A 72,089-nucleotide genomic window follows, 5' to 3' on the forward strand; every position below is an offset into this window, starting at 1 on the left:
CCCGTCCCCATGCTGCCTCCCATGCTGAACCAGCCCCCGTTTGTTCCCTCCTGGGTTCTCATGACCCTGCCAAACAACTTCTTTCCTTAGCGTTTAGTACCCTCATTCAGTCATGAAAAACTGCAGATAGCTCTGCCAGGGGGTGGCAAACAATGACCACGGTAGCCCTTAGTGGTCCAAAGGATGGTTGCTGTGAAGGAAAAGGTAACTAGGACTAAAGAGATGAGGGGATCCCCAGAGCTTCAGAAAGACACACAGGAAACCCCCTCCCTCAGAAAATAACAAACAGAGAAAGCTTTCAGTTCTTCAAGTGCAAAAAATAAGAGCTTATGACTAGAATTCTGACTCGCTTCAGTTTAATGTTTATTTCTGGGGAGAGGAAAAGGTTAACTCGGTTCTTATACTCAAATGTTACACAAGGGCTCATCTTTTTTGGAAATCAAAAAAAGGCCCAATTCTTTGAAATAGAATTTTTTTTTAAGTTTTGGAAGAAAGTACATGATTTTATTTTTAATGATTATAAAAATAATATTTCCACTTGTCTCTCATCTGTGTATGTAGCAGATGACATACTTGACTATAGTTCCACCAAATTCACACTTATGGACTGAACAGTTATTTAAAAACTAGATTTGGATTAGGATTCCTGCCTGCTTTCCAATCCATGCCCTGAGACAGAATTAAATTCATTCTATAAAACAACACATAATCAACTAGCTCACTTGTAGGGTCGGCCAATGACTTTGTGAATCAAATAACTGTGGAAATTCTCCCCTTAAAAATGAAATGAATATATTCATTATAATTTACATGGAGTTTAATGTGTCCCCTCAAGTCTACCCCCAGACCCAGGTCTGAACCCCAAAATAAATTTTGAATGTTTAGTATTTACTAGATTGCAAGTGTTCTCCATTAGGAGCTCTGGAGTAAGGTGAAAAAAAATCAACCAAAAACCTTTCATGAAAGAAAGTCATAAAAAAAATAAATAAATAAAAAATAAAAATAAAAATAAAAAAAAAAAGAAAGAAAGTCATGGTTGATAAAAATATGTAAGACAGCATACTGGTAGTATTTTAATATTAACACTGGTCAGGAAATTAGATTGTACACAAATACTATGCATACGGCTGGTTCCACTCCCCAACCCCTCCTTCCTTCAATGAATTTTCATACAGGCTCAGAATACTTTATACAGATAAGCTATCTGCCATCATACTCCTAAGGTAACGTTGTCTTTCCAATCATGCTGGAGTGTCGTATGTGACCCCGAAGAGAAGCACCCTCCACAGATTTCTCAGTTGGTTCAGGGTTGTCAGCTTTCTGTCTTTGCCTCCGGGTTCACCTACCTTCAGATCACCCCGGTTTTCTCAAGGGGAAATATGTCTCCAAAGGCAGCTTCCTTTCCAAGTCAACCCCAGTCCAAACGCCAGGGCTGGGGAATGTGAAGAGAAAACAGGACATAGGCGAGATCTTGCTAGGTTTCTGGATCCCTAGGAGCACCATCCCCAAAGTTGTAACTTGCTAATCAGAACAGCTCAGCAGGAGGGATAGTGCACCAACCCCAAAGACGAGACCAGAGTCCCCTAAAAATCCTTCTCTTCCTCCTGGTGACCGCCAAGTTATGATCCCATTGGAAAGCTCTCCGTTAAACTGTTTGGTGCTACTTCCAAAATCAAGGTCCTTTTAGAGTTCTACTGAGATGGAAAAGCAATGTGAAAATGGCATTTTTCGTATTGACCCAAAGTTTTATTCCTTCTGGCAAGTAATTGCAGAAGCTAATCTCTTGGTCAGCCAAAGTAAATAAGCCTTTGGGATCACATGCTTGGACATGGAGTTCATCCCAGGATATGGAACAACACAGAGAGGTCCTAATACCATCAGTGGATTAACACTCCTCACTTGGGTAAGTTGCTCTCACAAGGGGCATCGGCATGACTTCACAATGAGGAAAACAAGAATCCAATATGTAATTTTAAAGATGTCAATGATATCCCAAAAAAGCATATGTGTTTGAAGAAAATGTTTCTTAAATTTATTTTATTTTATTGTTTAATTTTTTTTAAGATTTTATTTATTTAAGAGAGAGAGACAGAGAGAATGGACTAGAGGGAGAGAGGGAGGATCTGAAGCAGACTCCACACTGAGCACAGAGCCCAACACCAGGCTTGATCTCATGGTCCCAAGATCATCACGGGAGTCGAAACCAAGAGCCGGTAGCCCAACCGACGGTGCCACCCCAGACGTCCCTGAAGAAAATGTTTTTTAAAACATTTTACAATGTGCTATCATGTGCACATTCTGGTTACTACATTTATTGGAGGCAGACTAGGACCTAAGCAAACCCAAAAGGGCCAGGATACCTCTTAAGTTTCTTCCCACGTCCTCCCAGTGGGCTGCGCTCACTAGGATTTATTTCCTACTCAATGAGGCTTTCCATTCCAGTGTCTCACCTGGGCCTATTCTTTCCCAAACTCCCAAATCAAAAACAAAACCATACTACAGGGTACTAATTATAAATGGATCAATATGCTTATTTAATTCAAGGCAATAGTTGGAAAAGGAGTCTGATAGCACCCCAGGATTACAATGTGCAGGTGGACGGGGAAAGCATCTGGACGGGCCAGTCGACTGAAAACACATTAGACTGGGCTCTACAGGGCAAAACCTCTCCAACATCTTCTCTGGTTGTTTTATAATTATGCATAACCTGAGCTCTCTCTCAGGAACATAATGCACATGGTATCGTAATCACTGTGTGCTGGCCTTCCCTCGCTAAGCTCTGTCAGGGCAGAAACTTGTCCCATTCATCTTTGTCGCTAACGCTGAAGGACTTGCTGGTGGCTGCTCCCTGCTGCTGATGTTGTCCCTGCTGACAGTGAAGGAGGTCCTCAAGGCTTTCCCACTGTGCTGCCCTCTTGGCTGCCTGGGAAACAGCTGAGGTGAGGGCGAACAGTGGAGGGTGGCCTGCCTGGCACCCTGGAGAAGGAGCTAGGGCAATGGGGAGACTCTTTTCTGAAGAGGTGATGGACAGGGTGACCCCATCTACCACGGCCATCACAGAGTAAGCCCAACGTTTGCTGGCCTCCGATGAAGTGATAGGATGCTTTGTTTATTTGAACACAGCATGGCTAACATGATACTCTGCTTGCTGTGAAACTTGAAAAATCTTTTCAATCCCCGAAGAAAAAATTGACAAATACGATTTATTTCTATACACAAAAGCAACATAAATTTTGTAAACCACACTACAAGAAATGCCTTACCTCCTTTTGGGAGCAAATACGGGCTCAAAAGGGTGTCTAAACTATGTGACTTATCAGAGCCTGGCCTTCCTGATTTTTAGAAGTAGCCGACTTCAGCTCTGGTCACCTCTGATGGTTTGAATGTTTACTGTTGATTCCCTTTCTTCTCTGAACATCATGTTATATATTCCATAAAGGACAAGCATGTAGATTTACATGAAACCTGACTGCAGTACTGCTGAAGCCCAGTTGTTTTCTTTAATGAGCATATGTCTAATCACTGCCAACTCATTCCTACAGCTCCAGGCTTGGCTCAAAGCCAGAAATGCCAGTAATTACCAACCTCAGAAGGTCATGTATTCCTTCTCTGGGAAATTATCTGGAGTAAATCCTTATTCAAAAATCTCTGTGGGGTTATTCTTCATTCTGTTTGCTGCAATGGGCTAACCCTTGGATAGGCCTAAAATTCCACAACCACTCTCAAAATGAGTTATATTCTCAGCTCACTCATTATTTCCAAAAATCATCATTGGATTATCTTATTCCATCAATTGAAAAGAAATGTAGGGACCTTACCTTTCTTACTGGGGGTGAGGGGAGGGAGGGCAGTGGAGTTAAAATTTCTAGGAAAGCCCACAGTGTTGGGATCAAAAATGCCTGGGTTTAAATTCTGGCTCTGAACTTTAAAGGTCATGTAAATTTGCACATGTACTTAAACTCTAAACTGCTCTGTTTCTTTCTCAGTCAAACAGAGATCATATCACCTACCTGGCAAGGATGCTTTCGGAATTAAGTTAGCCTACAAAATGCCTGCCATATAGCAATTGCTTAATAAATGGTAGCTACTAGTGTAGTGTTTCAATTAAATGGTTGTGAACCATATTTGTGTTCTAAAAATAAGTTATCCAAAGTTTATGAAATACTTTGAAATATATTAACCACTTGATTCTCACTTTGATTCTGGAGGGTTGTGCATAAAATAGGTATCATCTCCATTCTATAGATGAAGATACAGGCTTAAACATTAAGCATTTTGTCCGAACTTGTACAGTTTGTTTGGGAGTGTTGGAAAAACTCAGGGTCTCGAACTCTAAATCAGATATGTATTTCTGCCCTCCTGCTACCCTGCCTACTGTCCCTGACCCAGTCAGCCTATCAGTCTTTCAAGGTAAAATTTTAAGTATTTAAGTAAAAGTCTAATGTTGAATAATTAAATGGAACCTATTAGAAAAAGTGTTCTTATTTTCATTATCAAAATTCTGCAAATCTGACCCTTAAGGAAACAATGAAAGCAAGTGTGAATAGTTTGAAGATAGCTTATTGATAAGTATTTGACCTTGAACAATTCCATGCTCCGTAGCCATTAGCTACATACAGCCATTGAGCAATTGAACCGTGTCTTGTGTGAGCAAGAAACTGCAGTTTAAATTTTAGTCGTTCTTCATTAATTTAATATTAAATTTAAAATCTAACTTTTGCTTCACCTACTAAAAATTTTTTAAGTATGTTCGAAACAACTGGATATGTAAATTTACCTTTTGAGTTGTACATTTTATGAAATCTATAAACAGAACAAATATTTCTGATGAAAATTAGCATTTGAGTTGAGATGTACTATAAATATAATATGCAAACGAGATTTCAAAGACTTAGTACCAAAACAGAATGCAAAATATCTTCTTAATAATTTTTAATACTGATTTATGCATTGAAATGATAGTATTTTGAATATATTAGGTTAAATAAGATACATTATTACAATTAAGGATATCAGTTTCTGTTTACTTTCTTAAAGCATAGCCACAAAAATTTTTTAAACCAGATCCATGGGTGGCATTAAATTTTATTTGGTGGCAATGTTCCACAGGAAACCCAATTATCTATGTAGCTAGGGAAAATCACAGATAATATCACATTTCATTTTATTGATAAATTTTAATTGTTCACTGGCCTGAGTCTCAGTTTCTTAATTACTAAGATCTTTCAAGGTGCTCCTACTTCGGAGACAGCCAGAGAGAAGGCAGGAATTTTTTTGGTAGAGAGGCAAGCAAAGCCCCCCTCCTCATCCTGAAATTGACATAACCACTGAATTAAAAACTATGTTGACTCGAATTCAGTGCCTCAAATAGTTACGGAATGTCTGTGAAATGAAAAGGACCTGTTACATAGAAGGTACTCGAACCCAAAACTGATCTCTGAGGTGCCTTCGTCTTAAACCACAACGTCAGCATCAGCATCACCTGATTCTGCCTATTAAAAAAACGCAGATTCCTGGATCCCAGCAAGGCCTCTTGAGTCGACTCTGAATGACGGTGATTTAGGAGTCTGCACACTGAAGGGCAGTTCTTAGGCTTCTAAACTGTGAGACCCACTGGTCCAGCGGACGAGGGAGAGACATGAAACCAAGTTCAAACCTCACATAGGTACTCTGCTAGAGGCCCTGAGACATTCGCAGCATTCCGTGGAAGATGTTCTCGAGCGGAAGGCCTCTAAATGGAGGCTGGAATGACAAGTGGGAATTAGTCACTATAAGAAGGAAGCAGGGAGAGGGCTAGCAGAGGATCAGAATGAGCAAGGTATTGGGACACAGATCCCACGGCACGTGGGGTGGTACAAGCAGTGGTCTCTGACTTGGGCTTCAACGTCGTAGGAGGCCGTGATTCCTCCCCTGTAGGCAGGTTGTGCTTTAGGGTGAAGGAGACACTGGTAGAGGCAGGGAGGCATGTGTCCTCTGAAAACAGTTTCTAGATGACCCTGATAGTCTGGTCCACAAGCAGGATTTCAAGCCAAGGATCAGGTTGTCCAGGTCTCTGTTTACAAATTTGTCTGCCTGACAACTGTGAACAGAATGACTTTTAAGGAAGTTAACTAAGCTTCGGGGGTAGATACATGTCTCGCCGGAAGTGGTGGTAGGAGGGATTCAAAGGGAGAGAAATCATTGGCTGTTAAAGACGTACACTTGGCAGGAATTTGTGCTTGACTGGATCTTGGGGCAGAGAAAATTTAGGGTGACTCCCAAGTCCCTGCTTTGACTCACTGAAAGGGCGGCTGTGCCATTTGCTGCAAGACGACACCAACAACCAGGTTGGGTCTAATTTCAAAACTTTGGCATGTTCTTCTGAATGAGTCATTCTATGCAAAACCTGTTGACGGTCTTCAAAAGGACACAATAAATCCATCACATGGCACACGACTAGAGACCAGCACACAGGAACTATATCGGGTTTTGCATGAAGAAAATCTGTTCCCATGCTACGTTTTCAAAGGAATCTATTTACTCTTTGGGATTTGAATCAACATTACCATCATGAACATTCTGAAATTCACAGACTTAAAAGTACCCCTAAATACATTGTAATGAGGGTTTTTTTTTTAATTTGAAACATTAGTAACACTTCCTTCATATATCCATATAAGTCAAATTGTTAAATAAAAGTGCAGAAGTCTAAAGATTAAAAGTAACTTCTTTCTCAAGGCAGTTTGCGTATGTAGTTGTTCTATGAAGATATCTTTAATACTCAGATATTTAAAAGAAAGTAAAAGCACCAACAGGGCTTTCAGAAAAGAAACTATATATAATCCCGACTAAAAAAGAAATTAAATCTTTTATAGGAGAACTTTGATGTACCTAATATTTTTCAACAAAATATTACCTTCATTACAAAAGTTCTCTCACTCAGGCTGACCCTAAAACAGGATCAGATGAGCTTCCCCACATTCCCAAAGAGCTATCACTTTGGAAGTTTTTCAGAAGTTTAATCCAAAGGATTAGAAGCAACTGGACAAATTTTTTCTAAAGGATATTTTCTTTACGAAAAGTAAAATGTTTTGCTTAACACAAATATTTAAACCAAATTAAGACAATTCCGAGAATGGCTTTTTTCATAGGCCAGTTAACTATTTTTATTTATTTCCTAGAACTAACAATGAAAAGTAAGTCAAAATATGTAATCCTCATAGATGACACAACATTGTAGTATTGGTTTTACACTTCTACAAACTTTTTATATTGCTAGCAATACATTTAAATGGGAAGAGAAGAGTAATGATATACTTTATTCTAACAGGTTGACATTGGAAATTATGTAGTCCACTTGATGTGATGGTAATAACAATAATAACTATCCTAAAGCTATTCCTTTCTTCCTTCCTCCCTTCCTTCCTCACTTCCTCCCTCCCTTCCTTAGACTACGGGTTCAGATAAGGATAAGGCAGGGGAAGAGAGAGGAAGGACGCTCTTCAATTTATTATTTGTGTGGTCTTGGGCAAATCATTTCACCTCTCTCAACTTCAGTTACCCTGACCCCAAAATGGAAAAAGTAATATCTAGAGGGAAAACAAAAAAAACAAAAAACATAGGCAGAAAGACAAGAACCGCTATAAGGATTGAGTGAGGTAATATATGGCAAAGCCTGTTGCAAACTCTAAAAACTCTAAAACCCTGTTGCAAACTCTAAAACCCAAAGGTAAGGCATTTTTAAGTGTATTTTAAACACACACACACACACACACACACACACACACACACACACACACAACAGCTCCGACTAATTCCTCATCAATTGTTATTGCACAAAACATTTATGTGCATATTTGCATGCAAGACCCCGTCCTAGAACTAAGCATATTGAAAGATAGAAGAGGGGCGGCTGGGCTGGGTGACTCAGTGGGTTAAGCTTCTGCCTTCAGCTCAGGTCATGATCCCAGAGTCCTCGGATCAAGCCCTGCGTTGGGCTCCCTGCTCAGCGGGGAGTTTGCTTCTCCCTTTCCCTCTCACTCTGCCTGCCGCCCTGCCAACTTGAGCTCTCTCTATCAAATAAATAAAATCTTAAAAAAAAAAAGAATGAATGAAAGAAGAAAAGAAAAATAGAAGATACTGTCTCTCTGCTCTAGCTAATAAGACAAAAGATGAGATAAGGCACATTATAATAATTAAAGACATAGATAAAGGAAGTAAATAAATAACAAAGAAAGGTCATAGAGTCAGATGCTCAGTAAAAGGCAGGCAAGGTGGGCTTTAACAGGACTCACAGGTGGGAGCAGTGACTGTGGGGCGGGGAAGCCTAGGAGAACTTCAGAAGGCATTTTGGGCTTCAGTGGAGCCTGAAAGATGGGGGGCACTTAGGTAGCAAGGAGGTGCAAAGAAGGCATTGCAGGCAGGAGGCATGGTATAAGTAAAGACCCTGAGATTGCTGATGGCTTCTTGGGGAGGAAGCAGAATGAACCGGCCTGGTAGAAGATAAGGTTGGAAGGGAGCATGCGCTGTACAGCAGAAAGACATTGAGCCCGTGTCCCCCAGTAGAGCTCTCCAGGGTGCCTGTGGCCGCAGCCCATTTTGATTGGTCAGTACCTGAGCCATCCCAGTTACTACATACCACCACCCCTGAGGGTAAGGCTGTGTAGGCACAGAGGCCAAAGCCAGCTCAAACCCGAAAAAGCCAAGTTAAAGAGTTCGGATCTGATCTTCCCAACATTAAGGGCCAGTTAAGGATTTTTAACCAGATGACTAAACTGCCAAAAGGGGTTACAGTGAGGTTGTGTTGGCAGAGAGGTGATGATAGGTTGGGGAGAACGAGCTCAGAGGGGAGGACATTAGTGCGGGGGTGTTGTGCTAGTTTAGGGTGAAGCAATGATCGCCTGGAAGGAGGTGGTGATAATGGACATGGAAAAGAGACCCCGAATGTGCAAGAATTCTTGAGCAAAGGCCCTCTCGTGTCTGCAAGCCCGTGCTCGCACGGGGGACACTGAGTAGATACTCTCCATGCGTTCACCAATAAAAAGGAACTGCAGAAACACTGTCCAGTAGATAGAGGTAAAATGGGCTGCCCAGGTATTTTAGGGAGAAACAGAGAATTAAGGGCTGGAAGCACCTTTAAAGCTCTCTACTATAATCTCCACATTTTGTAGGTCTGGAATATGGGGCTCAGAGGAGTTGTATCCTGCCTGTACTTTCAGAGAATGGGGCTTGGGATCTTGTAACTTAGTTACTCCAGTAAGCCTGTAGGTGTGACTGTTGTTGTTGTTAAAATCTCTATTAATAAAACTTGATATTTTGTCCACTGACTTTGAAATCTGCTATTTTACTTTTATAACATATGTGGGGGGAGCGTGGAGAGAGGAGGAGGAATTGGCTAGAACAGTTGTGAGAAGACATGAGAGAAAAATGACTTCTGTAAACAGGTTTTCAGGACTTTGTTTAAAACAGTATTTGACAGACAGAGAGTGCTCAGGTGCAGGAGCACAGAAGCAGGGGGAGGGGCAGGCAGAGAGAGAGGGAGAAGCAGGTTCCCCAAGGAGTTTGTATCCAGGACCCTGGGATCACAACTTGAGCCGAAGGCAGACACTTAACCAACTGAGTCACCCAGGCACCCCTGGTTTTCAGGACGATTCTTCAAAGCTTTGGAAAGATAGGACTATCACTTGGGAAAAGGTGAGCAATTCCCTAAAGCAGATTTCCTAAAGCAGAAAGAGGTAAGGCCTTCAACCTCTCAGCAGCATTTTTCTTTTTCTTTTCTTTTTTTTTTTTTTAAGGTTTTATTTATTTATTTGACAGACAGAGATCACAAGTAGGCAGAGAGGCAGGCAGAGAGAGAGAGGGAAGCAGGCTCCCTGCTCAGCAGAGAGCCTGCTGTGGGGCTCGATCCCAGGACCCTGAGACCATGACCTGAGCCGAAGGCAGAGGCTTTAACCCACTGAGCCACCCAGGTACCCCTCAGCAGCATTTTTCAAACTATGGTTCAGTACCCATAACCAGGGCACAAAAACAAGGCAGGTTTCATTAACAAGATGTATTTAAAATAGGATGGAATAGAATCGATGGATGGGATGGGATAGAATAGAACAGAATAGAACAGAATAGAATACAATAGGGACTCCTGGGTGGCTCAGTCAGTTAAGTGTCTGCCTTCAGCTCTGGTCATAGTCCCAATGTCCTGGAATTGTGGTCCCAGAGTCCTGGAATTGTGGGCCCGGGGCCCTGGGATCGAGCCCCACATCAGGTTCCCTGCTCAGCAGGGAGCCTGCTTCTCCCTCTCCCTCTGCCTGACACTCTGCCTACTTGGGCTCTCTCTTTCTCTCTCTCTCAGCCAAGTAAATAAATTTAAAGAAAAAATAGAATAGAATAGACTGCATGGTTGGTAGTATGAGGTACTATTGCTTTACAAAACTTTTTTTAGCTCTAAGTGAGGGTGTGTGTGTGTGTGTGTGTGTGTGTGTGTGTTGAGATGGGAGGTAAAATGGGTTTGCTATTAGGAGTCACTGTCAAATATGTTTGAACTGCCCAATAAATATTTTTTCTCAAAGTAAAACTTTTCAAAATCAGTTGACAAAATATAGAATTCTATCTAAAGAAGACAAAGACATTTATGTATGCATGTCTAGAAAACTTTCTTTCCTCTCCAACAGGTCTCTTCACCTGGCCCCTACACTCAGTCTCAACCTCACTTTTTCAACTTCTTAAATATTCTCCAAAGGCTTTCCCTTGACCAACTCTATAACAAATGCATATTAGCAAATCCACAATATAGGGCAACTGTCGCCTTCATGTAGGTAGCTCTTAAATAGACTATTTCTCCAGCGTTGGCTTGGTAAATGTTTAACCACAGGTTTTCTGGAGGCTGGGGAGCCCTTATTTGTAGCTTTTGTTCACTTTTTGTGGTATAAATACTCCAACCATAGCCAACCCCAGCTACCCGCATGACTTGACTGAACACAAAATTGGGAAGATATGCACATTAGCACACATTACATAGTATTTCCGTCATGCACATGTATTGGGGAAATTACCCCAAGAGCGGACATACTAATAAAATGTGTTAAAAAGAAGGAGGAGATTATGACTTTTAAATATGTATTACCTTTTGGCATAAAATATATTTAATTGTAGTTTTATAACATTTAATTTTTAATCATGTCTGTGTCTAACAACTGGCTCACAAAATTTTGCCTGGCCTCTCCAGCAGGCAAGGGTCCCACATTCTCTGCCACCTGCTGAAGAACTGTACCTGGATCACTTCCATAAGAAACCACAAACTTAACATACTGAAATCTAAACTCACTTTCCTCTTTGAATCTCCATAGCACACACTTCTCTTCCCCTCTTGACTTCCCTATTTCTATGAATGGTGCCTCCAATAGCCAGCCAATCAGTTGCTAAGACTTGAAGGTTCTGCCCAGCCAGTGTTCTTCTGATCTACCCCCTCCTTTTCATTGCAGTTAGGGTCACTGTCCTAGTCCAGACCAATTAACTGAACTCTTCCCCTTCATCTTCTTCTTCTGACTACTGTCCGTCTGACCATACTGTTAAATCAATCTTCCGAATGCACGGTCCTGAAAATGTAGCTCTTGCATTCAACACACCACACTCTAATCCTCTAATCCGGCCTTCAAAGCTCTCCTTGCTGCAGTCAATCTAGACAGCTCCTTGGTCCCTGGGCTTGGAATCTGCCTTGTAGGTCCTGACCCTGTGCTTCTGCTCACGGTTTTCTCATCCTCTGAAATACCCTTCCCTTATCATGGAAAAACTCATTGCTTTTAACCAAGACTCAGTTCAAATGGTGATGAAAACAGGCAGGTTGTTTGTCCAAGAAACATATAATCTGGAGGGTGGAAATCCCAAATGAGGTGCCAAACCCAGAAATCATTTAAAGATAAAAATGTATTTGGTCACTATCTAATATAGAGGCTCTATGAAATATATTGCACTAAAGTAGCAGTTCCCCCACTGTTATTACTAAAATGCTTGTTGTGAGCTGACATGAGGTTTATCTCAAACGTATGGATTCAATTCTATATGCTACAGCAGTTGTTCATTAACTGAAATGATCAAGAATCATGGGGAGTAACCATTTGGTGTTTACTGTGATTATTTCCCTTTAAAGAATGCTCTGAACTAAAATGTGTTGAAAAGGTGAGGAGAGGTGGATTGTAGAGACAGGGAGCCCCAGAGGGCCGGTCTGTCCTCAATACTGACAAGCCTCTCTTGTCTTTGGGACACTGACCACAGGTACTAAAGGTCCACCCCATGCTTGGGATTTTCAACAGTCAGAAGCAAAAAAAAAGATGACACTTGTACCTTTTAGGCATGTCTCTTCCTCTCAGCCATTCTCTGATGGTTAGCAATAAAACAAAATGCTTTAAATGCTTGCTTTCTCACGGAGGAGAATCCTAATGATGATCAGCGAGTGATGAGTGGTTCCTTTCAAATTCTAATCTGAGGCTGAAGTTTAGCAGTATAGGAAGAAAGAGTCGGCTGCCATAGTCCTGTGGTCACTGGCATCAACCTTCTCACAGAATTTAATTATGTTGGATTGGAGAGACTGAATCTTTAGCTAAGGAGAGGTGCAAGAGAATGAGGTGGGGGGGAGGTGGTGAGCAACAATTCGCAAAGGTGAAAGTGTATTGAACCCTCTTGTTGTCTCTCTCATAATGAGATTGTCAATGTGTTGTCTAGAAACCACGTCCATGAAAACCACTTGGGTACTTATTTAAAATGCAGATTCCTAGGCCCTACCTCAGACCTACTGAATCATGGTCTCTAGGGGCACTACCTGGGACTGTATACTTTTCACAGGAACACTCAGTGTTTGTGACACACACTGAAGACTGAAGACCACTGTTCTAGCGTTGGTAGACTCTGGCCTGTAGGCTGGATACGGCCCTCGAGCTAAACACGTTTTCTTACATTTTCAAAAAATTATTTTTAAAAAAAAGGAGGAGGAGGAAAAAAAAGAACACACAATATAGCCCACAAAGTCTAAAGCATTTACTATCTGGCCCTTTACAGAAAAGTTGCTGACCTCTGTCTGATGCAATGCAAATAAAAGTCTGTATGTGAATTTAGCCCTTTCCCAACCCAGCCCCAGCTAAAATAACTGATGAGGCAGATCTTTAAAAAAAAAAAAAAGAAGAAGAGTGATGAACTATATAAAGTCTTCATCTAAAAATACAGTTGTAATAGTTATAAGTGGAAGGGAAAATGTATAGTTGTAATAAACATTCTGTAACAGCTTTGAAAACATATTTTCATCTATACAAGAATTTATGGTAACTCCATTTGATTCTATCCTGCCATATGGTTATCAGGTGGCAATATATCCCACATTAACCTAGTAAGAATCATTGCACATATACTCTTTATTGGATTATGCTTATGTTACACATACAAGGAAAAATACAAAACTATATTCCAAAATGCCTGCCTGGGGAATGAAAATAAAATAAATCCCCAAGACACATAAAATGATTTACAAAGTGAATAAAGGGAATACAACTGATTTTGATATCTTTCTACCTAAAAGGAGTTTAAGAATCATAGAGCAGTTGTACCTCCTAATTATCTTGAGAAAATGAACTCATTTTCAGAAGGGTTCTTATACTCTGTGCCAGAGAGGCTCAGTTTGGGAATCACCAGTTAGATTCATAAAGTAATCCCAAAGACGGAATGTAATTCCTTTTGGAGTAATTTCTACATGTTTGTTCTTTATTATTATTTATTTTATTTTTGATGTGGAGAAACTTTATTATAGAATCTACAAATAAATATTGGCTTTAAAAATATATTGACTTGCAAGTGACTTATCTCTCAGATTTGCAAACTGAAATACCTTACAATAATTTTTGTTTCAGGGTTGTTTTTTCCTCAGGAAGAAAGTAATGTTAAAACCTTGCTAGCAACTAACATTTTTTGATAAGGACTTAAACTATATTACAATTTTTAAGAAACAAAGTTTAAAACACCAGATAAAGTCTTGAAACCTAGCATGCTTCACCATTTAATAAAATTATGACTCATTTCTGTAAGAAAATGCTTTTTTAGTAAGAAAAATGCTTTCTGAGCTAAGTTTAAACTGCCGGAGCACATGGGACACCCACAAACCCAGTCAGCAGAAGTCTCAACTTATAAGATTAAAGGAAAAATAAATTAAGTGTGTACAGAGAATGAAAAAAAAAAAATCCCCAATGGTACAAGTCTATAAACGGAAGTAAAACTAAAACTCCCCTAAAATCCCCCAATCATCAATCCTTATAAATTCAGCACTTATCTTCTCCCTTTATTTCTTCAAGAGTCCCTAGTTAAATGAACACAAAAAGTCTTCGATGATTTTTATCTCGTACAACAGAGTCCCCAAACTACGCTAAGCCTGGATACCGACCTCCGGATCACAAACCTCTTAACTTTCAAAACCCTGCCAGCACACGTGGGGTTTCCTTAGTTCAGTTTGGAACCCCGTGGATTTTGCAGGTGTGCGATCCAGGGCGCGCGCTGTAGGGGTGGTGCGGGGGCAGAGGTGTGCGGTGGGCGCCGCCCGGGCCGGGCAGGGTGGGTGGGGCCGGGCGTGTGCCCGGGTGAGAGTCAAGTGGTAGTGACCAAACGGCGGCGGCGCGTGGGCTGTGTTGGCTCCAGGATCTCGCAGAGGAGTGAAAGCTCCTCCCGGATTACCCCATAAGGAGCGGTGAGAACTGCAGCCCCACTTGCATTTAAGTGTCCTTTGTCACTAACAAGTTCAATTGGAGAGATTAAAAAAAAAACAAAAAACAGCCCAGTGAAAACACAGGCTCCCGTCCCTTACTACTTCTCCCCACCCTCCACTTCATCTCCAGAGAGCTGAATCTTACACCCTGCCTAAAATCCAGTCCCCAATGCAGTACTTCCCCCCCGCCCCTCCGGCCCTTGCCGCCCCCAGGACAGTGAGTCAGAGCCCGGCGAGCTCGGGGCGCTGGTGCCTTGGGTACGCCGAGCCGGGCGACCGTGGCGCGGCCGCCGAGAAGGTGACGCGGCCGCAGCGGGACGTGGCGCGAGCCCGCACGGCCGCTGCTCGGGAGCGGGATTTGCGCAAGAAAAGGCGCCGTCACGGCCCCCGGCCGCCCCTCCCCGACCCCGGGCTCCCCGCCCGCGCGCTGTTCGGGGCTCGCGGCGCGCGGGGCGCAGCGCGGCGGCGCGAGAGGCGAAGGGGAGCGGCGGCCGGGCCGGCGGGCGGCAGCCAAGGCGACCGCGGAGGCGGCGGGCAGGGCGCGTGCGCACTGCAGGGGCGCCAGATTTGGCGGGAGGGGGAGTGTCCAAAGCTCTTTGTTTGATGGCATCTCTGTTTACAGAGTTTACATTTTAATATCAACCTGTTTCCTCCTCCTCCTTCTCCTCCTCCTCCGCGACCTCCTCCTCCTCCTCCTCTTCTTTCTCCCGAGAAACTTCGCCCGGGCGGTGCGGAACGCCGCTGCGCAGCGGGGGAGGGACGCAGGCAGGCGGCGGGCAGCGGGAGGCGGTAGCCCCGTGCGGTTTCCGCGGCTCCCAGCTGAGCCCCGCGCCCGCCGCGCCATGGCCCGGAGACCCCGACACAGGTAACGGGGAGCCTGGACGGGCGGCCGCGGGCGGGGGCGCGCGGGGCACCAGGCGCTCGGGGAGCAGGTGGGCATGTATTCCCGGATCTTCTGCGGGGCTGTCAGATCCTGCGAGGACTTAGAGCCTCTGCCTCTGCAGCAGAAGCCGCCAGTGGAACTGATGAATGGAAGAGCCTATGCGGGAAATATAGCAGGACGTCAGGAAGCATGCCCTGGGGTTCATTTTGCAAGTTGCACGGGGAGACGTTTCTCCCTAGGGGGCAAAAAAAGCAGCACCTTCCAGCCGGGGGCTGAGAGACACCCGCCAGCCCCGGGGAGCCCACTAGGTCCCGGGCTTGATGCCGCGGGCGTCGGCGAAGGAGTCGCAGCATAATTGGTGGATGCTCTGCGATATGTTTGGACTTGGAAGCGCAGAGCATATGGCAGATATAGGGAAAATGCCGGATTGTTTAGTAGCTGCAGGTATTTCCCTTAAATTTCATTCATTCCTTACCGAGGCGAAGAAGAACGGCAGCTGACAGGCGGCTGCCAGGAAGATTTTAGGGAGAAAAAGGGTCTCTACATTTGCAAATTGGTTTCAGCCCAGGTTTTGAAAGCTCTCATCATAGTACTCTGGAAGGCTTTTATTTCTTATGCAAGCACTTAACACGCACTCAACACGCGTCCGCGCCGCACATGTCCCTGCACTTGGGGAGGCTCGCCGGGATGATGGGCGAAATCCCCTCACGTTGTGGCCACACGGAGGGGAAGAGGGAAGAGGACGAGGAAAAGATTCGTCCGAACTGTCAGTCGTGGGCACTCCCGCTTTCCCCTGGTCTCTGCACTTCCCGGACTGGACGCGCCGGAGTTCCCTGCGAGCCGCCGGGTGCCTGGACAAGCCCAGCGGCCGTCGCGGTTGCCACTCAACGGAAAAGGACAGAGGCGGGCAGCACCCAAGGCCGCTGCCGCGCAACCAGGACGCAATCCCCGCGGCGCTGGGGCAAGAGGTCCCGGCCCGGCGCGCACACGTGGACGCGGCTGAGTTGCCGCTCCTCCCCACGCCCTGCTCCAGCCGCCTTAGGTGGTCCGGGCAGAGGAAGGGTTGACGGGCCGACCCTCGCTCAGAGGTTCTTGGTATAAGCTTCTGGAGGCAAAGCAAAGCCAACCTCTTTTCCTTCTGGTTGTTTGCTTTTCATGTACTTATTTGGTTTTGAACCGGCTGTCGCTTGTCCCCGCGCCGCGCTGGGAAGTTGCAAGGAGCGTGGGTGTGGGCTTGGGCCGTGCAGCAGCACCCTCGGGCCCGGCCTGGCCAGGCGGGGAGCAGCGCCTAGGCCGGGCTGGGCGCCTGAGAAAAAGGGAGGCGGCCTGGGGGGGCCCCGGGCAACCAACGCCTGCCCTGGGCCGGGCCACGAGGCACGGGGGCGCTGCCCCTGAAGTGGTTTCACCTTCGCCTTTGGGACTTAACAGCAGAGCAGCCGAGGGCACCCTTTTTTTTTTTTTTTTTTTTTCTGAGAGGAGAAACTGGGAGGAGGAGGAGAAGGAAGCTGGGAAGGGGTTTTGGGAGGAGGCGCGGTGCAGGCTTCGCGCCCCGAGATCTCTGCGGGCGGGGTGGGGCGGGGCCGCGCAGTTTCCTTGCAGCTCCCAGGTAGCGGGGAAGGGTGGCGGCCGGGAGGGGCGGGAGCCTTGAACCTGCCTCAGGGGGAAGAGAAACCCCGCTGCGGGCTCAAAGCCGTTTCTTGCTGGGCGAGCGTCACAGGGATTATTAACCAGGTCAGCGAAATGAGTCTGAACCCCTTTTCTAGAATCACAGTAGCGGCTACAAGGCACTTCCTCCCGCTCCCCTCCCTCTTCCCAACCCCCAACACCTCTTTTCTTTTTCGTTTCTTTGCACGGTTTGTTTCCTTGACAGAATGTAATATTCATAGTTGTACTCTTGTAACCACACCAGGTCTAGCAGGTGGGGAGTCGAGTGCATCAAGTTTGAAATCAACCTTTGAAAGTCCTCTAACTGTTGAGTCTGAGAGCTTGTCCGAACAGATGAAGGAAAAGTTATTTCAGGTCCTTGGTAGAAATTAGTCGTGCTATTTAGGCTACCGGGACAACTTGGAGCCAGGGCATCGCCTGCAAAGCTCAAAAGTTGGTGCGGATGCCAGACCTGTTGATGGCCCCCGGAGGAGACTGGGAGCAGCCCTGGGCTCGCCCTGCTCCCCTATGGTCTCTGCAGACCTGCAGAAGTCCCACGCCACGTTTTCCCCCAAGACTCTGGTTTTGCACATCTCTGCTTCCGTGCTGAAATTTGAAAAAGACTTGAAGACGTGAAACCATCATTTATTAGCGCTGGAAAGTACCTTACTAATAAAATCCAAGCCCTTAGGTATAGGCGAGGAACTAAGGTCCTGAGAGAGAGGAAGTGATTTGTCCAAGTCATGCAGGGAAGTGGAGGCAAAATTAGGACTTGCACCTTTGCCTCCAGAACTTGTAGATCTGTTTGATGCCTATCCTTTCTCACCTGACGTTGACTGCCCCCTATGGGCGGCCGCATTTGTTGCTTGTTCCTGTGAGGTGAGCTGTTTCCAGGAGGAAGGTGCCCAATTATAGTTTGGAAAATGTAGTTTCTCACTTCTGAAAATCTCCTGATCCAGCCAAACCTAAACCCTTAAAGTAAATTGAATCTGTGACTCCTTTTTCTGATTATTCTGCTCTTTTTGGTATTCCTGATATTTCATAAGGAGGCTTTCCAAGAAGCTCCCTGTGAACCTTTCCAAAGATGCTGACCTACAGAAATATACATATATATATACACATATATATGTATATACATACACATACATACATATACATATGTGTATATGTATAGATATATTTACAGGAATCGATTCTATTTATTAATCAGAAGTTGTTTAGAACCTCTCGTTGACAGTGGGGAACAGGATGAGACTCTTGTTTGAAGAATAGACACTAAATGAAAAATCATTGTAGCTTATAAGTACAGCTTAGTGATCTCTTTTGTGGTGGCATTTGAAGTTTGGATCACATGCTACTTGTCACCATGCAACCTGGACCTTCATTTTGTGCCCAAAATAATAGTTTTAAATTATAAGAACCTCAAATTCAGGATTTTTGGGAAATACTTCTGCTTGACTTGTAAGGGGTGAGTAATATATGCTTGTTAAGTTAGTTTGGGAAGACAAAACCTGATATAAATATAAATTTTCTTTTTGAAAATCATGATTGGCACTATGATGTTGCTTTCTGTCACGATTTTTTTACTGTACTCAGTTTGCTGGATTTCTCAATATTACAATGAAAAATTTTAGTGAAGTTTCTAAGATAGCATAATTTCGGATAGTTAAGGTGCATTTATATTAATATGATAGAATTTAAGATAGCATATCTTATACACGGCTGTATCATTACTGTCATCTATTTAGTATATGATTAATAAACACTTAGTGTAGAGTTACTTCAAAAGTCATCAGAATTCAGAATTTGGTCTACTAGGTAAAAGAAAAGGCTCTCTTCAAAATACTAATGCATTTTTTTTTTAAACCCACCTGGGGGAATCCCTCAGTTTTGAATTAGGTGCATCTTAAGAGTTGTCAAATACCATTCAGTCAGGAAAAAAAAAAAAAAAACAACAAAAAACAAAAAAGTAAGTAAGAGTGTGACTACCAAGTGGCCTAATTATTCATTTAGTTACTTAGGAAACTGAGTATTGTCATCGCAGCCACAAGTTGGACCAACTGGCCTGCAGTTTTGAGCTATTGGATATTAATGTTGTGTACAAAGCAGTCTGATCACTCGATGGCCTTATCCTTCCTTGGGTTTTTAAAATCCTCTCCTTTTACATTGTCTTAATCTTCTCATTCTGTAAGGGATAACTATGATTGTATTGTCGGGTGTATCGCTTCTTGAATTCTTTCTCTGTCAATAAAACACCAGCCCCGTTGGAGTAACATAATTGAGTTGCTTGTCTTGGAGAAATTTTATTCCAATGCTGTGATGTAAGCCAAAGATTTCGAGCATGTGCTTATGTAAAGGACACAGGCTCCTGTTTCTTTTATTGTCCTCAACATTAAGTTTTCAACTTAAACCTTCATTGGTTGGAAGGTTGTGAAATGTGTAACTTGTCACTGGCCTAGGAGTCTCAGCAGGTTCAAACATGCAGAGCAATAAGCAGGTGCCAGGTCCTTGGCCGTATCTGTGGATACCACTACCAGCAGAACCAGTGTACAATGCTACAGCAACAGAATGCAGAAAACAATCTTGTCGTGCAGGTTTTCCAAATTTTATCTCCGTAACCTTTGAAAAGACTGAGTCTTTGTGTAAATTTTGTAACCCAGTAGTTTAAGTCTTCCGGTTTCAGTCCACGTCTGCCCATTTTTTATTCCTGCAGCATATACAGTAGTGACGAGGACGATGAAGACATTGAGATGTGTGATCATGACTATGATGGGCTGCTGCCTAAGTCTGGAAAGCGCCACTTGGGGAAAACTAGGTGGACCAGGGAAGAGGTAACTAATTGTGTTATCAAAACATGGAAGTGTATCAATTTATGAAAAAAAAAAATGTTTCGGCTAAACGACAGGTGCTCAAACTCATTAGCAGGCTCTTTGAAGTCTTAGCCTAGCCTGCCTGTGCAGCATGCTATCCTCTCACCAGTTCCCCACGGGTATACTCTACCATCCACTTCCAGACTCTTCATAGTTCTTGAATGTCCCCTCCTTCTCACTTTAGATTTAATCTGTGGTTTTCTCTGTGCCTATTCTGTTCTTGTCCTTCTGCTGCACTGCTTCTTACTACTTCTTTATCACTTGTGAAGACATCGCTTTTTCTTTGAGGCCATCCCTGCATTCCCCAGGCAGGTGGGCTGTATCCTCCAAGCACTGGATACACATTCTTACTTATTAGTGCTGGAACATGCGTGCCTCCCCCAGTAGACTGACAACAGATCTGCTGAAAGCAGGGCTAAGTGTGTGTTCCTTTTTGTGTTCCCTGAGCCCAGAATCACTTGACGCAAAGGAAGATATTAACAAGTGTTCTCTGTACAAGTGAATGAATTGCTATTTCCCGAAACAAAACAAAAGTTTGAAACAAAATACTCACAGAACTCATCTTGTCATAATGGATTGATTAAACAGTTGTGATATGTAATATTTCACAGAGCCATATACATGAATGTCTATTCAGCTTTCAGTGATGGATGGATATATGTCTTCTTCCCACCTTCCTTTTTCTGCTAGCTTAGCAAAAGCTTGATCTTTGTACTTAAGGAACTAATACTTAAGGGGCAAAAATTATTCATGTAGGGGGAAAATTGATTTCTTTAAAGTTTTCCAAATCAATTGCAACTGATTTTAAAGGATTTTATGTTAGAATAAATGATATTGACTCTTCTTCAGTTTCATTCCACCCTACTTCACTTAAACCAGAACCCCTGTTGATAGGCAAGTGGGATTGGCAGTGAGGTCCATAGGAAATGCTTAAGTTTATCTATGGAGTGATCTTAGAAGATCCTGGGAGGTACAGAAATTTTGTTGTTAACACTGGTTTCCTAATTCCTGTGTCTGTGTCCTACAAGGACCCACGCTGTGTGTGAAAGTTATCTTTGCAGAAATGTGGCGGTTTTTTTTCACTTGAAGGGATGTGTTTAGAAAGACACTTGAGACCTGAAAGATTTCTTCCTGAGGTTTAGTATCTTCTGTGTTCTGATAAGTTTGGCCTCGTTTAAATTGTGACTATATTGATGCAAAAATAAAATTATTTTCTTGTATTATCCGTGACTTCAAATTTAATCTAAAAAGTGATCTTCCATTTTTTGCATGAAAGAGGTTGAACTAGCTAAATGTTAAAATAAAACTTGAACTATTTCTTAGTCAAGATGCTGTTTACTGTCATAATTAAATGTCTGTTGACTCTAACATTGGAGTTCATTTTTTTTTCTCATCAAGCGAACTTTTAATAGTTTTCATATACTAAACATTCAGTGAGCCAGGCATTACGCTAAATGTCTTCCATCGCTATTTCATGTAATCTCCCAAAACCCACATTGACATCAGCATTCCCACTGCATAGAAGATGATATTAAGGCCCAGAAAAGTAAAATGATATACCCAAGCTTGTCTAACTATTCAATAGCTGAGTTGGGTTTCAGACTCTGGTGTGTAAGACTCTAAATAAATCTATGCTCTAACCAGTATATTACATTAATATCTGTTGTATTTGGGTATTTTTGAGGGTTTTTTTCTGGATTGGATTATTGGTTTGGTTCCCTTTTACTCTTAATTGAATAAAGTTATACTGTAAATGAGTGATATCCTAGATTAACTTTAAATGTCTTAGGATGAAAAGCTAAAGAAGCTGGTGGAACAGAATGGAACAGATGACTGGAAAGTTATTGCCAATTATCTCCCGGTAAGTCTGTAATTTTTTTCTTTCTGTAAAAGGAAATCTTCTCCCAACATTTATGTCCTGGGAAAAGACATTAAGATATTACACATTTGCGGGGGCGCCTGGGTGGCTCAGTGGGTTAAAGCCTCTGCCTTCGGCTCAGGTCATGATCCCAGGGTCCTGGGATCGAGTCCCACATCGGGCTCTCTGCTCAGCGGGGAGCCTGCTTCCTCCTCTCTCTCTGCCTGCCTCTCTGCCTACTTGTGATCTCTGTCAAATAAATAAATAAAATCTTTAAAAAAAAAAAAGATATTACACATTTGCTCATATATAAGAAGTAGGAGGAGAACGGCCTCATCCATAACTTATAGTTTATAGTTTCTATTGTAATGCGTATAACTGGGGTTTCTAGAGAGATCGTAAAAGGATTTTTACAACATTTTTTTTTTAAACTTAGCCTCTTGTTTTATCTTTTTATTTATTAGAATAATATAAATTAGCATTCTGATGGTAGGATGACAAAATTCCTGATATTTTCTAGTTAGCTTCTTTAAATTTCCTATTTATTTAGATAACCATATTTTTGGTACCCTGGCTGAAAATTTTGGTTTATCCTTTTTGACTTATCCCACTTCCCACCTCCTACTTCCAGGCAGTGACTGTGGAATCTGGAATTCCTTTGTCAGTCAGCCCCTTCTTTCCAACCTTCTTGCTGTTCCACAGGTTTGGCCCCCTTCCCTCTTCTCTGGACAATTACAGGGGCTTCCTAACTGGCTTCCCTACCTGTAGCCTTCCACTCTTCCATCCATCCCAAACATTGTTAGCTCATGGAGTTTCCTCGAATGCAGCTGTCCCTGAACTTTTCAAAATCCACAGCAGTGACATAGAATCTCACAAATTAAGGGGCCCGGGTGCCTCGACCTGGCACCCGGGCCCCTTCCACACAGGCCCCATGACCTTCCACGTGGCCCCGACATATAGCTTGGGTTCTGTTTCCTACTTCCTCTATGTGAGCAGGTTTCACTGAATTCATTTCTGCTTTCCCTCCTTTGGGCTTTTGTCTCTGGTGATGTCTCCTCCTAGAATGTTCCAGCCATCCTTCCAAGTCCCTATCAAAAGCTTTTCCAGACTCTTCCTTAGGAAACATAATTTCTCCTCTTAAGGAGAAGCTTCTCTTCTCAGTCCCATATCCTTTTGCTTTGGTTTCTTCTTACCTGTGAATCAAATTCTGCCTTCTATTAGTTGATTATATATTTGTCTTTTTTTTCCTTATAAGATCACCCTCTCTTATAATACAGAGCCTCTATTTATCTTTGTGCTGTAATATTAAGACTCGAGGCCCTAAATTGAAGCACATCTCTTAGTTTGAATGGGAAGCAAACTTTAGTTATTTGGAGTGGGTTTCCATGAAAACCTGACCGTCACGTGAAATCACTAACAAGTCTTAGTCTTAGTCCACAGAGGTACTTCTACGGGCTGAGGATAAGGTAAGTTAAACTGACATCTGTACAAAATGATGGTTCTTCAGTTCATGTGGCAGGACTGTTTCACAAAGGAGGCAGAGCTTCTAATTTTAGATACAATTTTGATATATTCTTTGTATGTTCACTAGCTATAAGTAATGAGCGATCGGTAGGCTTTCCAAACATGCCCTAAAATGTTCCTGAATGTGCGTATTGTCTATGTATGACTCATACCATGAGAAAGCCTTCATGTGCTTATCACATCATACCTATATGACAGCACATATTTATTTGTCTAGAATCGAACAGATGTGCAGTGCCAGCACCGATGGCAGAAAGTTCTAAATCCTGAACTCATCAAGGGTCCTTGGACCAAAGAAGAAGATCAGAGAGTAAGTTCTTCCCTCATTGGTGTGTGAATCACAATTCTGACTATTCCCCAGACATCTTTATTGAATGTTTCCCAACTTGAGGAAACAGGTAAAATGTCAGGAAGCTGAGGACTCTATTCCCGTATTTCCAGTGAATGAAAGCAGATTCTTAGACATTTTCTAAAGATCTTGTAACACTGAAGAATGATTACACTGAGTCAATACATAACATTAAAACATAGGTTATTTTTGTGTGTTTATCTGAAGGTGATAGAGCTTGTACAGAAATACGGTCCGAAACGTTGGTCTGTTATTGCCAAGCACTTAAAGGGGAGAATTGGAAAACAATGTAGGGAGAGGTGGCATAACCACTTGAATCCAGAAGTTAAGAAAACCTCCTGGACAGAAGAGGAAGACAGAATTATTTACCAGGCACACAAGAGACTGGGGAACAGATGGGCAGAAATCGCAAAGCTACTGCCTGGACGGTAATAATATGTCAAAAAATATATTGATTGGGAAGAATGAGGGAGTGGGTATTGAACATTTTGTTTTAAATGTATGGTGAGTGAATTACATTCCAATGATAATGTTTCATGAGATATGCCAGATCCATAGGTTTTTAAATTGGAGGAGCTCTTAGCGTTTCTCTGGTCAAGTACTTCCAGAATCCACCCAGCAGTGCGCTCTGGGCCAAGTCACTGAACCTTCCTCAGCTTCGATCGCCCCACTGGCAAAATGAGTAATAGCCTCCTGCACAGGGCCAATGTTCGTATCAAATAAAATGGATGTCGAAGCACTCTGTAAACTATAAAACCTCTAAACACATAGAAGGAAACTGAGAATCGACATCTTGTCTCTGGTCTGAGTTCGTGCAGCTGGTGAAGTGACCAGAAGGAGCTCAGCTGTCATTTTGCTCTTATTAGCGTTCGTTTCATTATACCACATGGCTTCATTTTTCTTCCTTTGAAGAAGCAGAGCATTTCTAGAATTATCATACTGCTTCCAGGTTTTTAAATAATGCCAGTGTTATGCTTTCTTTAAATGGACAAGGCACAAAAATGACCTCATTATGAGGGATATCTATAGAAGCTCATTTTTGTCCCACTTACCCCACTGGAACACTTTATAAACACATTTTCTTTAATTTGGAAGATACCTTTCATTATAAATCTTATGTAAATAATGCAAGATAGAAAAAATTTAATAGATTTTATCCTTGAGCTTCAGGATTGGAGAAAGGGTCCTTTCAAAGAAGGCCATGGCTCTGATGGTTTAGGTAGTATTCTTGTGTGACCTTCCAGAGCTGTTCCTCCCTCATGGAGGGTTCAGGATCAGCTTAGAAAATCCAAGAGGCTGAAGAAAGGAGGGCTTTTGTCCCATTTGGCCTGAGAGGATATGCTGTTGATTCTTGTAAAAATTTAAGGGGCAATTGAACTTCCTCTTTCTTTAGCATACATTTCCCCACCCCCTTCAAGAGAGTAAAAGGGAGGCTTAAAACGGTTTTTGTTTTTGTTTTTGTCTTTTTTGAATTGAGAAACTGTTTTCCTGAGAATTGAAAGACTTTAGTAAAAATGCTTTGCAGTTGGAAAATACATTGGGACTTAGCATCTTTCCCTTCTGGATCCCATTTTCCATTCTCACCTCTGGTTAGAGAACAGTTTGAGGTGGACTGCAAAAGGTGGGAGTTTCTTTTTTTTCTTTTTTCCTTTTTTTACTCAAAATTTTGGCCTAGTGCTTTCTGAGATAAAAAAGCAGACAGTGATGGCGACATCGTTATCATTCACCAAACTTTACTGTGTGCCTGTTGTGGTGGGTAGGCCCTGCTAAGCCACACTCAAAGGAGAAATTTTCTATAACAGCTGTATCTCTAAGTTGTGTGTTATTGCCTCGTACCATGAACAGTCAGAATAAACACGAAGGGTGGTTGTACTTAAAATATTCTTTTATCAAGGAAACAAAGTGGTTAAAGAGTTTAAAGATTTCTAGAGGTCCACGTATGTTCCATACAGGATAATGAGAAAAATCTGTGGATTTTCAATTAGGTAATAGGGGAAGCATGACTTTTCAGAGGTCCAGAAGACTGAAACAGTTAAAACAGCAACAACCCCAAAAGACCAGAAGAAAAGGTCTCTGTTTGAAACAGTTTTCTGTCAATTAACTCTAATCTGAATTGAAATTTTTTTTTGTAAAATCCTTATGTGATCTATTTCTGTGCAGAACTGATAATGCTATCAAGAACCACTGGAATTCTACAATGCGTCGGAAGGTCGAGCAGGAAGGTTATCTGCAGGAGTCTTCTAAAGCCAGCCCACCAACAGTGGCCCCCAGTTTCCAGAAGAACAGCCATCTGATGGGTTTTGCTCATCCTCCACCGTCAGCTCATCTCCCACCTGCTGGCCAGCCCTCGGTGAACAATGACTATTCCTATTACCACATTTCTGAAGCACAAAATGTAAGCCATTTCTGAGAATTTAGTTTCCTGAGAGGGATCATCGGTGATTTTAGCTCCAGGTAGAAGGAATACCTCACACTTTTATACTTTTCAGAGAACTTCCACAAACATGACCCCCTTCGATCCCCACCTACAGCCTTTGAGGTAGATGTGGGGAAATGTTATTATCTGGGGGCACATCCCCTGATGCCAGGGTGTTCAGTGATCCACAAAGAGTCACGCAGCTCACAGGGCAAGACTGGAGGAGTCCAGGTTGTTGGATTTTAACTTAAATGTTTCAGATAAAATTAGCTTTTGCATGTAAATTTACTTAACAAGCTCTTGCTGAAGCAGAAGGGGGAAATGAAAATGTATTTCCCTCTTCCAAAATGAAAAGTGCATGTCATATTAAAGAGGAGATTGTTCGACACTAAAATTCAACAAGTTTGGTTCTGTAAGTTTGATTCTGGTAGTGATCTAGCAGAAATGTCTTAATTTATTCCTTCCCAGCATGTTTACCTTCTTACTCTGAGTCAGGAGCAGGTTTGTGACACCATTTTCTGATTTCTCCTTTCATTCTCCTTTGGATCAGTGTGATTCCTTCCTAATTGCCAGGTATTTCTACTCAGGGAAGGAAATTTCCATAATGGTTGGGAAAAGAAAAATAAGGAGAAAGAAGATAATAAGATCAAAATTAATCTTACAACTAACAGTAATTAATCTTAAAATTAATCTTACAACTAACAGTAACAGATGGTGAAACTTAGCCAAGAATATGGAGCTCATATGCAAATTTATATTCAAAATATATTCCTAAAGAGTTTTCTCTCTTCTCTATTCCATACATTTGACTACAGACTTACCAGAAAAGTCTCAGATGAATGAACTATATATCATAGGCAGTTCTGTGCTCTTTACTAAAACTCATAATTATTCCAAGAAAATTATTTCTATTATAAACAGCTAGAGCCATCAGTTTTTTCCCATTATGACTTCTTTCATACATTCATGAATAATTTTTAGGTTATGTTTTCATTGTGTTTCATTGTGCTTTACTCTAATTAAGGAATACTCATCAAGATCAATGAGAACTTTAAATCTCTTTATGTTCCTTCAACTACTTTTTTAGCCATTTTTAAAGACTTGACTAAATTTTCAAATTAGAGGGTTGTTTTTTTTTTTTCCTTTTTTTCCTCTGTGCCTGAATTTTATCAGTAGAGTTTTGTTTTGTTTTGTTTTTCCTCAGTCCTAGAGCAAAACCTCAGGAAGCCAAGTCCCCTAATGCCTATGTGATCATGAATGACTCAGCCTTTGTTTGTCTGCCTTTTTGATCTAGGTCTCCAGTCATGTCCCGTATCCTGTAGCGTTACATGTAAATATAGTCAACGTCCCTCAGCCAGCGGCTGCAGCCATTCAGGTAAGATCATTTGAAGACCTTTTCCTCAAGAAACTCATGGGCTATTCAAGACAAACTTTTAAAGACGTGCTTTATTTCTTTCATCTAAACACTTATTTTCACTTGACCAACTGAAGTGAAAGAGAGAGAGAAAAAAAGAGGGCATAGTGGAGAGGTGGGTGGAGTTCTGGCCAGTAAGCTACCAATCTTCACTTCTAGAGGAAACCTGCTCAGGAATTCTCTGGTTCTCTGACATTGTTCAGCTGAACCAGCACATCAGCAAGTGCCCACTTGAGACTCAGATCTCGCATCGCTCCCTTACATCTGGAAGAACCTTCCCAAAGCTTTGTACAGTGGCTGGATTCAGCTGGCGTTGGTCTCACGCTGAGGCTCACAGAGCCCAATGGTCCCTCACGACTGTGGGCCACAACCACTGTATCTACAGCTTCCAGTCAGGCCCTTGAATTTTATTCTCTCTTAACTTTTAATTTCAGAGACACTATAATGATGAAGACCCTGAGAAAGAAAAGCGAATAAAGGAATTAGAATTGCTCCTCATGTCAACTGAGAATGAGCTCAAAGGACAGCAGGCGCTACCGGTAAGAACAGAACCATGTGCTTCAATGGGGGACAGACAGCAGCGTCACCCCCATGCCCTCTGTCTCTTTTCCCTTCTCTTCTAACTACTACATTAACCACGACTATAGATCCATTGATAGGTTTGAAGAGAAGTTGCTTGTGCTAAAATGCAGTTGGGATCCCAATGTATGTTGACCAAATTGAAGGTGGCCCTTTTTGTGGCAGAGTCCACTTGTGGGGGCCACCATTGATTCTCTTGTTTTTTCAGGACTGTTATCCATTCAAAGACAGACTAACAGATATAAATGAATGAAAATCTGCCAGTTTTTACAAAGCTCTGTCTCTGGTATCTATTCATTTGGCATTTTTCTTTTTCTATCATTTTTCTTAACCTAGATTTTCTTACTTTATCATTTCACATATGATCTGATGCCTGTTCCATATATCCATGGGAAGAAGATATGGATAAGCGCTCCATAAATAACAGGACTGCTCTCTTTTTTGCACGCATGAGAGCTGTGTGGACCGCTACTGATTTTTTTGGTGGGTGGGCTGTGAACTGAGAACGTGACATGTACTTTGTAACCTATGTAGTTAAACAACAAAGAGAATAAAAGAGATGTGATACCCAGTAGGAATTCATAGGAGTGGATTCCTTTGGGGTTAAATAGTAAGACGATTATGTGCATATGTTAGTTCAGCCACTTTTTAACTTTAGTTCTGTGCATGTTAGTTCAACCACTTTTTAACTTTAGTTAGCGTTTTGCAATGTCTTTTGTTGCGTGGTCATGCTGAAAGGCGACTTCTGTTAGTGCGCTCTTCTGCTTTCCTAACCACGTTGATCTGGCAGCCCTTCAGGGCCTCAGTGCAATTGGTAACATTCAGAAGGGAGAGAAGCAACAATAGTATATGCAGATAAAAGGAACTCTAACTCTTGAGTCTCCTGGCCTTTTTGTAGGTTAGCAGGACAATTCTTAGTTCGCAGCAACTATATGTGCCCTTTTGGAAGTTATGTTAAAGTAGATCTTGAAGGTGGCCTGTGTGAGACTTGTACTTTGTGACACAGTCCCTCTGTTTACAGTTTTAGCAAAATGATGACAGTGAGGGTGCTCATGGAGGTGACAGACCTTAACGCTATTAAAAAGCAGGGTCTTGCATCGATAAAAGGAAACATCTTGACAACTGTTTCATAGGCGCAAGTTTTGGGTGATGCAACTACTTTTATCTTTCCTCCAACAGCATCTGATACCTTGTGCAACTTCATTGCTAAGTTCCTTCTCCCTTTCTTCTCCCCGCTCTTTCTTTGCCCCCCCAACCCCGCTTTAGACCCAGAACCACACATGCAGCTATCCCGGGTGGCACAGCACCACCATCGCTGACCACACCAGACCTCATGGGGACAGTGCACCTGTTTCCTGTTTGGAAGAACACCACTCCACTCCATCTCTGCCTGTGGACCCCGGCTCCCTACCTGAAGAAAGTGCCTCCCCAGCAAGGTGCATGATCGTTCACCAAGGGACCATCCTGGATAACGTCAAGAACCTCTTAGAATTTGCAGAAACACTTCAATTTATAGATTCTGTAAGTAGAACTGTTAAGACAAGTTTATGTTTTTGCAGATGGATTAGGAAACCCATTTCTCAGGTGATTGCCATTTTCTGTTGCAAAGATCATGTTATTAGCATATATTAATGTAGAAGTATGATTTCGGCCTTTGCATCTATGGTTTTTCAGAGATCTGAATTCATAGACTACCCAGATAAAAGGTAGCTTTTCATGCATTTCCTTCAAAACACGTATTTTTTTACAATAGTAAAGTTAATGACCTATAAGTAGACCCTGGCTTATGAAATGAAGTTTGAGTTATTTGTAACTTATTTTACTTTGTTACTTCTTTGTGTTTCTCCAGAATTGTGCTTTGCTTTTGGATAGCACATTAAGAATTTTGTTTACTCAGAACTTAAAAGCAGCCTTTCTATGTATCTGAAGCAGGAAGGAGTTCACTGGTGGTACATGGCTCTCACCACAAAACATTGATTATTGATTCCCAGTCCCAGCTGGTTCACTAAGACAAACTATCTTTAGTGAAATACATGTGAGTGCAGCACCTAAAATGTAGACACTCAGTTCATTTCCTTTGTCACTAAAAAGCATACTTATGGCATGTCCACTTATCCATATCCATCATATCCATAATCCACCCTTGCCAAAATGCGCCATCTAGAACAGGTTTCCTTTTTGCTTTGGATTGCATGAAGTGAGAGAGTCTGGGGGGTTCCCTATGGCATGTCCGCAGGGACTAGCCTGCAGGCACCATGGGAGACCCGCCGTGCATCGTCCCAGAACAATCATGAATCCTGAAGCCATTGCTCAAGAGGGCCAGGTGTTTTGTCCGCCGTCAGCATCTCTTCCTCAGTGCTGTTTCAGGTGGTGGCATGCAGCAGGCACACACCGTCTCAAAGTTCTGCACCTCCCACATTGTTTCAGGATTCTTCATCACGGTGTGATCTCAGCAGTTTTGAATTCTGTGAAGAACCAGAGTTTTCACCTAGCCAACAGCATGCAGGCAAAGTCCTACAGCTTCAGCAAAGAGAGGGCAGAGTGACTAGCCCTGCAGGAGAGCCTAGCACGAGGGCGCAGAGACTCAAGTTGAACAAGGGTTCCCTTGACCCGCTCAAGCCCTCACCTCCTTCGAGGCACAGCACACTTCCACTGGTCATCCTACGAAAAAAGCGGGGCCAGGCTAGCCCCTTGGCCACTGGAGACTCTAGCTCCTTCGTATTTGCTGACGTCAGCAGCTCAACTCCCCAGCGTTCCCCTGTCAAAAGCCTACCCTTCTCCCCTTCACAGGTAGAGCATGGTTTCTGCACGGCTTTTACTAATTTTCAGCAGCCACTCAAGCCTTAATAATTTGGAAACTAATCCTTTGGAACAAATGACTAATTACTATTGCCCTCACTGATTCTGTTCCATCGTTGACTCTGGCTGTTGCCACGTCATACTGCCTCCCATAGCTGGAGCCGTCTGTAGGCTGACTGCTGATTTTGTCATAATGCTCTCTTTCTTTCTGGGTGATTTGAAACAGTTAGTTGCATGGGATGTGCTTTTATTTCCTCCAACGTTAGAGTTTAACATTTCTATCCCTTCCTTTTCTCCCATCCCTTCCCCCTCCTTAAAAACTTTAGCAGATTTTCTGCCTGTTTGTTCACTTATTATTTTGTGATTCACTGACCCAGGGAGGAGGGAACCAAACTGGGTTTGGAGAGCATTTGGGTTGCAACCAGAAGCTTGAGAGGTTCTGATCCATACTTCAGTGGGAAAGTTTTGGGAAGGCATAAGGAACAAATGCTTAAGGAAAACAACTTATGTTTTAATTTTAATTTCTCAACATTGGCTTTTTTAGGTTATGCCATACTATTTTATCAACATGGTTTTTGCCATGAATATTCTCATTGCATAGCGTTTTTTCAAGGCATGGAAATTATAATTCTTATCAGAGACTTGTAGTCCTTAATTGCTAAACTGATTGAAGTTATTAGATAATTTGGCACTTTAACACATTTTCCCAAGTATGTCTGTTGAGTTTATTTTAAGGAGAGCTTTAAGTATGAGCAAATGAAGCACCCACCCCCCAAATTATCTGTTATTTGTTTGTATCTTCCAAATTGTGTTCTGGAGAATATTAGTTCTGCAAGGCTTTAGTAGATGTTCCAGAAAAAAATCTAAATATATAAGAATATAAGCTTGGGAAACACTATGTCACAGTTGAAATTGGTTTCTTTACTACAGGACCTCTCAGAGTTTTTTAAGACACTGATGTACTTTGTGAATATCCGGGAGGAGATTATGATATGTTTGTTTCCCAAACTTATTTTACCTTAGAACTTTTTGAGGAACACCTATGATTGCCCCAGAACAATGGCATTCTGAGAAACATATCTTATTATTCAAGAATTTTCCATATAATGCAAGACTTCCATCATAATAATTCGTAGGTCATTAAAGAGAAAAAAACAGCATGAAAGAAAAACAATAATTACTTTCCAAAAAATCATTTTAAGGCTTATAATCTTAATAAAGTATGCAGCTCATTCTCTTTAATGACAAATAGTATTTATTAAGAATATTTTCATAGGATTTTGCGAGTTTTTCAGTAATGACCCTAGGTTTTATTGCTTGGAAATTACACTCCAAATTGCACTCCAACTGAAATAAAACAATACCCTGTCCAACACTATGTGCTTATTAATATCGTTATTATTTTACATAATGGGTCAGTAAAACATTCTCGCTTGTTATCATGGTGTGACATTTAAGTCGGGCTGAATAAAGAATCCCTGCTTATGTAATTTTTTTTCTTTCTTCCCATATTTAGTTCTTAAACACTTCTGGTAACCATGAAAACTTAGACTTGGAAATGCCTTCTTTAACTTCCACACCTCTCAATGGTCACAAATTGACTGTTACAACACCATTTCATAGAGACCAGACTGTGAAAACTCAAAAGGAAAATACTATGTAAGTGCTTGGTTCAAGAATAAAATTATTTACTTTTATTTAATTAATGGAATATAGCCTCCAAATATCTGACCCATTTGTATGTATCTAATCATGGATATTCCCACATTGACTATATCTGTCTTAGGCACATTACAACTACCTAGGGGTTACCTAGTCAATAGGTAAATTAGATTACGTTTTGTAACTCACTTCAGAATGTCCTATTCAGGGATGCCTGGGTGGCTCAGTGGGTTAAAGCTTCTGCCTTTGGCTTGGGTCATGATCCCAGGGTCTTTGGATCGAGCCCCATATCGGGCTCGATGCTCAGCAGGGAGCCTGCTTCCTCCTCTCTCTCTCTCTGCCTGCCTCTCTGCCTACTTGTGATCTCTCTTCCTCTGTCAAATAAATAAATAAAATCTTTTAAAAAAGAAAAAAGTCCTATTCAGAAGGACTATGTAGGAGAGGTGAGATCATACTTATATAACTTTTCCATTCAGTTGTTCCGTTTGCTCAGTAAGGCTTTTTCTTCTTCACTGAGGACAAGATTTTCAACCTCCTTTCCTCTCTGATTATAAAATTCAGAATAACAATGGTATGGTTCTTTACTTAGTTCATATTCTTTAATCTTATGTTTCCTTTTTGAAATTTATCTATAGATAGGACTTCTAAAATCCCCAGTAATATCATATGATCAGAAGCCAAGGAGTGATTAAGCAATGTTTATATTTTAAAAAAACCCTTCCCCAATTCAAAGAAATGGCAGAGAACATCAATATGAATTATAAGAAACCTTTAAAAAATGTTATCTTACAATTTCCACTTAAAATAAGTACATTTTAAAAGGTTAACGTATGTTTTCTGTTGTGGGCCTGTGTTAATGAATAGATCAAATTGATTTGTAAATGACAACAGATCTTTATAAAGTTTTTAGTCATTATAAAAACCTAGGATCACTGTGTCTCCAGAATGATGAAAGAAAGATGAAAAATAGTTTAATCCTCTTAAGAGTATCGTAATTTGAACTATTTGGTAATATGTTATATATATATATATATATATATATATATATATATATATATATATATATATATAAAATCTTTTTCTTAACACATATATGATTAATTCACATACCCAGTTGTATATCAATAACAGAGTTTATTCAGTACAAAAATATTGCATTTAATAGGTAGAGTGATGGAAAGGACAAATGTTCTTCTATAACTGAACCAACACTTGTTTTCTTTTTAAAGTTTTAGAACTCCAGCTATCAAAAGGTCAATCCTAGAAAGCTCTCCAAGAACTCCTACACCATTCAAACACGCCCTGGCAGCTCAAGAAATTAAATATGGTCCTCTGAAGATGCTAGTAAGTCCGGGCCAAGTTCCCAAGGTTAGCCGGTTGATTAGCGCACACAGAAATTGTCCTCTGATGCACACATACCCACTCTTCCTTTCAGCCTCAGACACCATCTCACCTAGTAGAAGACCTACAGGATGTGATCAAGCAGGAATCCGATGAACCTGGCATTGTTGCCGAGTTTCAAGAAAATGGACCCCCTTTGCTGAAAAAGATCAAACAAGAGGTAAGCGCGAGATCCTTTGGAGGGAGTAAGATGGGAATCCTGCTGCCTCTGCTCCTTGTGGCAGCCTTATATGTCTGGCGTCAGGACTGGGGATCAACAGCACTTTTTGTACAAGATTTTCCTACAAGATGCAGCTAAGAGGTGCTGCCAGACTGTAGTAGGCATGGGACCTCTCATCTGGGAGGCCAAGCCACCTCTATCTACTTCGAGTTTGAACAGAAAATGTGTTAGGGAGGATAAAAAAAAAGAGAGGAAAACATTTTACTGGACTTTGTCAGTTTGTTTTTTAAGTAGGCTTCATGCCTAGCATGGGGCCCAATGCAGGGCTTGAACTCACGACCTTGAGATCATGAGATGGATGCTCAGTCAACTGAGCCATGCAGGCACTTCTTTTCTGTACATTTTTATCACTGATACACAAACACATAGATAATTAATACACATGACTTTTAATTTTCAGATGTCATGGAGAGTTGAAATTTAAATTAAAATAATAGTATCTAATAGTGTCTAGTATAAAAGAAAAAGACACTAACTTGCAAGGATCAAAGTTTTAGTATGGGGGGAGCTGGGTGGCTCAGATTGTTAAGCATCTGCCTTCAGCTCAGGTCATAGTCTCCAGGTCCCGGGATCAAGCCCTGAGTTAGGCTCCCAGCTCAGCAGGGAGTCTGCATCTCCCTCTCTCTCTCCCTCTCCCCCTGCTTGTACTCTCTCTCTCTCTTTCTCTCTCAAATGAATAAATAAAATCTTTTTAAAAAAGAAAAAGTTTTGTCTTGGGTGGCAAGAAGCATTTCCAACAGGTGGATATAGTGCCTCTGGAATTTTTTTTCATATAAGGATAAATGTTTGAGAGACTGACCAGAGATCGACTCATTGAGATAAGATTGACAAAATTATAAGAGATTTAAAGTGTACAACAGGATGATATGATATACACATACATTGTGGAAGGATTCTCCCTCACTGAGTTAATGGGCACATCCAACACCTCACGTGTTGACCTTTTGTTAGATTTTTTTTTGTGAGAACGTTTAAGTTCTGCTCTCTTAGCCCATTTCAATTATACAGCTACCGACTACAGTCAACATGATATATATTAAATCCTCAGATATAGATCCTCAGATATTACTCATTTTATAGAAATTTACTCTCAAGTGTCAGCGTTCTGTGGGAAGTTCTAGAAACAACGAAGCACTTCCTGTTTGCTTTTAGGTGGAATCCCCAACGGATAAAGCAGGAAACTTCTTCTGCTCCAACCACTGGGAAGGGGAGAGCCTGAACACCCAGCTGTTCACACAGACATCGCCTGTGACAGACGTGCCAGTAAGTACTTGCCCATTTAGCAGATGTTGGTGCCCCACAGAATTCTCTGCGTGGTGCATGAGGCTCCTGTGGTCCTAGCACTATTTAATGCATCCTATTTCTAAATGTTCTCTGTTGTATGACTATTTTCTCATGATTATGAATGTTGAATATAGAAATTTTTGTATATGTATTGGAAATGGATTCTTTTCCATCCAGATTTTTTCATTACTTGTATTCTTATGATTTGAGAGTCCCTGCCACTTAAAAAATCTTCTGCACCAAAATACATATTTCCTTGAAAGCAGAACGTTAATTTTACATTTTCTTTTCAAGTGTTTGTCTTCTAAGGGTAGTATTTCCTCCTTGTTGCATTGCCTCCTGTTTGGTTTTAGGTAGCATCTAGCATGAGGTCTGTCCGTGTCTATAGCAGACGCCCTTTATTGTTCTTATTACTGCATGACTTTGCTTGCCACCATTTTTTAAAAATAAACTTTATTTTTAAGAGTGGTTTTGGGTTCACAGCAAAGCTGTGAAGCTACCAAGATTTTCCACACACCCCTGCCCCCATACCTGCATAGCCCTCCCCATTGCCGACATCCCCGACTAGAGTGGTACCTTTATTACTACTGATGAACCAACATCATTGGCCCTTCCTCCCCCAAAGTCTATATTAGGGTTTATATTAGGGTTCACTGTTGGTGCTATACATTCGATGGGTTTGGACAAATTTATGACATGTATCCACGATTAGAATAGGATAGATACACAGTAGTTTCACTGTCCTAAAAATTCTCTGCGGTCTACCTATTCGTCCCTCCACCACCAACCCCTGCCCCTGCGAACCCCTGGCAACCGCTGATCTTTTGACTGTCTCTATAGTTTTGCTTTTTCCAAGATTTCGTATCGTTAAAATCATACACTGTGTAGCCTTTTCAGACAGGCTTCTTTCATTTAGTGATATGTACTTTGTTTCCTCCATTTCCTGTCATGGCTTGAGGGCTCCTTTCTTTTTAGCCCTCAGTTACCACCATCTTTAAAGTTTGGAGTTTGCAAATGGTTGTCCTTTATGGAGAATCAGAGCTAATAACAATTGTTAATCTTTATTCAGTATGTACTAAGGGGTAAGTGCCCTTCTAAGAGCTTCAGATGCATCACCTCATTGAAGCCTCACAACAGCCTTGCAAAGTTGGTAACATCATCTTTGCCATTATACCAACTGGGAAACAGGCACAAGGAGACTTGCTTAAGATTTTATAGCCAATAAGTGGTGGTTCGGGATTAGAACTCAGAAAGTCTTGTTCTAAATTCCATGCTTTTAACCATTATACTACGCTGCCATTAATTTGTAGCTCTAAAATATTTTGGTACCAATATACAAAATAAAGGGTTCTCTAACTAGCGCTAAGTAAATCTTTCATTTTTATTTTTAGAAAATATTTATTTCTTTATTTTAGAAGAGCAAGAGCAGGAGGAGGGGCAGAGGGAGAGGCAGAGAAAATCCCAAGAAGACTCCCCAATGATTTCAGAGCCCAAATCAGGGCTTGATCTCACAACCCTGAGATCATGACTCGAGCTGAAATCAAGAGTCAGTTGCTTAACCAACTGAGCCACCCAGGTGCCCCAGTCTTTAACTTTTTTTTTTTTTTTTTAATTTGAGAGAGAGAGCGAGTGAGTGTGAGAGTGGAGGGGTCAGAGGGAGAGCAGACTCCCCACGGAGCAGGGAGCCCGATGTGGGACTTGATCCTGGGACTCCAGGATCGTGATCTGAGCTGAAGGGAGTTGCTTAACCAACTGAGCCCCCCAAGTGCCCCAGTCTTTCGTTTTAATTTAAAAGCATGGATTTACCAATTCCTTTAGCAGATTTTTAATTTTTTTTTGAGTGCCTACCTCCTGCCTAGAACTGTGTCAGACCCCAAAGCTTTTTGTTTTAGAAGTGTTTGCCACAGTGGGATTAGGGTTGGGGCGTAGCTAAGGTCTTCTCTAATCTCAGCAAGAAGAGAATTTCTGGCAGGTTCCTGCACTTGTTCCTGCTCATGTGTATCACTTCATATAATCTCCTCTCTAGAGTGTCAAAATTGTGTCAGCTCTCATATTTTCCAGGCTCATTTAAATTCTAAATTGTTCTTTCCCTTTAGAATATTCTCACAAGTTCCGTTTTAATGACGCCAGTATCAGAAGATGAAGACAATGTTCTCAAAGCATTTACAGTACCTAAAAACAGGTCTCTGGCGAGTCCCTTGCAGGTAAATACTTTTCCAACATTGGTGTCTTAAAAGCCATTCACCAAAACACTGTCATCTGGAGGGTTTGGGTGGGGGGGTTATTTTAAGACGTTAGTTATAGAGGAGTGATGCTTTTTAACTCTTGATGTCTAAATATCTAACACTCCTTATTGCCACTCACATGAGACACAGCACAAGCTTTTATTAGAACAGGTTTTCAAAGCATGATGAAGTGAAACATTTCTTACTGTGACTGAGGGCAAGATCAGTGCTTACACGTGTCAATATCTTCCTCTTCTGCTCTTAAACATGTCATAAAAAGTTTATGGGTATAGTTCTTTTTTTATTTCAAAATTTTTTCCTTTTATGCTTAATTAGTAACCCATCAAAACTCAGGCACTATTTGGGTTTAAAATTAAGTTTGATATTAACTAGTTGGAAAATGATTACCATCTATTTGACTACCAGAATAAGAAAGTCAGCTGCCAGTGTTATGTGGCTAAGCCGTAGTTGATGGTCTGCTCCTGGGTTTTAATATCAAAAGAGATTTCCCTTATAACCCTGAAGTAGGTGTATGTTGATGAAATACAGCAAATGCCAAATTAATCCTGAGCCAAATGTAAAAAAGAATGCAAATTTACTCCCCTAAAGTATTTAAAGCAGTTCCCAACATTAAGTAGCCCAGCATCCAGCCACCTGCAGAGCCCTCCCCTCCATCCCTCTGATCTACCCTGAGGGAAACTTCACAAACCCTAAGGTGTATAGAAAACCTGGAGTCAGAAGTGGAAAGTGCTATTTGTACTGTGAGTTAATGGCACCAGAATAGGTTGGTGTGCTTTGAGAACTTGTCTTTTTTTTTTTTTTTTTTCCCTCTTAAGGGCTTCCCCATCATTGTGGTAGGTTTTCTCCCCCCAAATTGTGAGAATCTTAAAACTTCCCCTTTTCAAGGATTGGTGATATTTGATATTATTTTTTAAGTAATACAAATACGGCTAGAAGGGCTGTAGGCACATTTTGCTTCGTAATCAGATTGTTTTCCTGTGGCCTCTATCTGATCCAGCTGCTTTGGTGAGAGACTGACGGTTGACTGGAATATAGGGCATAGAAGAGGGAAAGCCAGGGTGTGGGGGGCTTCTGGAGTGTTCCTGAGTCAGTCAGGCCTTTGTGTCACCAAGAACTGGGACAGGAAGAAGAGAACAAACTCCATTGAGGCCGAAGGGGGCCCAGAAAGCAGGTTAGAAGAATGTCAAGGCGAAGGTCAGCTCTTTCAAAATTTTACCTAGACTGATCCTGGCTCCAGAAAGGCAATACATTCTTTGTTTTTCTTTCCATCTTCCTTCCAAAATACTTGGCCCTAGGTTTCCAGAGCCTAGAATTTGACCATTGTTGTTAGTACAGTAAGCTAGAATAAATCTTATATATATTTTATAACCTAGTCTGAGATTCAACCTATATTTACAGTAGTACAGAAAAAAGGCATTCTGAATTTCAGAGAGTGAACATGTAAGTATATTTGAGGACAGTTATCATGACGTGAGTAACTATCATTGGGTAAGTTGAAAACCCCAGGTTACTTTACTAAAATTGAATCCTAAAAGCTCTTGGGCCTAACTGAATAGTGTTTGGCCAAAACCATTAGGGCTGAACATGGAACTGATATAAAAGATATGTTATATAAAATTGGCAAGTTGTCAGTATTATAAAAAAGTAAGTTGTCATATTTTTTAATCTTACATGCTATTGTATTTTAAAAAAATGATCAGTATGGAACTTTATCGTTAATGTATTTATATATTATTTAATGGAAATAGTAGTTATCTTTGAGACTCAAAATTAAGTAGAGCCCTGTTTCATTAATCTATATTTTCTGCCATATAAAGGAGTCATATTTGGCACTCTACAGATTCTAATATCTGTATAATGGGATTAAGCCATTCATATAGATCATGTAGTGAAGGCAGTGTTTGTCAATTCCACTAAATGAAATAATTGAGATCTGGAAGTTAATTTTAGAGTCAATGTTTCTATCTGCACTATATGGTTTACTGATTCATATTGCTTAATGTATCTTAATAACCTGCTGTAATAGATAACTAATTCATTTTAAGAAATACTCATTAAATGAATGAATAGTACACACCAAGAATTTCCATTGTTTTGTGTCTTGGAGCTCTAGCTTCTGATACCATAGAAATAGGCGATTTCTAAAATGTTTTAAACTTCTGTGATAAATATTGGGAAATTCATCAAATGAATCTCAATATTTAAGCATACATTGTTTCTATTTCTTGTAGTCCCAATTCAACAATATTTGCATAGGTTCTTATGCAATTTGGTAATTTTGTTTGTTTAGGACATAATACTTTATCATATATGTCCATTGATAATTCAGTTTGACTTAATTAGGCAGATTGCTCGTGAATAGCATTACTGAACAAATGCATTTCTTACATGCTCTGGCTTTTCAGCTTAAGAGTACTTTATATAACCTACAGATTTGTACTTAAAATAAATCACATATTGAATGGGATTTTAGCCAAATAGTCTTGATATTTTTATTGTAGTGTTTTTAATTAAAACAACTAGATATGATTCCTAAAAAAGTTGAAAATTTTGATACTTCTAAAATATAAAATATCTGCCACTTATATAGGGCAGTTGATTTTCTATCCACCCAGTAGTCTAGGTAACTTAGACACAAGAACAGTTTATTGAAGACTACAGTAATTCTGTGTTCTCTCATTTCAGTTGTAATCATCCCTGGCTTAATTACGGCAATAACACTTTAGGCAGAGCAATTACTATTTTTGAGGCCAAAATACTGGACCTTTGTGGTTCTAGCTTCTAATGTACATAGAAATGCACATGTTTATACATAATTTTCTATAAGTTACATTTGATATCCTAAAACTAGAAATGCAAGAAGCTGTGAGTTTGACATTTTATTATGACAAGTTTCAAACATACATAGAATTATAGAAAATATTCTGATTTATATTTGACAATTATTAACATTTTGCCATATTTACTGCATCTATTTTTTATCATGTGTTAAAATTCCAGACAATACATTTATTCATTTATGTACTTCCAGATGTATCTCTAAAAATGTTTTTTCATATGACCTAATACCGTCACCACACATTGTTATTTATGATAATTCCTTAATATTCTAATTCTGAGGCTGTATTTCGTTTCCCCCATTAATCCAAAAAAGACTCTTTTTATTTTTCTAATCAAAAATGAAACAGTTTCATACAGTGCATTTTGTTGTTAAGTCTTTTAAATCTCTTTTAATCTCTAGACCAATGTTGTCCAGTAGAACTCCTGCAGTGATGGAAATGCCCAATATGCTGTTGTCCAGTATGATAACCACTAGTCTTATGTGGCTAGAGCACTTGAAATGTGGCTAATGCCACTGAGGAACTGAATTTTTTATTTCATTTAATTTATACTGCTATAACTTAATAGTCATATATTTTTGCTCTCTTCCTGGAATTAACCACTTCCCCCAAGAGCTCTGATCCTTTCGGAAAAAGGTGTGTAGAGACCAAAATCAGGGTGCTAAGTATGTCCATGTGTTATGTGGGTTGTCATTGAGAAGCAATGAATTTTAACAACTCAGAACTCCGAGTTACAATCCATAAACTATAATGCTTACATAGAGGCTATATTATCCATTAGGCACAAATAATGTTCTTTTTGTTTTTAAAATTATTTATGCTCAGCCTTCTTCCAAAAGGAATTTGTGGCAGCTGCACAATATTAAAATTGTTGATTTTTTTTCTTTTTAAAGGTGCTTTAATTTTACATTGTACCAGTGAACAGGGACTCATAATAAAAATGTTCTGAGACATTTTTGATAGTTGTGTCTCTTTCCTGTAGCCCAGAATATGTGAGATCTTCATGTTAGACAATTATACCATGTTTTTCCCTCATTGTATGGGGGTAGAGGATGGAATCTAGAAGGTTATAAAACTATCTAATTTGGGGAAATAAAATTTGGCTTAGAAAGCTTGCAGTTTGGGACACACACGCATGAATGCAAAGCTCCCTCCTCAACAAGGAGAAAAGAGCTACCTGTTTTCTTCAAAATGCTTTTAATTAGCTTTACATTTTGAAATAAATATATTATGCTAATAAACATTTCTTGAGGTAGACATTTTCATTGGCAGATCTGAAACTGTACTTAAGTTGTAAGCCTTCTGAACTTCTGTATTTTTCTCTTAAATTATAATTTCCCTTTATTCCTATTTAAAACCCAAGTGTAAAAGATATGTTCATATGCTGTTTTACTCACTCACTTTCCGCTTTTTTTCTAACCACAGAATGACAGCTTTAAATTTTAATTTCCTGACTTGGCTTGTCATGGCCTTACTTTTGTAAAACAGTGAATTTAATTTAAGTGACTTTCTCGGGCCATTATTATTTAAACACATTTACACGGCATTGAGGAATCTTAAAATACTATTGCAAGTAGATGAGACTCACTTTTTCAGTTCCATGTATTTTTGATTGCTCCTATCTTTATATGAATTGTTAATGAATTTTTTTAAAAACAGGGCAAATCCTTTTTGTATGATCAGCATTGCTGAAGAGCACGATAAACTAGCATGCAGACAACAGGAACCTGGGGTCTGGTCTAGACTCCACCATTTTCTGATTATGTGATCCTAATTCATTAACCTCTTCAGACCAAAATGCTCTTGTCTATAACTTGAGGACGATAGTATGTCCTCCACTCATCATACAAGGTTGGTAGGACGATGAAATGGAGATAACTTTGCTTTCAAAATGACAGCACAACTGCCCATGGACATTGGTGTTATCTATTATTAGGCAAAGGCTGTACACAGTCTCTGTCAGAAAGAGGCAAGGAGGCCTCCCTATGGCCGGGGCTTCTTGCCCTGTGGTGTACTATTTCCTCTAGCACATTCTTTCTCATTCCCGGTTCCACTCTTGCAGAACTATGTCAGTGGGTCACCCAAAGAGAGAGCTGACTCAACTGATTCCTGAAATAAAGGTAGTCAGAGCTACCTTTGGTATGATGGAGATGAAACAACTGATTAATTGGTTTTCTCTATTTTTCTGCTTCTTGTGTTGGCATGTCAACAGACATGGAAAACAATCTGTCTACACACGACATAGGTCTTTCTGAGTATTTCTTAATGTACTGTGGTGTTGTTGACCTGCTCCTTTGGATACCTCTGTATTCATTTGGTTCTCCCTTGGGTCACTTTTTTCCACTTGCCCCAGCAAGTATTCACATAGTCGTTGGTAGTACTTCAGTGACCTGCTTTCTATATATGTTTTAAATTAAGCAAATTGGCCATATACAGCTTTTGGGTTGAACTAGAAAAGGCTGAGTAAGGAGGGAAAAGGATATCAAGCTCAAATTCAGAATGCCCTGCCCCAGACATTACAAGACATGGATTTGTTTGTTTGTTTTTGTTCACCTTAGTAAACACTATGATGCTAACTCTTCCTCGGGCCAGCAAAGATAGAATTGCTTTGGAGAAATTTGTCACTTGTCTTAATCTTAATAGTCTGAACTAATATGTGACACCCTAGCCTATAAATGTTTGCAAAGTCTATAAACATGTAAGATGGAATGATACCCCTAAGACTTGCAGGAAAAACTCCAAACTGGGAAAAATTATGGTTACATTAGCAACAGTTAACTTGGGTTTGGGTGGACAGTGGAGGCACAGGTGGATGGGGCAACTTCCAATCACTGCCTGGACCTTTAATTCCCTAACTTTTAAGGCTTTTTTTCTATGAGAAGTTAAAAACCCTGAAGTTGGGGTCATTTCACTGTTTTGTGCAGACACTGGGAGGCGTTCATGCGTGGGAGAAGTTGACCACTGACCTTACCTTAGTGACATTTCATCTCTGGTCCATCCCTGACTTTCAAGATTCAACAGTTTTCAAGATTTTTACATTATGTCTTATAATTGATACATCTTTAAATGATGCCCTTTGGGGAAGGAATTTTTGACTTTTAGAATTTTAGTCCAGAGCAAGTCTTTTCTTCAGATGGGTTAAATAGAATAATCGGATAATTCTTGTTCTTACTTGTTAGGACACCTGTTTATTATTTAAAAACAGAACGAAAGAAAAAACAGTACTGTCTCATGAGTTGCTTTGGTTTTACAAAATCATTTTTTTATGACTGGTGCAAATTTTTTATTAGGGCTCTGAATTGGAAAGCACATAGCTTGCCAAGGTTTTTAAACATCAGCTATTGTGTGAAGTTGCAGTGTGAATATAATAATGTTCAACGTGATGAAAAAACCTATATTCTAAAGGAAAACAAGAAGACAATCTAATTCTGACAGAAAACCACCTGTGGACATGGTCTTATCTCATTTTATTTCTTCTGTTTTCCACAAAGGATCCAAGTATTTATTTCAAGTGCCTTAGCAGGATATCCCAGTTAAAGCTTTGACAGTCTGTTTACAGTTCACTTCTGCCCCGAGGACAATTAAAGGCCCATCACAGGATAAACAAGGTGACTCTCAGGCAAGAGGAGGAGGATGTGTAGTAGGATTATTAATGTTGAAATGAATTAGCATTTAAGTGACAGGTCTTCATTAACACGAGAATTCTCGTGCAGAAATCCATAATTCTAATCAATCCTTTAGTGTAAAGGAAGCTAAAATTCAAGACGGAATAAAGGAGGCACAAAGGTATATATGACAGCAGTAAAAAATATTCTTCTAGCATGAATACATTTAATCCCCCTTTGTCAAAACTCTTCTGTTTGCTTGAAAAGTTGGCCAAGGGCCACAGGGCTTCAAGGTACGGAGAGGGAAGGATGAGGTAAGGAGAGAGACGAAGCAAAAGAGGAGGCCACCATAATTTCAAGTGTTGGACCTGAGCACCTCTTCTCTTACCTGAGTACCGGTCCCTCTGCTCTTCCGTAACTCTTACCCTGTCGGTCTGTGTCTGCTCTAACCAGTTTTTTCATTCATTGTTGTAAGAAGTACTCACACCCACAGAAAAGGAGATGCCCGCTCATGGTGCCCATTGGCTTTTCTACACACAGTGGCTACTGGGTCCTGGTGTTTGTCTGCACCAGGAGAGTCATGTGTTCCAACATCTTGCCCTCCCCAGGCTTTGAGCTACAGGGCTTATATGGCCTTTGAGATGTTCCATTTTCTCGAATTCGATTTGTTTCTTGGAAAATTCTGTTTTGACTTAGGAAAAGCTGACTGAAAAGTTTCCTTAAAACACTAATTAAAAATATAGGGTACCTTTTTATTATTGATCTTGTTTTAAATATCTAATCCTAGAGAAACAGCCAAACATGGATAAAGTGGTGAGCCATGTAGGGGAGCCAATAAGAACACAGTCAAATTTCAAGAAGATACATAATTTACATGTTTAGAAAAATTAAGTCTATATTTACTGAAGCACAGCTAAGAAAAATTCTTTAAAAAAATTTTTTTAATTTAAATTCAATTAACATATAATGGATGATTAATTTCAGAGATGGAGGTCAATGATTATTCAGTCTTGTATACTACCCATCACGTGTCCTCTTTAATGTTCATCACCCAGTTACCCCATCTCTGACAGACCCCTGCCCTCCAGCAACCCTCAGTTTATTTCCTATGATTAAGAGGCTTTTAGAGTTTGTTTCCCTCTCTGCTTTCATCTTTTATTTTTTCCTCTCTTCCCATACGATCCTCTGTTTTGTTTCTTAAATTCCACCTACGAGTGAGATCTTATGATAATTATCTTTCTCTGATTGACTCATTTTGCTTAGTATAATACCCTCCTGTTCCATCCACATCGTTTGAAATGGCAAGGTTTTTCTTTTTTCTTTTTTTTTTTTTGGATGGCTGAGTAGTATTAAGTAGAAAAATTCTTCACCAGAGAAAAATAGAAACATTTGTCCCTGTTTCTCACTTTTCTCTCCAACCTCACTTTCATTCCCCCTTCCCCTCCATCTGTTTGTATGGATTCTCTCAAAATAGGTATTTTGGGGTTTTGTGTGTGTCTTATGTGATTTGGGATTTACATAGAAGATATTGGCATATGAAGGTATTTCCTTCTGTAGCCTCTTCACTCACTTGTTTTTAAGACCCATGCCCTTGGTTCTGAGCATTGCGCAATCCTTCATGCAGACGTCCGCCATATTTCCCTCTTGGGTCTGGAGTAGTGACAGGTCACACCATGGCAGTGACAACAGATGCTAACTCAGTCACTGAAACAGTAACATCAACTTTTCTTAATTGGGCTTCATGCCTCAATTTGGTGTTTCAGCATGGCACTGAACAATTTAGCAACAACATGTAAACAGCCGATTTAATTGAAATATGGAATTTGTACAGACAGATATACACCAGAGAAACATGTGTATTTAATCTGCTTATTTGAACCTAGAGAACCATCATTTATCCAGAACTATTTCAAAGGAATACTGTAACTACTCTGGTGATTTTGTTTAGGAAAAGATTAAATGTGACCCAAGGCAGAAGTCAGCTCCAAACAAACACTTGTCATCCTTGTGATACACGACTCCAGGAAAATATTATGATAATCCATCTCGCTATATAGTATTTCAGTGTAGGTGCTGAGCTTCTGAGCCTTCAGAGCAAACGTGTGTAAACTTGGACGATGCCCTTTGCATTAGTGGTGAGACTGCGCGGCAGGTGGGGCAGAAGCCGGGAAGCCAGTTTTGTGTCCTGTGCAAGCTCCCAAGTTAGAAACATGGCACCGTAAGCCTTCTGTCACTGACACTTTGTTCCAGCCACTAGGCTAGGAAACCCCATCACTGTACAAACGCCACGTTCATTCAGAATGTTTCCTCTTTGCTACAAAGCCTAATGATTTTGACCTTCACTCTGCCCCCCACCCCACCATCTAAACACTTCTTCCTGCAGTCCAAGACCTCACTGGACTGAACCCGCAATTTTTCACTAAGGACGCTAATGGCAGGGGCGTCCTACACTCTCAAGGGCCTAGACTCAGCCCAGCTTCACTACTTCTTAGCTGGTTAACCTTGGGGATGTTGCCCACATTCTTTCTTCCTATACCATTGGCTGGTCTGCAAAACAGGGCCACCGATCCGCCCCTGTGCCTCTGGCAACCTGTGTGAGGATGACGTGCGTGAGATGAAAGACGGAAAACACTTGGAAGCATGGCTGGCTCATGGTGACCCTTGCTAAATGTTGTCACCAAATCTGTCTGATCTTCCTCTCTTGCAGTCCCTCCCATAAGCAGTATACAAACTGCAGCTTCCTGGTTCTTTTGAGCTATTTCTCTACCCAGGGTACGTTCCTTTTTTCTCTCCTGCCTATCTTGTCCTTTCCCTGGCAGTGTCTCAGTGCACCATCCCCCCTTCACCTGGGCGCGGCCCCACAAACCTCCCATGGTGCCTCTTACCCCGCCTGGTTCCCGTGCATTCACTTTGTCCTCTACAGGACCTTGGAGGCTCTAAAAAGCAGAGGCGTTTTTTGGCTTCTTCTTTTGTCCCATGGAAAAATCCCTCTTGGGTGTCCATAGGGGGAAGAGTTGGGCTTTTACTAAACCACCGGTTTAGTTTTGAGCCACAGACCCCAAATCTGCTTGTGTTTCTGTGTCCCCCTTTGTGGTGATGGCTAGAGAGCTCAGGCACAGGCTTAAGGCTGACACCTAGCTGGCATACGGTATTTCATGACAAATGTTTTATGTACGAATATCACCCCATCGTCGTGTTATTTATTTTTTCCATATTTCCCCATGACCCTGCCTCGGCTACTGTTTAATCCCTGTTATCTTATATTTGTTTTGTGAGCATCATAAATTCTTTCAGGAACAAAGTAGAGCAAAACAGTATGTATTTCAGTTGGAAGCAATATGGAGGGAAGGCAAGGTCTCAGACTGTGCAGGAAACAAACCTGGGCCCAAAGCCACTCCGCTCCTCACCCTCGGAGCGGCTTTGGGCAGGTTATGTCCACTCTCTGAGTTTCCATTTCCTGCCAGTTTGAAGAGAGAAAGAACCTCCCCCTCAGGGTGCTTGTGCTGTGTCAGTGAGATCTGTGATGTGTCGAACACCAGACCCGGATGTTAATGCTGCCTAGTAGATCTTTCAGCGTGTCTAGCCTGGTGAACAGAGATTTCTAAATTAATAAAAAAATCTAAATTAATTGATATTTCACTGATAATACAATATACATACTATGTTTAGTAGTGAGTCAATTCCAGGACCTGTGGGAGCTTTTTCTCTCAGAGAACTGAAGCCCTCACCAGTTTGCATAATGAGTAAACGCCCAGAGAGACATCTTAGGTATCTGGGAGGATTAGGCCCATTCCTGTCTCCAACTTTGCAAAAATCACCCTAATTGACAAAAGGCGCTCAAGGGCCAAGAAGCAACTGTAGCTTATGATATTGTCTGAAGTGGGGTTTCCTCTCTCTTAGCAATAAATGATTTCTGATCATTAATATCCCTTCAGAACACTGGAGTCCCGTAAGTCAGATTTTATCTGACAAAGGCTCCCTGGTATCTCCTCTGGCTGTCTGAGGGTCAGAATTCCATCAGCTGGCCTTGCTGGGACTGGGAATCCTCTGGGGCTGAAGTATGGGTCTCCTGTCTAACCTCGCCATTGGCCTCTTTCCCCCCATTAGCCTTGTGGTGGCGCCTGGGAAGCTGCCTCCTGTGGAAAGACGGAAGATCAGGTGACGGCTTCTGGTCAGGCTCGGAAGTATGTGAACGCCTTCTCAACCCGGACTCTGGTCATGTGAGAGGTTTCTAGACAAGCATTATGGTTTTCAGAACACTTCAAGTTGACTTGGGATATGTCATTCCTTTACATGAGACTTTTCATGAATGGGAGAAGAGCCTATTTTTGTTGTGGTACAACAGTTGAGAGCAGCACCAAGTGCATTTAGGTGGATGAAATCTTCTGGGATTTCACCCCACAAAAAGGATTTTTTAAAAATAAATAACAGTCTTACCTAAATTTTTAGGTAATGAATTATAGTCAGTTTAATATCTTAATGCAGATTTTTTTTAAAACATAAAGTGATTTATCTGTTTTTTAGAGGACCAATGGACCAGTATTTTTTTTTCCTGTGATGAGGTTTTTGAAATTTTACACACACACAAAAAAAAGGTATTCCAATATATCACTTTTCTCAATCACTAAACACAATGCATTACTGTAAATGTTGGCTTAATACCATGGGATCTTTAATCAAGATTGTAAATGCTCATTTATGGTTAATAACATTGGAGGTACATTTATTGTACTAAACCATTTTATGAGTTTTTTTGTTAGCTTGCTTTAAAAATTATTACTGTATGAAATAGTTTTATAAAAAATTATATTTTTATTCAGTAATTTAATTTTGTAAATGCCAAATGAAAAAATGTGTTTTGCTGCTATGGTTTTAGCCTGTAGACATGCTGCTAGTATCAGAGGGGCAGTAGAGCTTTGGATGGAAAGAAAAGAAACTTGGTGTTAGGTAATTGACTATGCACTAGTATTTCAAACTTTTTTATTTTATATATATATATATACATATATATATATATATATATGTATATATATATACACCTTCCCCCCCCATTGTAATACATTGGAAAACTTGTTTGGGAGATTTTGCATTTGTTGTTGTTACTGGTTTGGTTTTTTGTTTTTTTGTTTTGTTTTGTTTTGTTTTTTGTTTTTTGTTTTTTTTTTTGTTATTGATGGTTTCTAAGAGCATGCATTGCACTTCTTTTTTTGGGAGATCTGTGTTGTTGATGTCCTGTGTTTTGTTATGAGTTTGCCCTCACTGTTCTTTAATTCAGGAGTTATGTGTTTGATTGGCGTCCCCTATGGTTTCTGAGCATATCGGCTCGGAACTGCCATACAGAGCCTTTGTTAGCAGCTGGAGTCAGGAAACTAGGGATGAAAGCCAGTGGCTGCCTTAAGAATATTTGGTGCCAGATGTCTGTCACTGAACTTGGAGATGACAGTGTACTTACTGCCTTGTAGAGAAATAAAGCTGTGTCCTTATTTTACTTACTTTTGGCATGTCTTTTGTGATTGTGGACGATAGTCATGCTTTTAAGAAAATGGAGTGAATTCAAAACATTTTCTTGTGTTAATAATTTGTGCACCACCTGAACTTCATGTGAAGAAGCCAAGAATCCTTACTTTAGAGAAAGAAGGACAAGGAAACCAAGTGCAGTAGTTGACAACATAATCACAAGCAGAGGGACAGCTGGGAGGAATCCTGCAGAATGTGTTAGGGTTCCAGCAGCATTTGAGCTGGGATAACGTGTACTGATACCACAGATGTGGGCAGGGAGAGGAGGACCACAAGGTTGGTGCCCAGAGAGGGAGAGTCATAGAAAGCAGGAGCCCTAGAGAGGAGCCGTGACCTTTGGGGACCTCACAGGGAGACAGACAAGGGTAATGCCTGACTTTACTTCCATCCTTCCCATCTCTGTCAGCGGCCCTCATTCGCAGAAGCAACCAAAAGCTAGAGGGCAAGGGAGCCCCTGGATGTAAGGCCAGTCAGCCTTCGAGGGCAGAGCCAGAGGACTTTTATCTGTTGGGACAAGAGTAGGGCATCCCAGCTAAGTCACACATGAAGTTCACCGCCCAGTATTGCAGATGGGTCTCTACTGCTCTCCATCTCTCGGGTCCCTGTTCTTTCCCTTGTGCTACCATAGACCTTTCCCACAACTTCCTTAAAATTTGCTCTCGTCACTGTTGTCCAGCTCCAACTTGGCATTCTCACTTGGTGTGATGCACGTGGTGGTCTGAGAGCCAAGGATTTATGACCCCAATCATGAGTCTTTAGGACTGTCTAGGGAAATAAAGAAAAAATAAAAAGTGTTTAGTATTCTGCAGTTGCCTTTCTGAGAGGTAATAATACATCATCCCAAAGACAGTGTTATATTCATGAACTCTCAGAGCATGTTCTAGGTGCTGACTCTGCCCCTTACTAGCAGTCCAAACTTAGACAAGTCACGGGCCTTTCTGAGAACTTTTTCTTCATCTGTGCAATGAATTCATTCCCACAATGAAATCTTGTGATGTATCCCACTAGAAAAATGGTCACTATTACATATGCTTTCCATGTAAGTAACGCACGCCATGTCATGTGCCAAATGTTCATCTGACTGATGTGCCTTGTTGATTCCAGAGTTAAACATAGAGGTCAGATTATAACTCTTGGAATAAATTAATGGCAAGAGTGAATTTAGCATTATACAGAATCAAAATAAGTGTTTACTTTTCCAACAAGTATGTGACCTAATATAACACCCATTTCCTAAGCAACTCTAAGATATTTATTTGTCCTGGTCTTTTGTTTTTAGCCATCCTCCTCTCTCTAGCAGAGCTTTAGGCAGTAAAACGGAAATGGCTCTCTTACTACTCCAAGGAGACCTTGTCCTTTTGAGTTCCTGTGCATAAAGCTTTAGTCCACATGTGCACATTGGGAAAACAGGAGAGATGTCGAGAAGATTCTGATTTGTCTCCCAGCTGATCATGGGATTAATAATTCAAGATGAGAAAGAAGTGTAGGGAGAAAATTTCTTTGTTTCTTTAGAAATTACAAAATGTTAGAACTGGAAGGGACTTGAGACATCATAAGGGGCTGCCCCTGTTTTGTCACTCTTAGAGCCCAAACAACAGGTCTGAATTGAATTCAGACTCTTCCCTTTACCAGCTCTATGCCTTTATATAAGTTTTACTGAATCTGTCCAAGCTTCGCACTATTTATAGTATATTTTACTTATATTGGACATAAGGTCTATCTCAAGGTTGTTGGATATTTTGAAGATGATGTGACAAACTAAATGAATTCTTGCATCTCTGTAAAATGTTGTAGTGCCTACTGATCCGGTAAGTGGCCATAATGACTTTTGATCAATCAGAGAAAGAAAAAAAAAATGTCTATTACCAACAATGGAGAAGTGAATACCACTGAGACCCATGTCCCTGATTGTGTTGAACCTATCCTTTGTATGGCAACTGACTTTAAGTCTAAAGATATCCTCTCAAAATTTTCCTAACCATTCTAAGATCTCATTCTTTAATATATGTTTCCCCTTCTTGTACAATTGTTTGTGTGAAAAATGAGGCATATTTGCCCTCAAACTTGTTGGTTTCTAATCTGAAAAGAAAACCGGTAGATAAAATATTACGTACAGGTCTCTTACACCACACTTAAAATACTTACAAGCTTGTTGCTTGCTTTTCTTCTCTAACCTTTACTATTATACATTTTTTCCCTTTAGTTGCCATTTTTAGAAAGCAGAGTGAAAAGGAAGTCAGCTAAAATGCAAACCTCTTTTTAGGAGCACCTGGCTGGCTCAGTCAGTAGAGCATGAGATTCTTGATCTCGGAGTTGAGTTCAAGCCCTATGTTGGGTGTAGGGATTACTTAAAAATGAAATCTTTAAAAAAATAATAAAAAATAAAGTGCAAACCCCTTTTTAAAAATAAAATTACCCTGTATATAATTATATATAGTAACTTTGGGAACCACAGTAAGATGAAGCTAAACTATAAATCTTAAGGAAACTTAGTGTTTTGGTAATGAATAGGCAATAAATCTTTTTAATTGACAGTGCAAACTTTCTTGATGTTAATATGGAAATTGGAGAGGTTGATATTTGCCTTATGGGACCGTGTTTATTCAATGAGCACCTATTGTAGTGCTAAGTGTTGCATTTGAAGTTGAGGTTAGAGCTCAGAACATTAGAGCTGAAAATCCCTGCTGGATGGGAGCTTACATTCCCGAGGGAGATAGAGATATGAGTCAGTGGATAATTACGGTAGAGTCATATGCACAGTAAGAGAGACAAGAGAGCACCAGATCTACACTTAGAGGAGCAGCACAGCTTTCCCACAGAACTGGCATCTAGCCGGACAGACAGATAAAGCCGAGCTAGGGCAGGATCAGAGTTGGAGGGGACCTCGGGAGGAGGGAAACCTCTGAAATTTCCTGGAGAAAAACACCCAAATATAATGACTTGTCTTACTTCAAATTCATGATGACATACTGCAAAAGGGCACTCAGAGGCAATTTCACTTGAGGATTTTCTCTAGTATATTCTTTGTCCTCGCTCAGGACATCAGTGAGAAAATAGAAGCATCCACTTCCCCACGCCCAAACCATCTGTAGACCGACCTCCATGGCAAAGCTTTTTGCATTTCCTCTTAAAGTGGACAAGCACTCCCAGTGGCAATTTGGGGCCAGCCCTTCTCTTGGGCCTCTGCAAGCTTGTATCCTTATACCCCCCAGGGCCTCATCCTGCAGATAGAATCTTTCTCCTATATCATAAAGTCTTCCTCTCTCCTGAATCATTCTTATCATAATAATATGGTCTACATCTCCCAGCAGTAATATCATCATCATACAGGCCCATTTATCTGCCCTTCTCAGCAAAAGTACTTACGGGATCTGCTATAGTCACGGCCACCACTTCCTCATGTTGCCTTCTCCAGCAGTCCACGTTGCATGAACTTTCATTGCCCCCACTCCACCAGGCTTGCCCTTGTCAATGTCACCGACGGCCTCCATGTTGCCAAATCCTGCTCTCGCTTACAGGCTTCATGTTACTTAGGCTACTGGCAGCTTCAACGGAATTGATGCTCCCTCTTTCTTGAACCACATTCTCCTCTAGGCTTTAGGGCACCTTTCTCCTGGTTTCCCTGCTTCCTCCCAGGTTTCCCCTAGTTAAAGACCAAATATTCAACTGAGTAAATTTAAAGTACTAATTGACATTTTTCAAACAAATAGAAGGGAGCTCCCAGGAATTGTGCCAAATAGGAAGCTTTTCTAGGCAGAAATGGGCGGGGACTGAGTGGTGCCAGGACAAGAAAGTTATCACCAAAAATTGTTTCAGACAAGGTCATCTTCCTTTAGGGGGAGGGGCGGGAGGTCTCCTCATGCAGATGATACAGATGACCTCACTGGTGCTGATGGAGAAATGCCAGACTGAGTGGTTTAAAATTCTACTCTGGGGGCAGGTAGACACTGCAATGAGGTTAACTATTAAGTCTTGGTGGGACTTAACGTAAGTAGCTCCATTTTGGACCTGTTCTTTCTTTTTTTTTTTTTTTAAAGATTTTATTTATTTATTTGACAGAGATCACAAGTAGGCAGAGAGGCAGGCAGAGAGAGAGGAAGGGAAGCAGGCTCTCCGCTGAACAGAGAGCCCGATGCGGGGCTCGATCCCAGGACCCTGGGATCATGACCTGAGCCGAAGGCAGAGGCCTTAACCCACTGAGCCACCCAGGCGCCCTCTGTCGTTTCTTTTTAACACAGTTTGATACTCTCCACCTCTTGGCCTCCAAGTGGCTCTTTCCTCCTTCCTCTCCATCATCCCTCCCAAGGGACTTTATTACTGCTCATTCTTTAAGTATCATTTCTATCTTTAGCCCTGACCCCCCTTCCAGAACTTCAGACTTCTATACGCTCTTCCATGTTAACATCTTCCCCACATAAATGTTTTAAATTTACTATGAACGAAAGGAAGCTCATAATCACTCAATGTTTCTATTCTTCTCATTTGTAATCAGTCTCACTTGTAGCAATTAGGCCTCCTTCCTTCATTTCTCAAGCCAAAAATTTAAGTGTCATCCTTGGTTTCTCCCTTTACCTTGCAACCTTCCTTACACCCTACTGCTCAGAGGCACCTGAGCACTCTACCTCGAGAATATACCACCTTAAACGTGCCACACTTCTCCATGGTCAGTAAGGATATTAGTAGTAGTGAACCATTGTGTGTTAAGAGCTTTGATATGCTAGGGAAGAAGGGAGAGGAAGGGAGAGGTCCTGGCAGAGGGAAGAAGAATGGTGATGCCTGAGCGGTCAGAATGAGGGGAAATGAAAGGGAAACCTAGGGGCCCAGGAAAGACATGAGGCCAGCACGAAAAGCCTATTGCCACCCTCAAAGAGTTTGAACTGTGTCCTTAGAGATATGGGGAGTCACTGAATGTTGAATTCACCTGCGTTAGGCAGGGGAATAAAATGATTTATATCTGGCTTACAGAAATAATTCTGTTCAAATCCCTTTTTTACAGATAGCATAAAATGAAAGCTCAGGTTAGCAGAGCCAAATGACCGCAGGAACTGAATTTTATACTTAGTTAATTGGGTTGTACACAGTACATTTCCTACTGTGTCTTAATTTCAAAGGAATGTGCTTTAATCCCAGAAAAATCTTATTGAAAGATACTTTTTGCTCTGAAGTTCATAAAGGCTATTTTCACATTTTATAGTATATAAAGTAATTAATATAGGAAAATTTATTTGCATGAAACACTTTTCACCTTTAAGAGCAGTATATTTTCAACCAATAACCAATAATTTATCTAAAGCTTTCCTTGTCATTTTCAAAAGCCAAATCTTCCATTGAATTTTTAAAAATATGGTAGAATTCTTGCCCATTAAAGAATACTGACTATATTTGTTAAAGACAGCTTACTTTTTTTTTTTTAAGATTTTATTTATTTATTTGACAGGCAGAGATCACAAGTAGGCAGAGAGACAGGCAGAGAGGGGGAAGCAGGCTCCCTGCTGAGCAGAGAGCCCGATGTGGGGCTCTATCCCAGGACCCTGAGAACATGACCTGAGCCAAAGGCAAAGGCTTAAACCCACTGAGCCACCAGGGCGCCCCAAGACAGCTTACTTTTACATTTATTTTATTTTACTCTTTAATCTAGAATACATTTACATAGTCCAGTGATTTTCAGACTTTTTTGGGCATCAGAAACATATAAGGAACTTGTTTAAAATGAAGATTTTTGGCCTCACTGTCAGGGATTCTGATTCCTAAGTCAGGTGTTGACCTAGGAATGTTTTCACAAGCTTCCAGGTGATGCTAATGCAGGTGATCTGAGGGGACCACACTAGAAACGCTGCCTTAGGAAAAACCGTTGATTCCCACAAACCTCGTGGGCTTTCCTTTTTACAGTCCCCATAGATTTCAATTCCTGTGGAGCGTACAATTCTTCATTAAAATGTACATCGATCTATAGAACATTAGAAAAATATTAAGCCCACAACTAAAAATAGGGTTTCTTAAATCCAGAGAATCATCATATTACAGATATTGGTCATTAAGGGTAAACTAAACGTGGCTATCAGATCCATCTTTTGTTTGATTTTTTTACAATATGTAGTGAAGGATAATTTTATAGTATGTCCGAATCTCTTTAATAATTTGGCTTTATTGCACATGATCTATCAAAAGGGAATTTATAGCTCAAGAAGTTCAGGTCATAAACAAAATACAAAAACAGCATTTCCATCCAAAAGTCCCTTGTTCTAAACCAGTCTCTAATCAACTTGCGAATGCTTGTTCAAGTCACTTTACACCTCTATTCTTTGGGTTTTCTATATTAAATGGAGGAAGTATTTAATCCCGTATATAGTTACAAAGCATACAAAGGTTGTCAGATCAAAGACAAATATAATTCAAAGAAAGTGACAGTAGCCCAAAGACACTGGAATACAGAGGATAGAATTATGAGATTTTCATGCTGGGAAGTATCCCCTGAAATGAACTTATAAGTTAACAAATTAGCCTGTGTTTGGGGGCAGATGTTAGAGACAGAGCTAGGATTTGTTTTCATTCACTCACTTTTCTAAAGAATGCAAATCCATCTGCCTATAACGTAGTGATCCCAAATACCTAATAATGGACAGGCTCCCTGCCTTCCCTTTCGTGGTTGGTTTCCAAGTCAGTGCCAGCAGTAACCCAGTGGACAGCCTGAAGCAGTGGGATGGTACTCAGCATTAACATGGCTGGACTTGGATCATAGCAAATACATTTCCCTCCCCAACTGCAAGTCTGCCAAAATGAGAAGACATTAGAAACCTGTATCCTGTCTACGGCCATACCACCCTGAACGCGCCCGATCTCGTCTGATCTCGGAAGCTAAGCAGGGTCGGGCCTGGTTAGTACTTGGATGGGAGAAACCTGTATCTGATTAGACATAGTGAATGGAAGGCAAAAATTAATGCCACTCCATCAGGAAATTCCACCAAATGACAATGAATGGGGCAGTAAGGAACACAGATATACAAGTCAAAGAAAATAGAAAACAACTGGTAAGAGATTTTTGGCCAAGAATCTAAATTATTTATTCTACAAATATTGAGTACTTTGATGCAAAGCAGAATTCCAAAATTCTATAAATCTGATATATATATAATTTTCAAATTACTGACAGAGCAATATTGTCTTCATTACCCCTCATAAGTACTAAGAAAATGGTCTGTTTCAGATTTGCTGTTTTATTAGCCATATTTCTTTAAGACTAAATGTCCATTTTCACATTTTATCCTCTCTGGCATCAGGTAAGTCTTTAACATAGCCTGATTTTTCTTATTTTGAAAATTGTTATGAAGCCCATAGGGCCTTATATTTGGTGCCCCCATAAAATAAAAGAGGAGCTTAGAACTTAGAAGCAGAAATCTCTGCAAGACTCCCTAACTTTTTAGGGGTACCTGGCTGCCTCAGTCAGGGGAGCATGTGACTCTGGATCTCGTGGATGGTGAGTTCAAACCCATGTTGGGCATAGAGCTTATTAAAAAAAAAAAATTCCCTAACTTCTTAGTTATGAATTTTTAGTAATGAAATCCACAGGTGTTCAGCCCCCACCAATTTTGTTCACTTTTCGCAAGCATATCCGAGCCACATGCTGAACCGTGGCTCATGGGTTAAAGCACGTCTAAACCACTGCAGGGTGGGAATCCCCTTTTATCTTCAGCATCTAACCCAATGCCCAACGTGTAAAAGGTGCTTACTACATATTTGGAAAATCCATGAAAAAATGTGAGTTAGCATCCCTGCATGGTCTCATGACCTACCCGTAAAAATGATCAAACGCTTCATCTCTCTGGGTCTGTGTTTGCTTAGTTATAAAACGAATATGAATAGCTCAGCTACAGACCCCTTCCTGCTCTAGCCATCTCTGAGTAAGCGAAGTCGTTAGATTAGGATACAGACACACACAGAATGACCATGTGAAAACACAGAAGAAGACAGCCACCTACAAATCAAGAAGAAAGGTCTTTGAAGAAATCAACCTTGCCAACACCTGGATCTCAGGCTTCCAGACTCCAGAATTATGAGAAAATAAATTGCTGGTGGTTAAGACACCACTCTTTGGCACTTTGATATGGTAGCTTTAACAAACAATATGATAACATTTACTTATCCACATTGTATAAAAAGAGAAAAGGAGTTTCCATACTTTGGGGTTCCTCCCATCTCCATTCCCAAGCCTCAAAATTGCTGCTTAAATGGGAGTCTTTCTATTCCAAAGAACTCAACAATACTCTGTTGTGTCACCGAAAATCTACTTGATATATGGAAGCTCTGTGTATGTGTGTTTTATAGCTAATTTGTATAACTTTACTAGAATCAGCTAACCAGCTGTTTCATCATGCAAAAATCTTAAATCTACTCTAGCACTTGTATAAAAAATCCATATCATAGAACAAGAGTTATACAAATTATGACTCATGGCCAAATCTGGCCTACTGCCTGTTTTAGGAAATACACTTTATTGGAACACAGCCACGCCCTTTCATTAACGCATTGTCTGTGGCTGGTTTCCCACTACAGTAGCCGAGCTGAGGAGTTGCAAGAGAGACCACATGGTCTTCAAAGTCTAAACTATTTATTATCAGGTCCTTTATGGGAAAAGTTTGTGACCCTAGTCCTTGAGGAAAAGTAGTGGGAAATCACAGAAAAAGGGCACCTGGGCAGCTCAGTCAACTAAGTGTCCAGCTCTTGATTTCAACTCAGGTGATGATCTCATGGCTGAGAGGTTGAGCCCCACATTTGGCTCCAGGCTCAGCTGAGAGTCTGCTTGAGATTCTCCCTGTCCCTCTCCTGCCGCCTCCCACCCCCTCTCTCATTCTCTCTCTCTAAAATAATAAATCTTTTAAAAAAAAAATTTATTTATTTATCTGACAGAGAGATTGAGAGAGCACTAGCAGGGGGGACAATGGGGAGAGAGAGGGAGAAGCAGACTCCCCGCCTGAGCAGGGAGCCAGATGCAGGGCTCTATCCCAGGACCATGGGATCATGACCCGAGTCAAAGGTAGATGCCCAACCATCTGAGCCACCCAGGTGCCCCAAAATAATAAATAAATATTAAGGGAAAAAAAAAGATCACAATAGCAGTTCTATTATGAGTAGTGAAGATAATGGATTCTACTTCAGTTAGACTGACTTTCTGATTTCTCCATTTCCTGGGCCCTTTTGCTGGCTGCTCGCCGTGACTGCTTTTGTTTGGGAGCGGAGAACATCGAGCAGGTTAAACCATATACAACAGCCAACATCTGACAGATTTTGACCTACAAATACGGCAACTTCATGTAACTCAACCCTAATACTTCAGGCTCTTTCAGTGTGCTCGGTTTCAATTCCCCATGCCCTTTGTAGACTTCCAACTGCTTTAGTGGTTCTCAACTTTGGCTACATATTCAAATCACCTGGAGAGTTTTTAAAACACTAATGTCTAGGCCACACACACAGCCAGTTGAAGCAGACCCATCTGGGATGGTGGATGAACCCCAGGTGATTCTAAGGAGCCATCAGGCTTGAGTACCACTGAGCTATGAAGAGCTTCTGGCAATACCTAGGTGCTGGGTGTTATGGACACCTTTCACCTAGATAGAAGAATATGGACAATTGTCATGAATGAGAGCGATAACCTGCAAAACTAAGGCTGCCTCCATCACCTGAAGGGCTTTGTGAAATCACAGACTGAGGGGCCCACCCCCAGAATTTCTGATTCTGTAGGCCTGGGGTAGGGCCCGAGAATTTGCATTTCTAACAAGGTCCCAGGTGATGTTGACAATGCTGGCTCATTGTCACCATGAGAACCACTGTTCTATTAGTATCTTCCGTGGGCTCAGTGCCTCACTCAGAGTGAGGCTTTCATGAATGTTTGTTGAGCAGAAATGAGAGAACTGTGGCAGAAGGAAAAAGATAGCGACTTCTTGATGCTAGACACTAGGGATATGGCAGTGAACAAGACAAACAGCCTGTCCTCACAGAATTTATACTCTAGGGGAAAACACAAAATTGCAGGGCTGACCAAAAAAAATACAAAAACACTAATTCAAAAAGATATATGCTGCCCTATGTTTACTGTAGCATTAATTTCAATAGCCAAATTATGGAAGCAACTCAAGCTTCCATGGACTGATGAATGGCTAAAGATGTGGTGTGTATATACAATGGAACATTACCCTGTCATGAAAAGAGGGAAATCTCACTATTGGCAACAACATGGAGGGATCTAGAGGGTAGAATGCTAAGCAAAATAAGTCAGAGAAAGACAAATACCATATTATTTCATCCATATGTGGAATTTAAAAAATAAAACAAAGGAACAAAGGAAAGACAAGACAAACAGAAAGGCAGACACTTAACTATGGAGAACAAACTGATAGTTACCAGAGGGAGGTGGGTGGGGGGATGGGTGAAATAGGTGAAAAAAATGCCTCAAAAAAGAAAAGGAAAGGAAAGGAAAGAAAAGAAGAAAGGAAAAGAAAAGAAAAGAAAAAAAAGAAAAGAAAAAACCTTCAAGGGTGAATATAAATATTACAAAAGGAAAAGATGGAATACTATTGCAGCACATAGAACTCCCCTGACCTAATGGTTCCTGGCCCCCTGAGAAGCCCTTTTAAATCCTAGGTTGCTATGTTTTATCATCACTAGGTCAGCTGGAATCTAAGGACAGAATTTTGGGAAAATACATAGAGAGAGAGGGAGAGAGAAGGAGGGAGGGAGGGAGAGAATGGGAATGAAAGAAAGCTCGTCGATAGATAAAAAGAAGAGTAAAACATGTGTTTGACCAGAAGTCAGAACTGTGATCCTGCTTTGGTCTCATTACCACCCCTATTAGTCAGCTTCGGCTGCCATAACAAAATACCACAAACCGGCTGGCTTACCAGAAATTTATTTTCTCACAATCTGGAGACTAGAGGTCTGAGATCAGGGTGCTACCATGGTCAGGTTCTGATGAACGTTCTCTTCCTAGCTTGTAAATGGTCACCTTCACACTGTGTCCTTACATGGTCTTTGTGTGGTGTGCACATGTGAGGAGAGCAAGAGACTGACTCATCCTCTTCTTCCTCTTCTCATAAGGCTGCCAATCCCATCAAATTAGGACCCCATCCTTACCACCTCATTTAACCTTAATTATCTCCTAAAACCCCTATCTCCAAATACAGTCACAGTGAGGGTTAGGACTTCAATATAGGAAATTTGAGGGGACCCAATTTGGTCCTTAGCAACCATATAAACATAGGCTTATTTCATCAACTAAAAATTACATCACCTGGAATATAGCTAAGCTCCTAATTCTTAGCAGGAGGAAAGACATGGAGGTGTGATTGAAGATGATGTAGCTCGTTCCTTTGGTTCTCTCACATATATATGGCTTTTGGAATGCCGGGACATCTTAGAATGAGAGAAGGTCTCCATGTTCAGTTATCTGAGCTGCTCAAGACTGCAAAGACCAATGAAACATTCAGACCCAGGCCTTGTGGAGAGCAAGATGGCTGTCTGGGATATCACATTAGTTGTGATGGTCCAGTGCCTCCAAGCCGTCTTCCATTCCCATGGTTCAGTTGCTGTTCTCCTCGGACCACATTGGTTCTGCAGTGCTTCCCATGACATGTGTTCCCTCCAGCCCCTGTCCACCTCTCTTGCAATGGTTGTAGCCTTATTTTATCTCCAGAATGAGTTAGGGTGACATGATGATTTTCATCCTGGACGTCACTTTTTAATCCTTTTCTACAGACTATTATCAGAAACTCTCATTTTTCAAGTCCAAATCCAAATAATCTTGTCCATAAGGAAATCCATGTATAATGTACTACTTCGGGGCATCCTGCTGGCTCAGTCAGTGGAGCAGGCAACTCTTGATCTCAGGGTTGTGAGTTTGACCCCCATGTGGGGGTGGAGTTTTCTTTAAAAAAAAAAAAACAATAATGTACTACACCAATAATAGACTTAGGTGGAGTAGAATTTTTCCTTACTCTTCGTTCAGCAAGAGAGTTGCCTAAATTCCTCCAAAATTCCCTCGTCCATTCCTCTAAGTGTTCCCCTCTGAGTGCTTTCTGGGTAGGTGGAAACAGTGTGTAAACATTTGCTCATGCTCATCCCCAAACAGAGTGGTTGTGGTTTTAGCAATGAGAGGAAGAGTCACTGGGGTTTTACTTACTGGAGAAACTCCCAGCAGCCAGTCAAGCAGCCATAGAATTTCCCCCACTCAATTTATAAAAAGCTAGTAGCATACATTGGAATTTGTGGGGTTCCCAATGCCATAAATTTCGAATCCATTTGCAATACTGGAATTTTCCTTTGGTTCAATACTTGTATCATGTAAGTGGAATAAGGCATGAAGAAGCATGCTCCTGGGACAGAAAATCAGTTATTGGGCTATGTGGACATTATGGTTTTAACACAATAGAAGAGTATTTCTTGGCCCTCTTGTTCCAGCCCCCCAAACACCTATTGACTGCTCTTCCTCCTAGTACCTTGGTATATCACTCTTCTGGAGTTGCCTTGTCTCTTCTCTCCATCACTCTACATGTTTTTTAGTTTTCTCTGCTCAAGGGGCTTTACCTTTTATCTTGGACATCTGGGCCCTTGGGCAGAGTCACAGGGTGCTCTGGTCTCCTGTGCCTTCTACATTCCATGATTCCATGATTCCTTTCCATGTCTTCTATTCTTGTTTATATCACTCTTGAGTGGGAAGTTTGAGGAGGAAAGAAGAAGAAAGAAGAAAGAAGAGAGAAAGAGAAAAAGACCAGCCCAAAATATGACTCAGAATTAGAGCTGCAGTAAAGGAACATTCTCTGGCCCAGCAGGCAGGAGTTGCATTCTTGCCAACCCTTCCTATCAGCAGGCGACCATTGCCTCCATTCAGACCTATGTGAGTCATTTTGAAACTGATTGCAGTTGGCGCTTTTATTGGCATCCTTCCTTTGAAGTTGACTTTCAAATCATCAGTGGTTTTGTCTGCAGACCCTGGTGCCAATGTGAAGTGACAAACTTTGCTCACAACGCAATATTCTCAAGTGTTTTTCTCTGGGCTACCAAACTGTCTGACTAAAAGTGAATACAGAGGGATTGATGGGTGGTTGGATAGGAATAGGTAGGTGGATATTATAGAGCAAGTATTATAAAGTATAATTTTATAATTAATATAATTAATATAAGGTATTAATTATAGAATCCAAGCAGTGAGTGTATGGGTATTACCTTAAAATTCTCTCAACTTTTCTGGATGTTTAAATATTCACAAATAAAATGTTTGGGTGGAAAGTATATACCAGTATCAGCGGTGAGGTTAGTAGCAGATTATAAACCCTTGAAAGATGAGCATGCAAGTAAGACTATAGAGATTTTAAAAACTAAATGACTTATTGAGAGTTAATTATTTCCTTAATATTTTCCAAATTAAAGACATTGATATCGCACAAGAAAAAATGGGGTTAACTTTTTGAACACCTTACATGTAACTTACTAGCAAATTCCAAACCACTAATCATTTATTAACACATGGATAAAAGCATAGCTTTTGGTTTCAGATGATAATAGGAACATACCCCACCTTCCATTAGGTCACGTTATTTAATCTCTTTGAGCCTTAGTTTTCTCAAGTATAAAATGGGCTGGTTGTGGTGTTGCTAGTGGTGAGGATTAGCACATCTTCAAGTTCTAGGGTTCAAATGAATTAACTTCTCCATAAAGGATAAGGTCCCTTATGTTACTTACAAGAATAAATCAACTGTAAGAATTAAAAAGAACATGTTATTCTGATGTTTCAGACCAGCCCCTCCAAAGTTGGCCAGTGCTATGTGAACAGCACAGCTGTAGCATTTTGAAAGGCTGGAGGTCAGGGGTGCCTTGGTGGCTCAGTCAGGTGGGTGGCTGACTCTTGATTTTAGCTCAGATCATGGCCCTGGGATCCTGGGATTGAGCCCTGCAGTGGGGTCTGTGATCAATGGGGAGTCTGCTTGAGGATATGCTCTCTCCCACTCCCTCTGAACCTTCCCCCTGCTCTCTCTCTCTTTCAAATAAATAAATAAGTCTTAAAAAGAGAAAAGGTTGGAGGTCCAGGAGACCCTCAATCCAATTCACCATTTTCTTCTGAAGCACCTGAAACTCATCATACATTTAATGGTTTGGGTTTTGTTTTGTTTTGTTTTGTCTTTTTAGTCTTGGGAAAAAAAGATGGAAATAAAATACTGTGACCTTTAAGAGTACTTCTTAAGTAAATTACACAAAATCTGTATGTACCCACCACAGGAAGATAATTTGCACATTATTGAAACAAATTAAATATGTCACGCTTGCAAAATTCCTGTGAGAAGTCCTTTTCCTGGATCACTGTTTGATGTTGCTACTAAACATCAGAGAGGGACTTGCCCTTCTAACCTGCCTCAGAAGAGAAATGGGGCTAGGATAGCACAACAAAGCAACACAAAACTTAATGTCTTAAAATAACAGCCACTGGTTATTTGTGAACCTACACTTCTGCTCATCTCAGCTGGGTTTCCTCGAGCACCTGAAATCCAGTCTGGATTTCTGAAATCTGCTTCTAGATTTGGCCCCACAGGGTGCTGGGCTTGTTCACATGGTGGCTCAGCAGAGTTCCAAGGAGCTGGCAGGTGGGCACTGTCTCTGGAGACCCACGCTCAGAACAGGCATGATGTCACTCCTCTTGCATTCTTTTAGTCAAAGCAGGTTACGAGCTCAACCTCAGAGTCAAGGGAAGGGGAATAGACCCCACCTCTTGATGGGAAGACCTACAATGTCACATTGCAATGTCACATCACAAAGGGAGCAGAATCACTGTAGCCATGTTTGAAACGATTCACTCTGGAAGAGGCTGCTGAAAGGGTCCGTACATCTTCCCTTTTAAGGCCGATGTGCATTTGTGGGCCAAATCTTCTGCTTCCGGATGGGCCATCAAAAGGTGAGAGGTGGGCATCTGGGTGGTTCAGTTAAGTGTGTGCCTTTGGCTCAGGTCGTGATCTCAGGGTTTTGGGATCAAGACGGGCATCAGGCTCCCTGCTCAGTGGGGAACCTGCCTCTCCCTCTCCGTCTGCCCCTCCTCCTGTTTGTGCTTGCTCTCTCTCTCTCAAGTAAATAAAATCTTAAAGGAAAAAAAAAAAAGGTGAGAGGCCAGAAACAAAGATATCCTGTGAGCTCCAAAAAACAAATGCAATGATACCTGAATATTTTACAACTTTATTTTGGGTGGAGAATAAAATAGCAATAGATAATCTCTTGGTGAGTCTCTTAATGTCATGATATTGATATCTTGGTGTTACGGTTTATCCTTAAATAATCACAATTAAATCTAGCTCAGAACAGGTACTCCTACATTTGATAGGAAAGCATCTCCTACAGTTTCTGAGCTCATTAACAGGCATGTGTAGAGGGCTCTCCAACAGGATCTTGATAAATGGCTTCCCTTTAGGTGGAACTGTGAAAAGTCCGGAATATTTGGTCTCTACAGCCTCCCCTCATGAGCTGTATTCCCTGGAATCTTCTAGATTCCTTAGCCGGAAATCAGATTTCTCTCCTCTGATCTCACAAAGCATTTTATTTTTATTTCTCTTTTGACACCTATACATTTCTCCATGCTACGCTATATACATAGCTCGCCTTCCTCACAAGATTGTTTTTGGTTACATCTTATTTTGTATTCATCTTTGGGTCTCTCTTAGCGCATTATGAAGTACCTCCTAGATATTACAGGCTGCTATTGAGCTGCACTGGACATTCTGGGTTGGCGTCCATCCGGATTGCTTAGTGACCATCATGTGTTGTTGGTAAAGACACACACACATCACAGGAGTCAGAGGACACTGAATTCATTATTCTAGGGGAGTATGTGCTCTAAAATGGCCTCCCATTACAACATAGCTAGATTTCATATATATTTTAAGACATACTTTTAAAATAATTTTTTAACCTCTCAAAAAAGCGGGAGGAATCCCCCACGATCCCGGCTCCAGCCATGGAAGACCATGATGAAGTAGCTCAGCAGACAAAATCCAAAGAGTAAGCAGCAAACATCTTCGACAGCTGCATTGTCCCAGGAGAAAATACTCTTACCAACGCTGGAACGTGGAGGCTTCTTCATTAATCCATGACCCCCAAAGAGGTCTAAAGGGCTTGCAAGCTGATAGTCCTGGTGGGCAGAACTCTAAAGATGCCCCTCCCCTACACCCAAGATTCCTGTGTGCTAGTTATTCATTAATCGCTAATCTAGGTGCTGCCATGAAAGGATGTAACTGAAGTCCCAAACCAGTCCTTTTTTTTTTTTAAATAAAAGATTTTATTTATTTATTTGTGTGAGAGAGAGCGAGCACGAGCAGTGTGAGAAGCAGAGGGAAAAGCAGACTCCCACTGAGCAGGGAGCCCAATGTGGGACTCCATCCTGGAACTCCAGGATTAGGACCTGAGCCAAAGGCAGACGCCTAACTGACGGAGCCACCAAGGTGCCCCTCAAATCAGTCTTAATAAATATTCAACCGTGGACTTGACCCAGTAGGTAAACCCTTTATGTAAGAGCAGATGGGGCATCTGGGGGGCTCCATCAGTTAAGAGTCCAACTCTTGATCTCAGCGTGGGTCTTAATCTCAGGGTCATGAGTTCAAGCCCCACGTGGAGCTCCAGGCTGGACAAGAAGCCTACTTGAAATAAGTAAGCAAGTAAATAAATAAATATAAAAGCAGAGAAATTTCTCCAGAATGTAGCAGAAGAGGGAAGGAGAGAGATTCAAGATGTGAGGGGGATTCAGACACATTGTTGGCTTTGAAGCCATGGGGTGGCCTCACAGAAGGACCAGAGAGAAGCTTCTAGAAGGTGAGAATTGTCCCCATCTGACAGCCAGCAAGGAAATGAGGACCTCCATCCTAACCAATGATAAGGATATGTGGATTCTGCCCAGAGCCGAGGTGAGCTTGGAAGCAGATCCTTCTCCAGACCCTCCAGATCAAAGCTGAGTCCAGCCACCACATTGACTTCAGCCTGCCAGGCCCTATGCAGAGAACGCAGTCAAGCCCTCTTGGAAGTGCTGGCCACGTGACTGTGAGCTAAGCAATGGGCATTGTTTGAAGGTGCACTGACTGTGGTAACGAGTTCTGCAGCTGCATGAGACCATGCAGACTGAAGGTGTGACGTTTTAGAGAAGCCGGGGGGATATGAGCAGTCTCTTCTTGAGAACTGGCTAGAAGGAAAACTGTCTTCGGGCAAAATCAAGTTTCAGTTAAGGCACAGAGATGGAAGCAGCATTCAAGTTTAACATGTGCCTGTCAAAATGAGAAGATGATATGATTAATAGAAAGATGCTGACAAATACCATTATTAAAAGTAGGGGCTTCTTTCTTTCTTTCATAAATTCAAGGGATATATAAATATGTTCACATTTTATAAAGACAGCTTTTCATAAAGCAGAGGATAACACAGTCAGAGGGAGTTGAAACTTCCCAGGCCCCAAAAAACTCCCTAAAGGGACATCCGGCTACAACTGTGGAGCCTACCGCCATCTTGGAGTGAAGATTCTGCCAGTCAGGAGATCTCCTTTGTCCCCTCCTGGCACCCTTTCCTGCCTCCCTGCCTGCTTACTGGGGACCAAGAACAGTGTAAAACAGTCCCAGAAAATTCTCGAGTGTTTGCTATGAGATGAAGGGAAGGGAAGGCAATGTTCCAGCAGTGCCTCCCAGCAGGTCCCGCTTCACGCTGGCCCAAGGTATACACACACAGGGGTACCTTGATGGCAAAGGGGGCTGTCAGAGGACTCAGAGAAAAGTGAGCCATCAGAGTACAGGTCTAGGACGAAAACAATAAATGTGGGCCCGTACATATGGACCTGGTGGTATGAGGTCACTTAATCTTTCTGAGGTAATATACTGTGTGTAGGTGGGGCACAGGGCAGCAAGAAGACAGGAGCTCTCCCAGCCGTCCTGTGAGAAACAGTTTTCTTTTTCTTTTTTTTTTTTTTTTTTCTTTTCCATTTGGGCACACAGTCAGAAGAGAACTGACTAAAAATACAAAAATCAAGTAGCTGAGTTGTGGAAACAAAGGCATGATTCTATCGATCTTGCAACAGTATAAACATTTTTCCCCAATCAAGGAAATACTGCAGTCATCCAAGTATTTCTCAAAGTAAGATCATAGTTCAATGATACCATCTCTCTGTACTGTCCCCTTGTTTTCATGAACTTTCTATTCATGTGGACATTTGCATAGCTTTGAATATTTTACTCCGCTTGACACATAAACTTTTTTTTAACTTCCTTATTTATTGACTCGATCAGTTGTGATTTCTATATAGGTAACTGTGTTTACCTGGTAGGAAAAAATCCAAAAGAAAGATCCTGGTTACTGATTTTCTCCAGAATTACCCAGAGATTACCCAGCAACACAAGCGCTCTTGCCAGGAGGAGTAAGAGACAACCTGTGAGCATATGATCCCATAAAATTAGATGCGTCCGTGCAGTGCTAGCCACACTGGGGCTGGACCATAAGGAACCCATGAATGTGAACCTCTGAGATCACATACAAAGCTTTGGGCCACTGTGCCGTTTTCCGTGGAGAGGTCTTCAGCATTTGAGAGCGCTCTGATGGCTGCAATATTAGTTGGAAATTTTTTGGATGCAAATGACAGGAACTGAATTTAACGATCGGAACCCACATTTTTATCTCAACCACACCTAACAGGCGAATGGGGGGGATCCTGAGATGCCCCCGGGGACAGCTGGAGGCAGGAAGGCACCACTTCGGGTTGTCTCAGCGGCTTTCTGTGGGTCAGCTGCGTTTTCTCCAGCCCACAGCAACGCAGACTCCTCCTGGCCGGATTTCTACTTCCCAGCTCCAGGCATGAAAATCTCCGGGAAAGCCATGCACTGACCCAGGAGGAGTCTGTGTGCGCGCACGATTCCCGTTTTCTAGGAGCCGCACCTGCGAAGAGACTGTGTCCAAGTCATTTGTGATGAAAATGCCCTCTGGAGAACAGGAACGGGGGTGGAGGAAGCGAGACGAGAAAGGCACAAGAAACAGCTTCAGTTTCAGCCTGATCCTGCGGGAAGCTCTGGGGCACAAAGGGTGTTCGGAGTTTGTCCAGACACATGATAAGTTTGCGGCACTTTCAAACGGTCACAACAGCTGGTCACTGGCTCAGTGTCATCCGGAGAAGCATCAATTCCAGATGCTTCTGCTTCCCTGAACTTGCTTGCAGGTGATACAGGAAAGCCAAGCATCTCCACTAGCTGGAGACAGTCACAAATGAGAGCTCTTAGACACAAAGAATCAAAAATGTCTGTTCCACGAGGCTTTCCCAGGAGCAAGTGCTATTGTCAGTGCCGTGGGATTCTATGTACCTTCAGCTGGTTCAAGGACTTTCCTGAAAAGTCACCATGGCTAAGGATACAGGATAACATAAATGTTGGCTGTTACCGTGGAGACTTCATGATTAAACTAGGGAAAGGAGCTTTCCCAAAGTAATGGGATAGACGGATACAAGAGAATTGTCTTCTATAGCTATGCCCCAAATATTAACGACAGGGAAGCATTTTCAACTGGAATTCTGCAGATAACTTTGAAGCTTCAGAGAATCTTGGTATTGAGATCTAAACTGGAGTACAGTCTTGGGTGCCTGGGTGGCTCAGCTGTTAAACAGCTGCCTTCCACTCAGGTCATGATCCCAGGGTCCTGGGATCGAGGCCCATATCAGGCTCCCTGCTCCGTAGGAAGCCTGCTTCTCCCTCTCCCCCTCCCCCTGCTTGTGTTCCCTCTCTCACTGTGTTTCTCTGACAAATAGATAAAATCTTATTCCTTAATTCCTTAATCCAATCTTTTTCTAAAAAAAGGAATACAGTATTATAAAGGAGGCAACATTCTGTTCTTTTTAATGTTTGTTCCTTTAATGATATTTACTCATGGAGATGCCATTTGTAGAGAAGATTTTCTAATAAAAAGAAAAAGCTCTAGTGAACTTCAGAAAACTTTTATAAATCAAATGTATTTGAACTCATAGCAACGCTTGAGTAAAGACAGATTTATGGGGAACTGATCTGGAATCATATAATCTGTTATCTTAATCTAAATTTCAGGAAATAGAGTCTACCTGAAATTTGCTGTTGACAGTATTTGATTTCCTGGAAAATGGTGTTTATAGTTAAGAGAGCATCACAGGTCTTTCTGATTAAAAAATTTGTTTTCAGTTGGAAGATAAAGGTAAATATTATGACTTACAGTTGACTCCAAAAAACTACACATTTCGAAAATAAAATTTTGCTGGGTATCACAAAGTAAGTGTTTCTTCAGCTTATTCAGAAATCTGTAATGAGGTAATTGTGATGAAGGATTCTCTGATAATTTGTGTAAGATGCCTGCTAAACTCATGAAAATCTATGGAAATCTGACAGATGATTGAATTTCACTGAGACCATTTTCACGGGGTTACAAAAGCTTCTTTCTAGTTTATAAAATGCATGGCCAGATGCACTAACACAAAGGAAAATGCCATGCATTCATAGAAAAAAACCAGGAGGAAGAACCAAGAGTTTGGTTAGACATCAGTGGCCATATAATGTCTGTTTTCTGATTTCTTCTTGTTCTTCTGGGTTCTAGATTTCTTAATGCCCTTTCTACCTTTCAAGACCCTCTCCCCTTGGACCCAGTTCTTGACATTTTTCCTCAGATATGGATCTGGACTCCTTTTCTTGGCTGTAATTTATTTTGGCCTCTTAGTTTGTGTCTGTATCAGGCTATTTTGAGCAAAAAGTCATGGAACCCAGTTTGGATCCGGACAAATTTTTCTAAAATATCTCAGTCATCATATGCTAACTTATCCCACATAATATAAAAAATAATTTCTCAGGGTTAAAGAAATGTCATCAAATCCCAAAATGATGTTTTTAAATCTGATAATACTATTTTAAATTTTATTTCAAAAAAGGAATAAATAAAAATATCAAAAAATATTCTAAAAAAGAACAAGAGTAGGAAGGGGAGCCAGTAACAATAAATACACATGTAGCACCAGTTTGGTATTGCTTCATAGTAAGAAGAACTTAATATATCACAGATTATTTCTCATAAAATTGCCAGGAAGGAAACGGATGGAAGTGATTGGAGCCGAAAATCAATTTATACCCATATCACATACTATGCAATACAATTTAAAAAAAAAAAAAAAACCTAAATATAGAAAAAGAGTTGAATGTCTAATATCTAAATTCTGGATTGGTTTATTAATCTTAGAAATAAGCAACTCATAACACTAGACGTCAACAGATGTAAAGAGGTTTTGAAAATATTTACATCTCAAAAAAAATTTTAAAGTAGAAAGACATACAAAGGCTGTGAAAAGATGTATATGCAAATATGACAAATACAGCAACTTTTTTTTTTTTTAAAGTAGGCTCCATGCCCAACATGGGGCTTGAACTCATGACCCTGAGATCAAGAATTTCATGCTCTGCCTACTGAGCCAGGCAGATGCCCCAAATACAGCAAATTCTTTATTATTTAAAGAACAAAAAAATTCAGTGGATAAATGAATGATTTGAACAGGAGGAAACATAGTTAACAAAAAGATTTAAAATTAGCAATCTTGCTAAGAAATAAAAATATACATAAAAATAGCAATAAGGATTTTTTGGCAATTTAGACGTACTTGACACTATTAGAAGAGGCCTGTGGGATTGGATATACTTATCCATCCCTGCTGACTATGGGAATGGCTACAAATTCAAAAAACAAGTTAGTACTATACATAAAGAATAATAAAAATCATTATTTGCCTTGACACGGTAATCCCAGGCCTAAAAAATCAAAAACAAAACAAACAAACAAAAAAAACAAAGCAGAATAAATAAGAAGCAATAGGATTTTCTAAAACAAGATTTTATTTATTTATTTGTCAGAGATAGAATGGCAGGCAAAGGGAGAAGCAGGCTCCCCACTGAGAAACTCGATCCTAAGACCCTGCGATCATAAACTGAGTTGAAGGCAGATGCTTAACCGACTGAGCCACCCAGGCACCCCAAAGCAGTAGGATTTATGACAGGAAGAAAGGAAGAAAGGCAGGTGAGTCAAAAGTTAAGAACTGGAAGGAAGAAGGGAAGGAATTTTAAAAAGCCATTAATTAAATTATGGCATAATGCAGCCATTTGAAATAACATGTACCCTTTAAAAAAGCAAGGAAAATGCTTTTTATGTTAGGTTCAGTAAAAGAAAGTAGGATGTGTCCTTCTGTACTTATTAAATTAGCTACAAAGCAAAAATGAGCA

The 72,089-nt window shown here is 41.0% G+C and overlaps 1 protein-coding gene across 3 annotated transcripts; it reads left to right on the forward strand.

Annotated features, from left to right (window-relative positions):
* The first annotated feature begins 15,126 nt into the window (after positions 1-15,126).
* MYB (MYB proto-oncogene, transcription factor) lies at positions 15,127-49,799 on the forward strand. 3 transcript variants are annotated; one of them, XM_047734498.1, is made up of 16 exons: positions 15,127-15,578; positions 19,954-20,071; positions 21,900-21,971; positions 23,710-23,802; positions 24,049-24,269; positions 26,002-26,236; positions 27,552-27,632; positions 28,106-28,210; positions 29,517-29,771; positions 30,678-31,040; positions 32,566-32,708; positions 33,941-34,055; positions 34,147-34,272; positions 35,485-35,595; positions 37,713-37,820; positions 48,415-49,799. In XM_047734498.1, exons 1-16 carry the CDS (start codon positions 15,556-15,558, stop codon positions 48,529-48,531), a joined length of 2,286 nt encoding a protein of 761 aa, XP_047590454.1. In that variant the 5' UTR covers positions 15,127-15,555; the 3' UTR covers positions 48,532-49,799. The 3 variants fall into 3 exon arrangements, with proteins under 3 accessions (XP_047590454.1, XP_047590455.1, XP_047590453.1); XM_047734497.1 differs by having other exon boundaries at positions 15,410-15,578; positions 37,713-37,805; XM_047734499.1 differs by lacking the exon at positions 30,678-31,040 and having other exon boundaries at positions 15,138-15,578.
* The last annotated feature ends 22,290 nt before the right edge of the window (positions 49,800-72,089 follow it).

The sequence above is a fragment of the Lutra lutra genome, chromosome 6 (genome assembly GCF_902655055.1).
Source record: "Lutra lutra chromosome 6, mLutLut1.2, whole genome shotgun sequence".
Classification (NCBI taxonomy): domain Eukaryota; kingdom Metazoa; phylum Chordata; class Mammalia; order Carnivora; family Mustelidae; genus Lutra; species Lutra lutra.

What these genes read in the sequence shown, in the direction of transcription:
- MYB (XM_047734498.1), top strand. Translation starts at nt 15,556, where the DNA reads ATGGCCCGGAGACCCCGACACAG. An exon ending in GCAAAGCTACTGCCTGGACG is followed by an intron (nt 24,270 to 26,001) that starts GTAATAATATGT and finishes ATTTCTGTGCAG; the next exon opens with AACTGATAATGCTATCAAGA. An exon ending in ATGGTCCTCTGAAGATGCTA is followed by an intron (nt 34,056 to 34,146) that starts GTAAGTCCGGGC and finishes TCTTCCTTTCAG; the next exon opens with CCTCAGACACCATCTCACCT.